Source organism: Camellia sinensis, chromosome 4 (genome assembly GCF_055761805.1).
Source record: "Camellia sinensis isolate YWXY chromosome 4, ASM5576180v1, whole genome shotgun sequence".
In the NCBI taxonomy this organism is placed as follows: Eukaryota; Viridiplantae; Streptophyta; class Magnoliopsida; order Ericales; family Theaceae; genus Camellia; species Camellia sinensis.
This window is the reverse complement of record NC_138964.1, coordinates 195251399-195323086: the sequence shown is the minus strand read 5'-3', so window position 1 is coordinate 195323086 and position 71688 is coordinate 195251399. Positions and strand designations below refer to the sequence as shown.

The 71688-nt window shown below is 35.2% G+C and overlaps 5 protein-coding genes across 10 annotated transcripts; 3 read left to right on the top strand and 2 right to left on the bottom strand.

Moving 5' to 3' along the window:
• Positions 1 to 3780: 3780 nt before the first annotated feature.
• LOC114260473 (filament-like plant protein 7) lies at positions 3781 to 13808 on the top strand. 6 transcript variants are annotated; one of them, XM_082867264.1, is made up of 7 exons: positions 3781 to 4128; positions 4221 to 4322; positions 5897 to 6044; positions 9063 to 9201; positions 9363 to 11838; positions 11932 to 11992; positions 13122 to 13808. In XM_082867264.1, exons 3-7 carry the CDS (start codon positions 5946 to 5948, stop codon positions 13611 to 13613), a joined length of 3267 nt encoding a protein of 1088 aa, XP_082723390.1. In that variant the 5' UTR covers positions 3781 to 4128; positions 4221 to 4322; positions 5897 to 5945; the 3' UTR covers positions 13614 to 13808. The 6 variants fall into 6 exon arrangements, with proteins under 6 accessions (XP_082723390.1, XP_028056418.2, XP_082723391.1 ...); XM_028200617.2 differs by having other exon boundaries at positions 3805 to 4128; positions 4242 to 4322; XM_082867265.1 differs by having other exon boundaries at positions 3863 to 4128; positions 4242 to 4314.
• A 4088-nt stretch (positions 13809 to 17896) lies between these two features.
• Positions 17897 to 18406, bottom strand: LOC145824342 (uncharacterized). The gene has a single exon (XM_082923985.1). It carries the CDS (start codon positions 18404 to 18406, stop codon positions 17897 to 17899), a length of 510 nt encoding a protein of 169 aa, XP_082780111.1.
• Positions 18407 to 37632: 19226 nt separating this feature from the next.
• CLF (SET domain-containing protein) lies at positions 37633 to 54782 on the top strand. Its single transcript, XM_028200618.2, has 17 exons — positions 37633 to 38088; positions 41972 to 42073; positions 42174 to 42496; positions 44039 to 44200; positions 45501 to 45585; positions 45795 to 45917; positions 46009 to 46056; positions 46154 to 46225; positions 46461 to 47188; positions 47921 to 48077; positions 48185 to 48405; positions 48584 to 48715; positions 49851 to 49941; positions 53104 to 53151; positions 53231 to 53359; positions 53456 to 53533; positions 54344 to 54782. Exons 1-17 carry the CDS (start codon positions 38023 to 38025, stop codon positions 54533 to 54535), a joined length of 2757 nt encoding a protein of 918 aa, XP_028056419.2. The 5' UTR covers positions 37633 to 38022; the 3' UTR covers positions 54536 to 54782.
• A 3049-nt stretch (positions 54783 to 57831) lies between these two features.
• Positions 57832 to 62598, top strand: LOC114260475 (PI-PLC X domain-containing protein At5g67130). The gene is made up of 9 exons (XM_028200619.2): positions 57832 to 58199; positions 58305 to 58427; positions 58548 to 58685; positions 58798 to 58896; positions 58996 to 59299; positions 59385 to 59608; positions 59695 to 59781; positions 60759 to 61204; positions 62384 to 62598. Exons 1-8 carry the CDS (start codon positions 58068 to 58070, stop codon positions 60933 to 60935), a joined length of 1284 nt encoding a protein of 427 aa, XP_028056420.2. The 5' UTR covers positions 57832 to 58067; the 3' UTR covers positions 60936 to 61204; positions 62384 to 62598.
• A 360-nt stretch (positions 62599 to 62958) lies between these two features.
• Positions 62959 to 65499, bottom strand: LOC114260476 (F-box/RNI-like superfamily protein). The gene is made up of 5 exons (XM_028200620.2): positions 65213 to 65499; positions 64959 to 65105; positions 64257 to 64392; positions 63627 to 63725; positions 62959 to 63390 (listed from the first exon to the last, which is right to left on the bottom strand). The coding sequence occupies exons 1-5, from the start codon at positions 65305 to 65307 to the stop codon at positions 63178 to 63180; spliced, it is 690 nt and encodes a 229-aa protein (XP_028056421.1). The 5' UTR covers positions 65308 to 65499; the 3' UTR covers positions 62959 to 63177.
• Between the last annotated feature and the right edge of the window lie 6189 nt (positions 65500 to 71688).

Here is a 71688-nt window from a genome sequence, read left to right as displayed (position 1 = left end):
AGATGGGTGGTGAGAGAGAGTGATAGACAGAAAAGAAACATAGAGAGAAGAGAGCTGGACGAGAGAGACAGAGAAAGATAGAGAGAAGAGAGATGAGCAAGAGAGACATAAAGAGAAGAGAGATGAACGAGAGAGACAGAGAGAAAGATGGAGAGAAGAGAGATGAGCGAGAGAGATAAAGAGAAGAGAGATGAACGAAAGAGACAGAGAGAGAAAATAGATGAAAGAAGAGATAGATGAGTGAGAGACACAGAGAGACACAGAGATGAGGGAGGGAGTGAGCAATGTGAACACAATGGGGGAGAGAGATAAACAGATAGATAGACACATAGAAAGAAAGAGAGAAAGAGAAGAGTGAGAGACAGACAAACAGACAAACAGACACAGAGAGAGAAAGAAAGAGAGAAAATTGATAAGTGAGAGAGAGATAAAGAGATATAGAGAGACAGAGAAAGAAAGAGATAGGGAGAGACATATAGAAAAATAGAGAGAAACAAGAGATGAGAGAGATATATAGAAAGAGAGCGAAAAGAGATGAACGAGAGAGAGAATAGAAAAATAGAGAGATAGAGAGAACAGAGATGAACGAGAGAGACAGAGAGAGAAAAGAGATGAGCGAGATAGAGAGAAGAGAGATGAGCGAGAGAGACATAGAAAGAAGACAAATGAGAGAGATAGAGAAAAGAAAGATGAACGAAAGACACACATACAGATAGACAAACAAACAGAGAAAGAAGAGTGATGAGTAAAAGAGAGAAAAAGAGAAAGAGAAGAGTGGTGGTAGTTGAATGGCATTTGCAGTAGTGGTAAATGTGGTGGGGAAGATGGGTAGTGAGAGAGAGAGATAAGTGAGAGACGAATAGAGAAAAGAGATAGAGAGACAGAGAAAGAGACAGAGTGATGAGCGACAAAGTGTGCTGTCGCAAATAGTTCCGTCTCATATACCCACTTTTCTTGTAGTGAGGAATGAGAAGGAGTTGTGTGTGAGAGTGAGATGAGAAACAAAGAAGGGTTAGGGCAAAATTTTTGGGGGAATCCCCAATTTGAAAGGGAATTTCAAATTAAGATAAAATTTTGTGAAAATATTTGCTGCTAATTTTTTTAGAGATGTGAAAAATAGATCAGGCTTGTTAAATTAATATTTTTTAATTTTATTTATTGTTTATACTTTTTACTTTATTGGAGTTTTATGACTCAGTTTGTGAAAAAAAAAATTACAAAATTTAGAAATATTTAGAAAGTATAAATTTAAAAATAAGTCTTACAAATCAGATTTATTTACTCATAAGTCATGAATGAATTTTTTTTACACACTTAGCCTTCGTTTTGATAATGAAATTTTTTTTGAAACTTTTTAAATATATGTTTTGTGTCTGTAAAATGATTATTTCATTAGTACTGGTAATAATATTGAAAAATTTATTAAAATGATAAATAATTGGGATATTTTGTCTTTTATTTGTGAATTTTGATTTATTCTTAATTTATTAGTGTTATTGAAATATGATGATGTAAAAAGTATAAATAGTTTAATTGTACTTTTTAAAAATAATAAATTTATTATTAAAAATTAAATTCATCAGATTGACCTGTAACTATGCCTTTAAATTTTTGCAATGTAAAACTATCGACAAACAGCCAATAACAAGTTGCCCATTTTAGCATACCTTTCGCGTGAGGGCCCAATTATTAAAAGATGTGTTCAACCCATCAAATGAAAGCCGACAACTTCTTCCACCTAAAAATAATAGTCTATTTTCAGAATTTAATTTCTTTTTATAATACAATTATTACATTTTAAAAATATTAATTTTTCAAAATTACCTTTTGATAGTATATTTTTGTAGAAATATCAATTGTCATAATTGTACTTTTTGTATTATTAATGGATTTAAAAAAAGGACAAAATAAGAAGTTCATATTATTTTAATAATTAATTTTTTTTTAAATTAATATTTTGAGATAATAAAAAATAAAATAAGATATTAATAATTTTGGATGGTGGGTGTACAACCTAAAAATAAAAATAAAAACAAAAATAAAAATAACTATTTTGTTTAGTCAAATTTTCAAGTGGAGACTAATGGTATTGTTATTAATAAAATAAAACAACTATTTTGTTAATTTTTTTATTTTCATTCGGCTACCAAAAAATGTAGTAGCCAAAAGTAGGTCTTTGGCGACTACAAGGAATTTTGTCGCCGAAAGTTAACATTTGGCGACCAAAATCTTGGTCGGCAAAGATTAAAAATTAATTTTTTTATTTTCATTCGGCTACCAAAAAATGTAGTAGCCAAAAGTAGGTCTTTGGCGACTACAAGGAATTTTGTCGCCGAAAGTTAACATTTGGCGACCAAAATCTTGGTCGGCAAAGATTAAAAATTAATTTTTTTATTTTCATTCGGCTACCAAATAGTTTAGTAGCCAAAGGTAGGTCTTTGGCGACCAAAAGCAATTTTGTCGCCGAAAGTTAACATTTGGCGACCAAAATCTTGGTCGGCAAAGATTAAAAATTAATTTTTTTATTTTCATTCGGCTACCAAATAGTTTAGTAGCTAAAGGTAGGTCTTTGGCGACCAAAAGCAATTTTGTCGCCGAAAGTTAACATTTGGCGACCAAAATTTTGGTCGGCAAAGATTAAAAATTAATTTTTTTATTTTCATTCAGCTACCAAACAATTTAGTAGCTAAAGGTACCTCTACGGCTACTAAATTTTTATTTAGTAGCCAATTGTCATATGTTTAGCTACTAAAAATTGTTTTAGTCACCAATTGTAATATCTTTAGCTACTAAATTTTTTTTAGTAGCCAATAATCAACATTCCCCTACTAAAAAAAATTGGTAGCTAAAAAGTTGACTTTTGCCGACTAATATTATTTTTGGTAGCCAATTCCGTGACTTTTGGCGACTAAATTAGTTTTGGTAGCTAAAAGTGGTCGGCAAAAATGCTTTTTCTTGTAGTGATCATATAACAATAGAAAATGATATATAAATCTATTTTTTGACTCATTTTTTAAATTTAGTAATATATCCAAAAAATAATTGATTGATAACTAAATAAGTATACTTTTTGATTTTTTATAAAATATGAATTGGGTTTGAAGTAATGTGGTAGAGAGATGATTTGACTTAAATAAGATGATGTGACTTAAATAGGATAGTGAGTTTTTGTTTTTTTGACCTTTTTAGATTATGACAAACAAGACCTAAACATTAACTAATCATCTTAGAGCATCTGCATAAAGCTCTTTAAAATTGTTTTTTAGCTAAAAACTTCAAAAAAATCAATTGCATCAAACTCGTTTACAGTTTGTCAAAATATACGAACATTACAGTAACTCGTTACAACAAGCGATGTACTATTCATCGCTATTTGTGTGTTACCGGATGTCCGCCTGAAAGTCCAAGCAGTCAACCGGTCAATGACAATTTTTTTTATTTTCTTTTTGTTTTTTTTAAAAATTGTTTGGTTAATAATTTATCAATTTAATAATAATAAAAAAAGACTAACAAATATAATAAAAAAATAATATTTAATAACAATAAGTTAGAATAAAGAGTTTGATACAGTAGATATTAAAATCTGAGTAGCTAAAATAATAAAATAACTTTAATTTAATTAAAAAATTGAAAATTTTAGTGTGGATGCTCTTATAAATATCAGTTAATCTAAAAAATGAACTTAAGTTTTGACCTAAATAACAATACTTGTATAATAATTTGAGCAAGACTATCTATCACATCAAATTTTTTCCCATACAACACCCGAATGATGATGATGATGATCAACAAAATTGACGCTGACAGAAGCTCTTCCAGTCCGTCCGATCAAAGAAAACTCTTTCCCAATTCTCCCCTCCCCATCTCCACTCATACGTGTCAGACCCCTCCCGACACTTCCCCCCCAACTCCCGCTCTCTCTCTCTCTCTCTCTCTCTCTCTCCTCCGAGCTCACTTCTGTTAAAACACCACTCCCTCTCTCTCTCTCTCTCCCTCTATCTCTCAAAAGAGTCATTGCTTTAGCTTCCCCCTTCTGCATTGCCGTTTTCCGAACTTTCTCTCTCCACAAGGACTTTGTTCCTTCTTTCTACATCTTCTTCTTCTTTTTCACATCTCTCTTGCTTGTCGGTAGGATCCAAATATCTTCCCTATATATATATATATATATATATTCACAGTAATGTCATTAATTGTTTCTTTCTTTATTAATGTCTTAACAGTTTCAATATTATTGTATTCAGACTCCAAGTTTTCTGTGCATTGACTGTTCTGGTGATCCATCTTAGTAAGAGATTGGTGCTCGAAACCATACATGTGAAAATGTAGTGTTCTCTAATCTACTAGTCTTTGTTTCTGTTGAATCTTACTTGACATATTTCATTCTCTCTACTTTATATGTCCATGAATTAGTGCCAATGCGTGATTTATTTAATTTCATCGGAAATAGGAAGATTTCAATGTGCTCCAAATCTACATATCTTTGTGTGAAAACTTTATTTTCAATCTGATTTATGCGAGGGGTTGCATCCTATTGTGCACATATGCCTTCCCTTCCTGAAATTTCAGTAGCCAAGACCGTGGTGCCAATCGCGCTTCCTTTCCTCTTTGGTTTTCACTTCATCATTGTTAAGCGTTCCTTTCTGTGGAATTTTTATTTTTTATCCTGGTTTTGACTAGAATGGCCGATGCCAAAGCAAAAGTTTGCATAATTGCAAGATTTAGTAGTAAGGCTATGTTGCACTTAAATCAATTTGGTGGGGTTGGGGTTTTCAAATTGTATATATTCATGAAGCAATAACCCCAAATTGTTGATGTTGAATGAATTAAATGTTCAGTAATAAGAAATTTGTTCACTGATGGCATTTCTTATATAAAGATCCATTTCCCAACTGCAGAGCTATGAACTATGAAGCACCCAGGTTCTAATACTAAAGAGGTAGAATTTGCAGATGAGGAGTCAAGATTATGACTACTGTGGCCTGTTGGTGAAGGACAGTGCTGGCATAGGGTAAGAGAGAGTGGTATGGCAGTAGGGCATCATAGTGATGGTGACATCCTCTCTTGTACTTGTTGAGAAGAGTGTGAGAAATATCCTCTCATGTCTAGGGACCATATGCTGGTCTCTCCCTTTTGTGTATCAGGTTTAGGGTGCTTTTGTATGGGATCAAGGACCATATATTGACTTGTGTTTTTGTAGAGTAGTGTCACCAGAAAACAGTAATATTCCAGTGATATACATTTTAGAACATACGTTTCAAAACATCGTACACTTCTCATTCAGATTGTATGTGTTGAATTGAAGTTTTCATGTTTGTGAGGATGGTCAGAGTTGATGCAACTGGCATCAGAAAGAAAATAAGTTGAAGAGTACACAGTTCACAATAAACTATGTTCCTTGATGGATTTCGGTGATGGGGTTGAATTAATCCTGCCAACCCGATGTGGTTAGATGAGGCATTCTTAATCTATGCTACATAGATTTAGGAATGGGTGTCAGGTGTGGGTTTGTGTCTAAGTATCAGATCCATTTAATTCTCATGTCTAAGGACACTAGAACACTGTTAGATTTCATTCCTTACATACGTAAAATAAAAGTCCTATGTATAGTTATATAGTAAACTAGACTACTTATACATGTTGGGTGCATATGCAACTAGCCATATCGGATACCTATCCCATATCTTTACCGAAGTGTTGAGTGTTCAACTAGGTTACTTCGCCAATTTAAAGGAGTCCATGTGACAGTAATCTTGATAAAATACAGAGTCATGTTTCGGTTTTCAACAACTTTCTTATACAAACTTCAGACATTTTCTTGTATGCCATATGATCAACAATTTTTACCATGTTAGAATCTAAATTCAGGTTCACTGTGTTTTTTTTTTTCTTTTTGCAGTTTTTTTGTATAAATTTTCTCCATTGTTAACTGAAGACTTGATGTCCTGATGGATCACAAAACTTGGCTTTGGAAGAAAAAATCTACTGAAAAGACCATAGTTGCTGCCGATAAAGTAAATCTTTCTCATAATGGAAACGAAGAGGAGGTAAATGACGAATGCTTTTGTCAAGAGTAATGGTATACAGAATTCCATGTCTTATCCTATCTTCTCAATCCTAGACACAAAGTAGCATTACCTCATTTATAAATACACAGAGGACCTAATCACTTGTGTTGAGGGGTGAGAAAATGGGGCAAGAAAGGGGATTATGTGTAGCATTTTCTTTTCATCAATCTTCTTTTCTTTTACATGCTTTTTGTGTGTAAAATCAATTCACTTGCTCTCTGGTGTATTGCATCTTTTGTTATAGTTAAATATAGTGACTTCTATTATGCCATGATCTCATGAAAGTGATAGATCCAGTGCATATGCATATCCATGTCTTCTAACCCATTTGTTAGAAATAAGTGTTTAAGCTTAACTGCTTCTTTTTTACCTGTTGTTGTGGAGAGACTTCCCTCTCCAGGTAATGGTCTGATGGTAGAGCTGAAGCTTTTCAAGAAAATTAATATTAACAAATGAATTGGCTTAAAATGTTGGATGGTTACAGTAGTTCTTTTGACACTTCAAAAATAGAAGGAAAAAGGAAGAGCTTATTTCATTTTCATCAATTATTTGGAATATGGCAATTATGAAATTGAAATGGTTTGCCCCACAGCTGCTCTTAGAAGGGGACTATTTTTTCTTTAGTTAGGTAGCTGTCCTGACCGTAATACCCTTTAAAGGTTGGGGAAGATTTATTGGCAATAAAGAACCATATCTCACCCAGACCTACCTACCCTATGTATTTGAGAAGGAAGCTTGAACTGAAAAAGACCTGGTCACACACATGTAAGACAGGCCGAAGGTACGCAGGCCCAGCCCTGAGGGGAGGCCACCAAGGCTGCCTTGGCCCCCCAGATTTTGGGGGAAAATATAGAGCCCCCAAATTATTTAAGCTGTTATAGATTAGAAAGTTGAAAATAGGGCCCGTTATAGTACCAGTTACCGTTGCCTTGGGAGAAAGAAACTTTTCAAAGTTGAGGTTCATCAAATGTTACTTTCAATCAACCATGTCACAAAAAAGGTTGAATGGATTGGCTATGTGTTTTTCTTATAAATTGGATTTTGCTCAACTATAAAGCAACATGACCAAATTTTTATCTTTTTGAGTACTTGTAATGATTTCTTCCTATCTATGTAAGTAAATTTTAGTGATTATATCTGCAAGTATACTTTGTATGGATACAAACAATTTTTTTTATAGGTATTTACTTGCAAGCTTCTATTTTTTTTTTTGAACGTAACTATGTAAAAGGGACCTCTTAAGATTTTTGAACAAGGCCCTATACTATGAAACACGGAGACTTCTAAGAAGGTGTTGTGGTCATGTTGGATACCGACACTCATCGGACACTTCTCGATTTTGTCGGACATTCATCAAAAAGTGTCCCTATTATTTTTAAACTTTTTAGACTCAGACACTTGGACCTCGTTTGGGAATACAATGTTTTAGCCAAAAAATAAAAAAAAATCACTACAAAAAATCAACTCATTTTCTCTACATTTTTGCAAGTCTTTTCATAAAAATTCAAAAAGTCACTAATAAAGTCAATTCCCAAATTCAGACACTTGAGGGATACACGTATTCATCAATTGAACGCACATGAAAATAATTATAAGTTTGAACAAAATTACTTAGGGTACAAAGATAAAAGAAGAAGAATTTAGATTTATAAAAATTAGTGTTATATAAAAAAAAAATTGAATAATATATTCATATATACGACATATAATATATAAAACTATACATTTTGTGTGTATCCACCACGTGTTGTGTCTTGCATTTTTTGAACATTGTCATGACGGTGTATCTATGTCGTGTTGCGTGTCTATGTCCATACCTCTTAGGCCCTATCAAACACTTGGTAGACAACTAGTTCACTACATAAAGAAAATTTAATCCTATAATCTTCTTTGTTCAATAAATGCACCGTGGAAAGGGATGCTAGTTGGCTATAAAGTTCTCATTCAATAAGGGTGAAGAAGAACAAGAAGAAAATAGTCACACACACCAAAAAAAAAAAAGTATTAGAAGAAGAAAATTGAAAGGAAACATAATATGTTCACTCAGAAAAATAGTCTTTTCCTGTTTTTCTGATCAATTGGAAACCAATGATCTAAAGATTTTTTAAGGGAGCTTAATTAAATGGATGTAATCTACATCAACTTTGTAGCAACATTTTAGCAAAATGTTTACCTGAGAGGAGCCTTCACTCTTTAGTGTTACTCCAGTTTCCAAATTAGTTGGAGAGTTCCCACTAGCAAGGCATACTTCCTATGTTCTTAAAATTAGTAATGTCACTTCTGGTACTGTATCCATTATTCTCAGATCATCCACTTGTTCCATAGTATCATATAAACATCATGATGCTATAGAGATCCAGAAGAATAAAGTGGATAACCTGCCGTATTGAAGATAGCTTATCTAAAGTTGGTATTTTTGCTGGCAGAACAACGATAACAAACTAATTCATCACTGTAAAATTTCACCAGTCCATCTGAAAGGCAAGTCCAGAGACAGAATTTTTGAATGTTTTTGAAGTGATTATGCTACTGAGAGTAGTTTACAATTAAAACTGTTCACACTAAACAGCCCCCTTTTTCTTGGTAAATTTAAGTTGGTCAGTCAGTGCCTTCAAGGAGAAAGATCCACTAACGTGTTTCTTGTCATCTTTTCAATAAATCAAGTTCCCAAAATAGGTGGACTTGAAGAAAATGCCAATCGAGACATGAGGATTTGGCATGTGGAAGCTCCTGGTGAACATTACATGGGCTTTTATGGTGGGGCGCAGTTATAAACTTGTAGCACAACCAACCAAATTGCTGTTAAAATAGTGAAAGCCTATCAAATTGGCAAGGAAACTATTAACCTAACTTCTTCAAGAGAAATAGTTGCATATATAGATTTGCTCATCTGAAGTGGAAAATGATGACTCTTAATTTGATTATAAATTTAATTTCTACCCAAGAGTCATTTTATATACTCAAGGCATTGCTAATACTTTCTTTCTTTGGATACAGAAAACTCAGAATGATAAAACAGAGTTAGAGAGAGATTTGAAACTTTTAAATGAAAAGCTCTCTTCTTCCCTTGCCGAGTGCAATGCTAAAGATAATCTTGTGGAAAAACATTCAAGAATGGCACAGGAAGCGCTTGATGGTAATTTATTGTATACTTATAATGTATATGTTTATATTCAATTCTCTAGCCCTTTTCATATGGTTTTGTATTCAGGTATGCCATTTACCATGTAAATGTGCTTCTTTTAAAATATATTATTTTGACTAATTTTCCTCCAATATATATATATATATTTCAAGGTTGGGAGAAGGCAGAAGCAGAAGCAATGTCATTGAGGCAAGAATTGGATGAAGTTTTACAGCAGAGAATAGTTGGCGAAGAAAGATTAACTCAATTGGATATGGCCCTGAAGGAATGTATGCAGCAGTTACGTTTTGTTCGAGAAGAGCAGGAGCAAAGGATTCACGATGCTGTGATGAAGACATCGAGAGAATTTGAAAAGGCAAATATTTTTTTAGAGGAAAAGTTAGTCGACACCAATAAAAGGCTCTCCAAATTAGATGCGGAGAATACTCAGCTCAGTAGGGCTCTCTTAGCAAAGGAAAAGTTGATTGAAGATAAAAATGAACAAAGAACTCGAGCAGATGCAGACTTTAATGCCCTAATGACTAGACTAGAATCCACAGAGAAAGATAATGCTTCTCTAAAATATGAGGTTCGAGTGCTCGAGAAGGAGCTTGAGATCCGGAATGAGGAGAGAGAATTTAATCGTCGAACAGCTGATGTATCACACAAACAACACCTAGAGAATGTGAAGAAAATTGCAAAATTGGAGTCAGAATGTCAGAGGCTACGTGTCCTTGTTCGTAAGCGGTTGCCAGGTCCTGCTGCTCTGGCTAAAATGAAGAATGAAGTTGAAATTCTAGGCAGTGATCGAGTCGAAACAAGGAGAAAGTTGAGTGCTTCTCGAACTGGTTCAATGGACTTTGCTATGGATAACGCTCTTGATACACCCAGCAAAAGGTTCAACTATTTGGCTGAGCAGTTGTGTGCCATGGGAGAAGAAAATAGGAGTCTCAAAGAAACTCTTAACAAAAATACAAATGAACTCCAGTTTTCTAGAATCATACATGCTCGCAACACTTCCAAATTATCACAAGTTGAGGTACAGCTTGAAGACTCATCAATAGGCCAGACAGCACATGAATTCTCTCTCGCATCAATGTCTGACATGGGCAGTGATGACAAGGTTAGTTGTGCCGAATCTTGGGCTTCTACTATGATTTCTGAATTGGAGCATTTCAGAAATGGAAAACCAATGGGGATGCCAACACGAAAAACTGTTGGAGCTTCAGAGATAGATCTGATGGATGACTTTGCTGAGATGGAAAAATTGGCAACAGTATCCACAGATAAGCAATTTGGAAGTTCCCGTCTTGCTTCAGTTGAAGGAAGTGAAAATGTTGGTCCCTTACAAAGTCAGTCAAGTGGGGATTCCTCAGCGGCAGCAGATGGGAAGATAGTTGCGGTACCTGATTCTGGGTTGGGGCTCAGTGTCATAAACCAGGACATGCAGTCTGAAAATATGTTGATTGGTAAATATCCTGGTTGGCTTCAGGATATACTGAAAGTAGCCTTGGAGCAAAATCGGGTCACACACAGAAAGCCCGATGAAATATTGGAGGATATTAAAGTTGCTTGGCGATATATTAATAACACAAATTCAAGTGAATTTGTTGTTGTTGATGCAAGGGAAAGCTCAAATCAATTTAATGCATCAAATCACTCTGATGTTAATGGCCAAATCTCTTGGAAACCTCCAAATAAATCTCCATCGGTGGATTCAAATAGTGGAATTATTAGTGATGAGATCTCAAGGGGAAAGAAGAGCAACCATCAGGTCCAGTCAAAACTGAGTAGATCAATATGTAAAACAATTGAGCTTATTGAAGGAATCTGTTTATCGTCGATGGATTATGGTGCCTCAGAAATCATTCCTGCAAAGGGTGGTAGTTATTTCCCAAACAAGAATTCAGAAACACCTTCTGGCTACATGGTTCGTGTTTTCCAATGGAAAACTTCCGAACTCAGTGCTGTTTTGCAACAATTTATTCAAACCTGTAATGATTTGTTAATTGGAAAGACTGATGTAGAAAAATTTGTTGAAGAATTAACCTCTACTTTGGATTGGGTTATGAACCACTGCTTTTCTCTTCAAGATGTTTCAAGCATGAGGGATGCAATCAAGAAGCACTTTGACTGGGATGAATCACGAAGTGAGAGTGACGTAGAAGGGGGAACATTTAGTCAATTTTCAGAGCGCGCTCCCAAAGAACAGTCGTATTTACCTATTGTTACTGCTTGGAATTGCTACAAAATGGAAGAAACTCAGCTTGGTCTGAGAGAAGAAAGTGAACAACTGAAAGATGAATTGGCAAATATGGAATCAGCAAACAAGGACTTGGAAAGGAGACTCCAGTCAGAAATTTATAAGAGTGAACCTTTGGTGATCCAACTTCAAGAATCAGAGAAAACTACAAAATCATTGCAAACAGAGTTACAAACTTCAAAGGAATTGAAGGGCATGCTTGACAAACAAATTGAGAATCATAAGCTGGGAAATGGAGACCTCGATACACAGCTCACAGTTGCCAGAGTTGAATTGAATGAGGTATTACAAAGTTTTTCATCTCGAGAAACAGAACTGGAGAATAAAAATAATTGCTGTGAAGAATTGGACAACGCATGTCCTGACCTAAAGCTTCAGCTAGGAAGGTACATTTTTTTTTTGAACTTCCAATTTCGTGGAAAGAGCACCTTTTTGTATCTATTGTAAGATATTGAATATCTGAAATATTTCATTTTCAGTGTTACAAAGAAAGAAATCCCAAAGCATGATGTGGATCAAGAAGAAAAAAAACTTCAAACTGTAAGTTCCTCATCTTATACATCTGCCATATGTAGATAGAATAAGGTATGATATGTGACCAAGGTCTTAGCTATTAGATCCTACTTGTAGTAGTACCATTGGTGATAATTGAAGCATTATGTGCAGTTTCCTTGCTAATTACCATGGAAATTTTATGCTGAAATACAGTAGATACAAAGCATTAAAAAAAATCTTCATTTCTAAAATAGTTAATTTTACTTCTCAACAGCATTTGCTGCCAAAAGAGAAAAGAAATGGCTTCAAGAACTTCTGATGTTTTATGCATATCAAATACTTACATTTTGAGATTGATCACGAAATAGAAAATGCCCCATTCATTGGGATTTTTCCTATCTGATCAGTGGCAGGCGGAGCATGGGCTCAAGAGGGGCACGTGCCCCTCCTCAACTTTATTAAAAAATAAAATAACAAATTAGCATATGTATATATAATAGTTTCTCTATTTTCCCCTTTAAATTTTAATATACATTTTTTTATATATAATAGTTTCTCTATTTTCCCCTTTAAATTTTAATATACATTTTTTTTCTTTATTTTAAAGATGTTTCTATAATTTACTCCCTTTAAATGTTCATTTTACAATGAAGTCTCCTTTATGGGAATTTATTATTGTTGGTATTATTTTTTTTCTTGTGTGATAAATATGTGCGTATGTAAAATGCTTACTTGTTATTTAATGAGATTTCTTAAGAAAATAATTCTCTCTCTCTCTCTCTCTCTCTCTCTCTCTCTCTCTCTCAAGCTGTATGAGGTATGGGTGGGGAATGACCATCATAGTCTAAGTTGGTGTCATGATTAGGGTTGGGAGTTAAATGCATTATGGGTGAGGCACAGTAGGGGTGGGAGAAACTATCGTAGGCATAACTTTTTTTCATATTGTCAAATTCATGGCTCCCATTTGAGAGGATTTATTTCTCCTAAAAGACTTCCGGAAAAACATTGCCAATTCATTTTTGGTTCACCACCAAGGGCCACCACTAAATGTTAGCAGTATTGTACTCCAAACTATTGTACTCCAAACTATTTGCATCAATCATGTTCAAGCGTTTTAAAATTACAATTTATGCTTTCTATATTTTGAATGTGCAACTGTTAATCTACCTTGTAGGACTGGGAAATCACAGCAGCTTCCGAAAAGTTGGCAGAGTGCCAAGAGACCATCCTAAACCTGGGAAAGCAGTTGAAGGCATTGGCTGCACCAAGAGACGCAGCACTTTTTGACAAGCTCGTCTCGGACAATGTTACCACAACCACCACCCTGATGAAAAAGTCCTCTCTGCTCGATAAAATGCTGGCCGAGGATAACGCTGAAGCTGGAGAGCGTAAATTTCCCAAGGCAAATGAAGTTGTTTACATTTCAGACCTTGAAACCCCTGCTCTTCTAGATGGCAGTCCAGGTTCTGCGTTTCACCCCAATGGAACAACAAATCCTCAAGAAAGCTTTCTTCGCGAAAATGGGATTAAACATGATGACAACGAAGCCTTAAGTGGTTCTCTGGCTATTGTGCCTAGTAAGAAAAAGGGCGGTGGAGGATTTTTGAAAAAGCTGTTATGGAGAAGAAAGAAAGGTAATAGCAAAAAAATGACCCTCTCAAAATAAGGAAATTTGCATTGATTGATTTATTGCTTGTTTGGAGTGAAAAATAATATGATTCGACACCGCTTAGTTATCGGGGAGAGAGGGTATGAAGGAAATTTGCATTGTTTTTGTGTGTACTACTGTTTTGTACATGTAAATGAAACCAAAAGGAGTGAGAATTTTAATGTGAATTCAAAAGTTTGTAGTTTACACAAATGTATCTTATCATACCTTCTAAATGGGATGCGTGCTTATGGAGAACCGTTTTATTTTTTTTAATTATTTCATTGGATGTTTTTTAAGAAAATGCAAGAACTATTCATATTACTCCGAGAAAATCAAATGAAAATGAGAATATTGAAACAGGCAGGAGCATAGGATAGATTTGGTTGTTGTTTGGCTAGAACATTTTTTCATTGGTTTTGTTTTAGTTGGAATTGAAAAGTTTGCTTGGGTTGATTTTTTTGACTTTTGTAATAAAAAAAAAAAGTGAAATAATTATGGTTTTGATGTGAAATTTTTTTTTATTGGTTTGTTTAGTCTATTTTGGCTAGGTTTGGCATTCCCTAAAAAAGTCAAAAAATCACTATTCTATTTAAGTCACATCATCTTATTTAAGTTACATCATCTTTCTATCACATCATTTCAAATCCAATTCATATTTAATAAAAAGTCAAAAAGTGTACTTATTTAAAATATCTCAAACAACCCTTTTGTCTTTTATGTTTTTTTTAGTCTCAACTTTTTTTGCCAAACGGAGTTGATGAAAATAAGAAAAATATCAAATAAATAAAAATAAAAACTAAGAGCAAATTATATTGACATTCTCTAAGATTTGAAATATATACAGGGCTATTTTGAAAAGATAGTTAAAAGCCATCTTTCAGTTTTTAACCTATTTTTGGTCATGCATCTCATATTTTTTACATGTTTTTTTTTTTAAAAAAAAAAAGTCAAAAAGTTAACTTTTAACCATCTTTCCATGTTCTTAAATTCAACTCCCATAGATGAGTTTAGGGCACGAAAGCCGTAGGTCTCAGGGCTTCGTGAGAAGTTAGGTTAGGGTTCCTCTCCAATGTAATCGTAAAAACTATCTTTGCCACTATTAATCATCTTATGTGATGAACATGCCTGAATCTGGGGCCAACTGGGCTTCAAACCTTCGTTTGATCCAAACCATAAGTGAACCGGGCAAGACCCATGTTCATAGGACTTAATTGAGAACCGAGCTAATAAATGCCCTGGGCCGTTCGATCGAGCTAATATTTGGTCCGCTCGAACGACCGAACTGCTAAGTTCACCCATCAAGATCGAGGTGTCACTGCGCCTCAAGTGACCAGGCTGAAGTCGAGCTTGTTTACGTGACGCGCTATCACTTACACTTGGCTTTTACTACAGAGCCCTAGGGGACCAGACACACCAACACCAGGGCTCTCAAAGACCGAGTAACCATTGTGCAATACATTACCAATTGAACACTGTCGTGCTGAACAAGTCGGCCTTCCATGGGGTGCTACCGCTTCCTTGTTGATACACCGGGCATGCTAACCGCGTTCTGAGAAGAGTACTGCATCCCAACCGACGTACATCTAGAGCTCGGTGAAGAGGACATAAATCCATGGGGTAGGTTGGACTCCTACCCCTTCACCGTGCTGAGCATAGTAGAGGGTAGATTACGGTTCCCTGTTCAACCCTTGATATGCGAGTTCCTGATATGCACTGGGCTCGCTCCGACATAAGTATCCACCAACGCCTTCAGGATCATAAACGAAGTGGTCGAGTTAAACTACCAACTTGGTTTAAATCTGGGCCTGGTCGAGATCATGCGTTAATACACGCTCGGTAAAACCAAAGATGGTTTTAACTACAATTTGAAAATAAGGCCGGGCAAAGAACGTTTAGTGACCGGCACGCTAGATAAGGACATACATGACGATGATTTCTTCTGGGTGTCCAGTAACTATGAAACAGCTGACGTGGCCGGCTGGTACATCAGCAAGAACTTCGGTTCTTCTTGTAAGTCCATCATTTTGACCGATTTATTATTTATGCCGAGCTAATTGTTTCCCTTTTACAATTATCGACGAGCTACAAGCCAACTACCAATATCCGAATGAAAAGGCGATCAGGGCCGCGCTGAGATACCAGCATCGAGATTGCCATGAGCTTTTCGGTTACGTACCAAGCTACCGCTATTCAGCTCCATGCCGGAGCAAGGTCACAGATTTTCTACGGACGCCTTCTCTGCCTCTAGACCCAACACTACCTAACGTTTCGCTTGACCGAGGAACAGGAAATGGCGAAGAGGAGTCGAATTAAGAACCTCATCACGACCACTTCAACCGAGCTGCTGAGCATCACCCCTCCAGTTTTCGTCGTTGGCCAAAGTTTAGGGACCGTGATTGCCCTAGTTTCCACAGTCGTTCCACCTACTGAACCTCACCGGGCCAGTAAGCGAGCCCGATCGGCCGACCCCTCCGCCGAGCTTATGGCCGAGCTAAGCACTAAGCAGCTAATGCAGGACGTTGAGGCCATCCTTCCATGGAGGCCGAAGTTCAAACACCGAGGTAAAGAGATTTTGATCAATGCGTCGGTCAATGGGGACAAGGAGCACCTCTTGGCTTTTGATTTATCAAAAGCATTACTGTTGCCGAGCGACGTAACCGGGAGCGATCACGTCCCTGACACCTGGCTCGTGAAATCGGCGGTCAAATCCATGACAAGGGTATGACTCAAAACTTTATCATGTTTTTGCTCGATTTATTTCTTTGCTCGGTCTAACTTTCCTTTTATTACTTGTAGGTCATCCAAAAATAGCATCTCGTCATGGACCGCATTGTCAATTTGTGCCACAAAGTGACCGAGCCCAATAACGCTGGCAAAAATGTCTCGGCCGAGCTAAGGCCTCTTTTGAGATCGCCAATGCGGACAATGCCTGGCTGCTCGACCAACTTGGTAGGGCCGAGCAACGCATTAAGAGCCGAGCTAGAGGAGGAGAAAAAAGCAAGGCAAAAGACCGTGGATGAGACCAACAACCTCGGCTTCAAAAAGACCGAAGATAGCTACACCAAACAAGTTAGAGCCACCAAGGACATTTTCTTCAAGGCCGGTTGGAAGGCTGCTTGTGAGAAACTAGGCCATGGAGCTGAAACTGAGGTGTTCACCTCTCATCCCCCTGCTTTCCTTCCGGTCTATATGGTGCCTTATGCCAATGAAGTCTTTAACTCGCTGCAAGAGGAGGTCGAGGAAAAAGTTGAGGAGGAGGACGAGAGGGAGGCCGGCCAGAAGGAGATCGGCGACAAAACATAAGCGGCCGTGGTCGACCGACCGCAATAGAAGGAGCCGGGGATGAATTCGCCGATCTCTCCCCCCTAGCGTAGTCATGAATTCTTCATATTTTTTGTTTTGGCTTATGTAACCAGGCTACCAACCTCTCATTTTGTACTTAAATTCTCAATCAATGAAAAGTTATTCGCATTTCGCTGGTATTCTTGTCATATATGTTGTGCTTCATCTTTCAACCGCACAATACGTGCCCGACAAAGTACCCACTGATTGAACCAGGAAAAACATCGCAGTCTTAAAAAATGGAACAAAACATCCACATTCTTCTTTAGTAAAAACTATTCACTGACTTGTAACTGAGCAAGATCATCTTGGATAAAAGCCTAGAACTGAACAATTCATCAACTATACCGAACAATCAAAATCATCTTGGCCAAGATCCTAGAGTTGAATAATTCGTCGACCCTTCTAGCCGGGCAAAGACATCTCGGCTAAGAAGCCCAAAGTTAAATAATTCATTAACTTCTTTGGCTGAGCAAAAATCATCTCGGCTAAAAACATAGAGTTGAACAATTCATCCACTCTAATGGCCGAGAAAAATCATCTTGGCTGAAATCACGGAATTGAACAATTCATTAACTCCATTGGCCAAGCAAAAACCATATCGGCTAAAAACTTAGAGTTGAACAATCCATCAACTCCATTGACCAAGCAAAAACCATCTAGGCTAAAAATTTAGAGTTGACCAATACATCAACTCCATTGGCCGAGCAAAATCATCTCAGCTAAAAACTTGGAGTTGAACAATTCATCAACTCTATGATCCGAGTAAAAATCACCTCGGCTGGGAAGGGGGAAGTTGCCCCATGTTCATTTCAATTCACTAAGCACGACAAATTGGCTATTTATAGTAATTCATTTCCATTACTTCCAAGAATTCACATTGTGGCAAAAACGAATACATTGGTAAATTGGGGGGGTGCTTACCCCTTACAAAAAATTACACTCAAAGATTGGAATTAAAAATAATATAACTTCAGATTTGCTCCATTCCATGGCGGGGGTATGGCTTTGCCATCCGAATCTTCTAGATGGTACGCCCCTTTGCCAGCCAGACCGATTATCTTGTAAGGTCCTTTCCAGCTTGCCCCTAGCTTTCCTTCGCCCGGCACAAGAGTGTTGCCCATTACTTTCTTTAAGACCCAATTGCCGACTTTAAACGGTCTGGGGTGAACTGTTTTGTTGTACTTTCGAGACAGTTCTTGTTGATACGCCACGACATGGATCAGGGCCCTTTCTCGATGTTCTTCTGCAAGGTCCAATTCCAAGGCAATGGCTTCGGCGTTTAAGTCGGGCTCAAAACTTTCGCTGCGGATGGTGGGCATTTCGATCTCCAACGGGATGACTGCTTCCATGCTATATGCCAAGGCGAAAGACGTCTCTCCGGTTAAGCGTCTTGGTGTTGTTCGGAAAGCCCAGAGAACACTTAGAAGTTCTTCGGCCCACTTCCCTTTGACTTTCTCTAACATTTTCTTCAGTCCATCTATAATGGTTTTGTTTGATGCTTCGGCTTGGCCGTTGGACTGAAGATAGGCCGATGTAGAGTTATAGAATTCTATCTTTAGTTCTTCACAAAATCCTCTAAATAGCCGCCCGTCAAATTGGGTGCCATTGTCGAAGATTAGAGCCTTGGGGACTCAAAACTGTGTTATCACGTTTTGCCAGACAAACTTCTTTACATCCTTTTTTTTTATTGTCGCCAAAGGCTCAGCTTCCACCCATTTGGTGAAGTAGTCTGTTGCCGCTATGAAGAACTTGCGGTTACCCAGCACGGTCGGGAGTGGTCTCATTATGTCAAGCCCCCACATTGCGAAAGGCCAAGGACTTGTGAGAGGAAGGAGCTCCCTAGCCGGCCAGTGAATTTGGTGGCGAACTTCTGGTATTTCTCTCATTTTCTCACATATTTCTGTGCATCCGCCTGCATACACGGCCACCAGTATCCTGCGAAATACCACGGTAAGCTAAAGATCTTCCGCCGATGTGGCTTCCACACATGCCTTCATGAATTTCGTAAAGGAAAGCTTCGACTTTGTTCGGGTGAACACACTTGAGGTATGGACCGATGAAGGATTTCTTGTACAAAGCACCAGATGGAGAGAGCTAAAACCGCTCAGACTTCACCCAGACTTTGTGTGCTTCTTTCTTGTCGTTCGACATGATTCTTTCTTTGAGGAAGAGGACGATGGGGTCCATCCAAGAGGGTCCTAGCTCGGTGCAGAGAACTCCCATCTGATGTAAGTCTTCAATGCTGGTCCTGGGAAGGAATTCAATTAGGAGAGGTCTGGGGGTTGATTTGTCAGCCATGAAAGCGAGACCAGCCAACTCGTCGGCCCGGTCGTTATCTTCTTGGCTAATTTTTTGGACTCTGATGGCTTAGAACTTTTTGATTTGATCTCTGACCAACGTTTGGTACTTGGCCACTCTATCATCTTTGGCTTCTTATTCCCAAGATATTTGGTATACAACGAGTTGAGAGTCACTGTAAACCATCAGCTTGGATATTTACATTCAGAGTGCGCTCTTCAGACCAGTTAGGAGCGCTTCGTACTCAACCTCTTTGTTTGACGCTGGAAATTCTAGCATGATGGAATGTTCAATGGTCAGCTCGTCTGGTGAGATTAAAACTACCCCCAACCTGGCTCCGTGCCTATTTGCGGCACCATCGACAAAGAGTTTCCACATTTTGCCAATGGAAAGCTTCTAACACTCTTCGGGGTTGTGAGATGTGCGAAGTTTCATGAGATTAAAGTTGCTCGACTACACTAGCGGCAAGCTCGCCGTTGACAGTTGCACCAAACATGTCTTTATCCCCCTTTGGCGATGCGGTGTTAGATCCAACAGGTTGTCCTGTCATTTCCAAATCCAACGGCGCATTGCTAGGCTGAAGTGGGCCTTTGAGTAATGGGTAAGTAGATGGGCGAGCAACTTCCGCGTCGTCTTTAACATTTGGTTGCATGAGGGGTTGTGCAATTTCTGCCAGGCTGACCATTGAAAGTTCGATTGCGTCGGTAAGATACACCGGGCAAATTGGATGAACTCCGGGAGAGAATTTCACAACAAAGTCAGCCAAGGCTTGGGCTTTGATTGTAGTTTGGGGCTGAAGCTTGACGTTGAATTGCCCCAACTCAACTACCCATTTAAGAATTCGGCCGGAAAAGCCTGCCCACTGAAACAAGGCTTTCAAGGGGAACTCGGTCAGTACCACAATAGTATGAGCATGGAAGTAGTGTGGCAATTTCCTTCAGGCCATCATTAGCGCCAATGCGAGCTTCTCCAACGACAAGTATCTTGACTCAGCTCGGAGCAAGGTTTTACTCATGTAGAAGATTGGCAGGTTCTGTATGCCTTCCGCTCTAACTAGTACCGCGCTGATTGCATGTTGAGAAACGACCAAATAAAGGTAAAGGTCTTCACATTGCTTCGGCGTGACCAGGAGCAGAGCAGAAGATAGGTACATCTTTAGCTCAGCTAAAGCTTCGTCGCAATCTTCGTCCCATGAGAACTTGGACTTCAAGGCTTGGAAGAAAAGTCGGTAGCGATCTGATGACCAGCTTATAAATCAGTTAAGCGCAGCTGCCATCCTGGTAAGATGTTGCACATCCTTTGCCGAGTTGGGTTGCTTCAATTCCTGTATGGCCTTGATTTGAGAGGGATCCGCCTCAATGCCACGGTTGGTGACCAGAAAGCCCAAGAATTTCCCCGATCCTACGCCAAAGGCACATTTTGACGCATTCAAGCGCAACTTGTGTTGTTTAAGAATAGTGAACATCTCCTCCAAGCCTGACAGGTGGTCGGCTGCGCGCTTGTTCTTCACAACCATGTCATCAATATATGCTTCCATTGTTCGGCCAAGCAAGGGAGCGAATATCTTTGTGACCATCCTTTAAAAGGTTGCCCCGACGTTCTTCAACCCGAAGGGCATAACTCGGTAGTAGAACAGCCTCTTTGGGGTGGTAAAAGAAGTAACTTCCTAGTTTGGCTCATGCATGATGATCTGATGATAACCATGGTAAGTGTCCAAAAAGCTAAGTCGGTTGTGGCCGGATGTAAGGTCCACCAATTGGTCGATTCTGGGCAAGGAGAAGCTATCTTTAGGACAAGCGCGGTTGACCGTCTTGCAGTCAACACAAACTCACCATTTGTCGTTCTTCTTCAGCACCACGACTATGTTGGAAACCCACTGAGGGTAATGCACTTCCTGGATTGGTGGCAAATAAAATTTGGATCAACGCTAGGCATATCGTAAGGCGTCTATGCAAACACTTCAATATTCGCCACCAAAAACTCCACCACCTCTAACCGTTCTTAGGCGGTCAAGTTGGATCTCAACAGAAAGAACTTCTCAAGATTAGCTTCGTCGATCATCACCTTCACTAAGTCTTCAACAGCCTTTTCTTCGACCTTGGTACCCACATCATCCAGGACGTTCTGATCCTCCGGACCTTCAATCATTTGCATGAATCCTTTGGTTGCATGACTCTCATTTACCGCCACGAAACACTGTTTGGACATGACTTGATCGCCTCAGATTTCTTCAATCATCCCTGCAGCCGAGGGAAACCTCATGACTTGGTGGTAGGTCGAAGCCACCACTTGCATGGCATGAAGCCATTCTCAGCCTAAGATTAGGTTGTATATGGAATGCACCTTCAATACCCAAAACTCCACCTATTTGACCACGGATCCAGCTTTAACCGGTAGGATTATCTTTCCCATAGGCCACTTTGGTTGCGAATTGAAACTGACCAGTGGCGAAGTTGTTGGAGCCAAGTCTGTATCTCTTAGTTTGAGCTGTTTGAAGGTGTCGTAGTACATGATTTCGATCGTGCTACCTTGGTTGATCAGAATGCGCTTAACGTCAAAAACCCTGACACGAAGTATGACCACCAGTCCGTCATTGTGTGGCGTTTGAATTCATTCAAGATCCCTGCTTGAGAAGCTGAGCACATCTTTCTCTTCGATTTTACCCCTTTTGACCGCGGGATGGATAGACAGGACTTCCCGCATATGTTCTGTTTTTTTTATCATCCCTTGGAGCTCACATAGCCACGTTGGCTCGATGATATCGTGGATCACATGGATCACACCTCGTGGGGGAGCTTCTGGGGCGGCCAAACCACTCTGTTCAGCGGGGGCGTGCGATGTGGCCATGATGCCTCCGTCAATGTAACGATCCAATAGTCCGGCGGTCACTAACTCCTTCAAATGTTGTTTCAGAGGCAGACAGTCCTCGGTGCGATGCCCTCGCTCGCTATGAAAGGTGCTACGATATCGCGGATTGAAGCCTTTTTGTAAGTCGCCCAACTTAGCCGGAAACTGGACGTAGACCTCGTTACGGATTTTGCTAAGGATGCGGTAAATTAGGATCTTGAAAACCGTGGTGATGCTGATCCAGGCATTCATCTTTCTCTTCACTTCTGTCACGGCGTCACAAGGGTAATCAGCTCAATCGGAGCAACGACTCTTACCCCGGTTGCTGCGGTTTGAACCTCGGTTTAACTCTCTTGCGCGATCACTTGGACAGTTTACCTCTTGTCCAGCCGCGTGAACCTTTCCAGCCACTCTTTTGTCCGCAGCCACTGAATTCACCTTCACAGTGGCCGTGGTAGCATCATCCTTTACTCGGATGTGCTCATTGATGCGCTGCATCAATAGCTCCATTGTTGCTAGTTGGTTCATGGTAAGCGAGTCCCTCAGTCTATGTCCGACTGGGAGACCGCGTTTATATTGGGTGGTTGCCAGGTTTGTCGGGCAATCAAGGATTTCATTGAAGGTTTCCCAATACTTGGCGTTGTATGATTTGAGTAAGTCGCCCGGTTCCATCTTGATGCTCAGAAGGTGGTCGACTTCCTTCGGTGTTTTGGTGTTTGTTTTGAATCGGGTCATGAATGCTTCCGCCAACTGCTGCTACATTTTGATATTCTCCTTTGGCAGCCTTTCGAACCATTTGAAGCCTAACTTGTAAGAACCTAAATTTTTAGACAACTAATTAGTTTATTAATAATAATATTAAACCAATCAATAGTGATTATTAAACTATTAAATTATAATATTAATAGCACCATAATTAATATCAATATTAAATTATTTTAAATAAAATTATTTATCTTGATGTGATTAAAATTCTGTATCAAAATACAATTGTGAAAACTAAATGGATTAAATTGATAGTACATAAGCTAGTTAGAATTTAGTAAGAAGAAAACCATCCAGTTGAAAATAATAATATTAAATAAGTAAAAAAATAAATAAATAAATTATATATACATATTAATATTGTATTGACACCAATTTCAATTCAATTTAATTCAATTCAATTCAAAAAAAAAAAAAAAAAGTGATCAAGTTGCAAGGAAAGTGGCTGATTGCCACTTCCTTTTCTTTTTATCTAGGTTACTTGGCTTGCATGCTTATTTTTCCCCAAGTCCACACTCAACCTCCCTAAGAGAAGTAGGCATGCAATGGCATTCCAAGCCTTGATTAAGGCAGCCACGGCAGGCACAATCTGTAAGCTACCATCTAAGCATTAGATGAGAGTTCCTAAGCAAAAAGGAGAAGTAAAGTATAAAAATAAATAAATAAAATAATAATAATAACAAATTAGGCCCCCAAACTCCTATATTAGGAGCACTATTCAGCCTTATTACACACACTTGTAAGAGCAAAACAAAGAGAGAAGAGAGGGAGAGAAAGCAATAGGGAAAGGAGAGAATAGAAGGAAAGAAGAGCCCAACACTTGGGATTTTTTTTACTTCACTAAGGTAAGAATACATCACCTCTATCCTCCCTTAGATACCTCTAACTGAAATTATATAATTTATATACACAAAACTAAGCATGGTTAAGTCATATATAGCAAAATAGTACCATGCATGCTTAAAATTTTGAATAGGATGATGGTTTCATTATGTTATAATTTCATATTCCTTCTTGATATAAATATATGGCTTAGCTACTGTTTTTATGTGTTCAATATTCTCCATTGTTGATATAATCTTGCAAAAGAGTAAAATGAGATGACAATGGCTTCCCTTTACCTGAAACTTAGATTCTTCCTCAATGTTTCAAACTTCATCGGATGAAAATAGGGCTCTAATAAATTGAAAATAATTGATGTTAAAAATCTGTGTATACTGGAAGCATATATAGGTGTTATACACTGTGTAAAATTTTTATAAAATCATTGGACACCATTTTCTTACGAAAACAAATATTTTCCCTAAGCGTTGCTTACAACACAGCAGAAGCAGTAGCTTCAAACAGGTCCCATTTTCTCTACAAATAGTATTTTTCTGTACGACTACTTGGAAAAGTTAGATTCTTAAGTTACCTTTCAAACGCCACTAGTTTCAAAATTTTTTACTAAGTATTGAGAGGGAGACGCCAATTTTTCCAAAATGTGACAGTATCTGTCCAGTTTTCTTATAAAAATTATTTGACCTCCTTCGACTGGTTTTCAGTCTTCACACTCTTCTGGAAATATGTTCTAAACTCAAAAATTTAGCAAACCGTTCTAATCATGCCTCTTTTCGACACCATTTGAGTACCCTTTTTATTTTTCGAACACAGAACACCTGTGCTGACGTTTTCATGGCCTGACTATATTTTTTTTACTTCATTGCTATTTGAAGGCAGCAGCAATGCTGACTTTACCAGGTCACTGTTTATTCCACAGAATAAATTTTCAAGTGGTTCAAATTGGAAAATTTAGATTTTTAAGTTACCTTTCAAACGCCGCTGGTTTCATAATTTTTTATTAAGTATTGAGAGAGAAACACAAATTTTTTTCCAAAATGTGATAGAATCTGTCCAGTTTTCTTAGAAAAATTATTTGACCATCTTCCGTCGATTTTCAGTCTTCGAATCCTTCTGGAAACATGTTCTAAACTCAAGTATCTAACATGCCATTCTAACCATACCTTCTTTTGACACTGTTTGAGGCCGCTTTTATTTTTCCAACACAGATCACCTGTGCTGGAAGTACTATAACTCACTATCCCAGAAAAACCAATTTTCTTTCAAAATTTATTTCTCCCTTTGAAAATCATTTTCAGCTCTGGTATTCCTCTCGGAATATTTTCCTAACTCAATGAATTAGCACCAGTTGAAATATCATAATGATTGAACATCGTTTGGTATGGGTTTCATATTTTTTTTACATACAGTGCTGAAGAAAGTAGTGTGGGAATTCCTAAGAAATTTTGTGATAATTCCTAAGACATTCTATCATATTTATTTTGGTTGCCATACATGATTGTGTAGCGCTATATAAACATTATGACACTGTGGTTTTCAAACTAAAACTCACACATGCATCAAAATGTGAATTTGACGAAGCAACGAAACACGAAATTGAATAGATGCATTAAAGTTTACGAGTGATGGGATGAGCCCGGTTTAGAATCTTGCGCAAGTGAGTTGCGAACCCTAACATGGCACGAGAAGGTATTTCGGCTCTTATCGGTGTAGGCGATATAAGGTTGGTGGTGTTGGAACAATCTTCTATGTATATAAAAAACTTGAAATAAATTCAAACAAAATAAATAAATAACATACCGGATTTATTTATCGAACCGAATTAAAATTAAGACCAAGTCGAGTGTGTGACACTCTATCCTTAAGACAGATTCGCCCCGCTACGGTGCTTACGGTTGAGTAGCGTCTATCTCCCAAGATACAATGATCTTCACAAATTTATAGAAGCACTTCAAATAAATTTGTTCGACGAACTAGAACCTGTGTTCTATACTCTCTTTGTAATTTTCTTAAAACTAGAATGAAGGAAAATTCCCTAAAAAGAAGTTGGACAGCAATATAAATAATGCAGACTAAATCTCAGACTGTTTTCTACCCAAACCAATGGACTGCTGAAAAACAAATAGTATTTATAGGCAAACCAAAGGACCCGAACAGGTTCAACCCTTTTGAATGAACAAATGCACTAGTTGTATTCAAATAAATCGGACGGTTGTACCAAAATTCAAACAATCCAAAAGTGTCTGTTGGACCAAATCAAAGAAGTGTCCGTTGGACCAAGTCAAAGAATTATAGGTAATTTATTATTTTAAACTATTTTAAATATATATATATATATATATTAAACTATAGAAATAGTTTAAATAAATAAATGAAGAGGTATAAATTTTAGGAAACTTCTTAGGAACCTAAAATTAGAATTTAGAATTAAATTAAATTAAATTCTCACAATTACAATTTTAGGAATCCAAAATTTGAATTTAGAATTAAATTAAATTTCCACAATAATTTTTATTGAAAAAATTCAAATGAATTTTGTTTAAAAAATTAATGTTAAACCTGAAAACGATGTCAATTTTCCATTCACTCATAAATGGTTTTGACGTTCCGTCTTTACCGTGTGACTTGCCACGCGGCAAGGAACACGTCACCTCTTCGGACCCACCCCAAAAGACGTTCGGGGCCCACTCAATTTTGGCCTCAAAGTTGGCCCAAAATAAGCCATATAAAACACCATTTTTTCTAACAATCCCCCACATGAATGGAATTTGACGGAGAGAAAATGCAACAATATGATCTAATTAGAGAGAGTACAGAAATTGGAAATATTCTGCAGAGGATAGGTAGCTTTTGGCTTTGAACCTTCCCTTGTGAGACACTATCGGATTTACTAGCTAACCAGTGAACATGATGTCTTAAACTGTTCAGCCGTTTGTGTAAACCAAGACAATAGAACTCACACAGTATATCCCCAGACACAGTTTAGTTCTCACTATTGTGTTCATTTTGGCCCTGAACAACCTGGTCTTCATGAGTGCTCTAAAGACTTGTAGCCTTTCACAAGTCTTATAGAACCGGCCTAGTTCACACTCACATAGGTAATTCTTATGAAGAGTATCCTGCCATACTCCACTAGGTTTACCTAGATATAAGAATCATTAAAATTTTACTTAACCTCAAACGCTGCAGATATCACTATTTCATCAAAGAAATTGGTAGGAGTAAGACCCCCCAGTGATCCTTCTGAGTCATTCACAACTCGGTTGTCCCTTTGAACCTAGATCTTGGGATCTCCAGTCAACTAGGTTGGGTTGTCGTTGTGGTAACTTTTATTTAATAAGCTTTAGTCCCATTCCCCTCGATGAATTCTCAACTAACTCTCTTGTTAACCCTTTGGTTAGTGGATCCGCTATGTTGTCTTTAGACTTAACATATTCTATGGACATAATTCCATTAGAGAGTAGTTGTCTTACGGTATTATGTCGACGACGAATGTGTCGAGACTTACCGTTATACATATGACTCTGTGCTCTACCTATTGCTGATTGACTATCACAATGTATGCATATAGCAGGCACCGGTTTTGGCCATATTGGAATATCTTCAAGGAAGTGGCGAAGCCATTCTGCCTCTCCCCCTGCTTTGTCTAAAGTTATGAATTCTGATTCCATAGTAGACCTAGCAATGCACGTCTGTTTGGAAGATTTCCAAGATACAGCCGCCCCACCAAGAGTAAAGACGTACCCACTGGTGGACTTTGAGTCTCTTGTATCCGATATCCAATTTGCATCACAGTATCTTTCAAGTACTGCTGGATATCTAGTATAATTCAGCCTAATGTTACGAGTAAATCGGAGATATCTTAGAATCCTTATAATTACTTTCCAGTGTTCTACTCCCAGATTACTCGTATATCTACTTAATTTACTTACTGCATAAGCTATATCTGGGCGAGTGCAGTTCATCACGTACATTAAGCTTCCAATAATTTGGGCATACTCTAATTGAGAAATACTTTCCTGTACATTCTTAGAAAGATAAAAATTAACATCTATAGGTGTTCTAGCAAGATGATCATCATCTTTGCTGAATTTGTCAAGTATTTTCTCAATGTAATGAGATTGTGACAAGCATATCCTTCTAATGTTTTGGTAATTTTCATATCAAGAATTACATCAGCAATGCCCATGTCCTTCATGTCAAAATGTTTATTCAACATTTTCTTGGTAGTTTTAATCATATCATTATTACTACCTATGATGAGCATATCATCTACATAAAGACATACAATGACATAACCTTTATCTGTGTTTTTAATATAAACACATTTGTCACACTCATTAATTTTAAATCCATTTGACATCATTGCCTTGTCAAATTTCTCATGCCATTGCTTTGGCGCTTGTTTTAAACCATATAATGATTTAGTCAATTTACACACTTTCTTTTCTTTTCCTGGAGCAGAAAACCCTTCTGGTTGTTCCATGTAAATTTCTTCATTTAACTCACCATTCAAGAAAGCGGTTTTAACATCCATTTGATGAATTTCTAGATTATATAGAGATGCGATGGCAATTAGCATTCTAATGGATGTTATTCTAGTAACCGGTGAGTATGTGTCAAAGTAATATAGACCTTCTTTTTGTCTAAAACCTTTGACTACAAGTCTTGCCTTGTATTTGTCTATTGATCCATCCGCTTTCAATTTTCGTTTGAAAATCCACTTGTACCCAAGAGGTTTACAACCTGGTGGCAAGTCCACGAATTCCCAAGTGTGATTTTTCAAGATGGATTCAACTTCACTGTTGACAGCTTCTTTCCATAAAGGAGCTTCAGGACTGGACATAGCATCTTTAAAAGTTAAAGGCTCATTTTCTAACAAATATGTTAGAAAATCTAGACCAAAAGATTTTGAGGTTCTAGCACGTTTACTACGCCTAAGTTCCCCTTCCTCATTTTGATCTAACTTTTGTTCTTGATCATGTTCTTGATCCTGACTAGTAATAGCATCAAAAGATCTTTTATTAGTACTAGTCTCTTGTCCAGTCTTCTTTGGAAATATATGTTCAAAGAATGATGCATTCCGAGACTCAATAATAGTATTTACATGTAATTCGGAGTGTTCTGATTTATGAATCAAAAACCGATATGCACTACTATTCTTGGCATAACCAATGAAAATGCAATCAATGGTCTTAGGACCTATCTTAGTCTTTTTAGGACTAGGAATAGCCACTTTAGCCAAACACCCCCACACTTTTAAGTATTTGTAGGATGGTACTCTACCATGCCACATTTCATAAGGTGTTTGATTCACTTTCTTTCGGTGTACTTTATTTAAAATATAATTAGCAGAAAGTATTGCTTCCCCCCACAAGTTCTGAGGTAATCCAGAACTGATTAACATGGCATTCATCATTTCTTTTAAAGTCCTATTTTTTCTTTCAGCAATTCCATTTTACTGAGGTGAGTAAGGAGTGGTGGTTTGATGAATTATTCCATGTTCTTTACAAAATTCACCAAAAGGTGATTCATATTCACCACCTCTATCACTTCTAAGTTTCTTGATTTTCTTACTAAGTTGATTTTCAACTTCATTTTTATATTGAATGAAAGTTTCCAAAACTTCATCCTTGGTTCGAATTAAATAAACATAACTATATCTAGTATAGTCATCTATAAAAGTGATAAAATACTTTTTTTCACCTTTAGTTTGAATTGATTTAAAATCACAAATGTCACTATGAATTAATTCAAGTGGTTTCGTATTTCTTTCAATCGAATGAAAGGGAGTTTTAGATAATTTTGCCTCAACGCAAACTTCACATTTATGATTTGAATCAATGTTAAATTTAGGTAAACATTCCATATTAATTAATCTACGCAAAGATCCATAATTAACATGTCCTAGTCTACCATGCCATAAATTTGAAGACTCAAGCAAGTAAGAATAAGATGTAGTATTATTAATAACTGAGGGTACAACGGTCATTATATTTAACTTGAAAAGGCCATTAGACATGTAACTTTTTCCTACATACATCCCGTTTTTGGTAAGTACAAACTTGTCACTTTCAAAAACTAGCCTAAACCCATTCTTACTCAACAAAGATCCGGAAACTAAATTCTTGCGAATGTCTGGTACATGCAACACATTGTTGAGAGTGAGTTCCTTTCCAGATGTCATCTTGAGTACAATCTTTCCTTGTCCTTCAACTTTGGAAGTTGAGGAGTTGCCGATAAAGAGTTGTTCACCATTGTCTACCATAGAATAAGATGTGAACATCTTTTTGTCGGCACAAATATGGCGAGTAGCACCCGTGTCCACCTACCATTCTTTAGGATTTCCGACAAGATTTGCCTCGGAAACAACTGCAGAAAGATTGATGTCATCGACACCATTGGAAATATTGTCCACTTCGGTCATATGGGCTTGAGCAGGCTTCTTGCTTGTTCTTCTTTTGCTTTTGCCTTTGCTACGGCAATCTTTGGCCCGATGTCCCTCTTTGTCACAGATGTAACATTTACCATTAAACTTGTACTTTTAATTATCCCCCCCTTTAGAGCCTTGTGATGAATTTTCTCCAGAAAACTTTCGTTTTTTGATTTTTGAAGCATGTTCCACCACATTTGCCTTAGACTTCATAGGATGCTTACCAGCCGCTTTTCAGAATTGCGGTTGTCCTCCTCAATCCTCAAACGCACAATTAATTCATCCATAGAAATTTCTTTGCGCTTGTGTTTGAGGTAGTTCTTGAATTCCTTCCAGCCTTTTGGTAATTTTTCAATTAAGGTTGCAACTTGGAAGGATTCACTGAGAGAGATGCCTTCTGCGTGAATGTCATGCAGAATGAGTTAGAAATCTTGAGCTTGGCTGATCACAGTTTTTGAATCAACCATTACAAAATCCAAGAATCTGTCAATCACAAATTTCTTTGAGCCGGCATCTTCCGTTTTGTATTTTTTCTCCAACGATTTCCAAAGTTCTTTTGCTGTCTTGATTGGACTGTAGACGTTGTATAATGTGTTGTCAAGTCCATTCAAGACGTAATTCCGGCAAAGGAAATCGGCATGTTTCCAAGCATCAACCGCAGCAACCACTTGCCGGTCGGTTTCATCCTCTTTTAGGATAGGAGCATCCTCACGGAGGAAACGAGTCAGGTTCAGAGTCTTAAGATAAAACAACATTTTCTGTTGCCATCTTTTAAAGTCAGTTCCTAAGAACTTCTTTGGCTTTTCTCCATGATTTATTGGCATTGTCACCACAGGAGAGGGGGTTGGCGTCATTGCAGCCACCACAGTAGTACTTGTTTGGGCATTTGTTTCAGTGGCCATCAATTCTAATTTATAAAACAAATTTATAATTAGAATTTACACTACACAGAAAATTAAACCAAATTCACAGAATTAAATTCTGTAAAAATAAAAGAAACAAGAATGTAACTTTTATTTTCCAATTAATTTGAAAATGAAATAAAATTTTATTTAAACAAATTAATTCCACACAGAAAAATAAATTCTGTAAAATAAAAGAAATAAAAACTATAACTTTTATTTTTCAATTAATTTGGAAATAAAATAAAATTTTATTTAACCAAATTAATTCCACACAGAAAATTAATTTCTATAGCACTTCAATAATTAAAATACTAAAACAGAATTTTAAGTAATGAAAACTCAGAAAATAATTTCTAAAACCCAAAATTAATTTCTGAAAAAAAATTCCACAAAAATATATTCTGAATTGTTAATGACACCAGTATTGTACTACTAGTTGTTGTCAAAGAAAAGAGACAGTATATTACTACTATCTGTCAAATAGCATATAATCACTATTTGTTTTTCCAACCAGAATATTATTTTGTAAATCCACAGAAAATAATTTTCTTCCGAAATTATTTACGAAGAATGAAAAAAGGAAAACAAACGAAAAATTCTGTAAACAGAATAATTCGAATGTGTTTTAAGATTGTTGGAACAATCTTCTGTGTATATAAAAAACTTGAAATAAATTCAAACAAAATAAATAAATAATATACCGGATTTATTTATCGAACCGAATTAAAATTAAGACCAAGTCGAGTGTGTGACACTCTGTCCTTAAGACAGATTCGCCCCACTACGGTGCTTACGGTTGAGTAGCGTCTATCTCCCAAGATACAATGAACTTCACAATTTATAGAAGCACTTCAAATAAATTTGTTCGACGAACTAGAACCTGTGTTCTATACTCTCTTTGTAATTTTCTTAAAACTAGAACGAAGGAAAATTCCCTAAAAAGAAGTTGGACAGCAATATAAATAATGCAGACTAAATCTCAGACTGTTTTTTACCCGAACCAATGGACTGCTGAAAAACAAATAGTATTTATAGGCAAACCAAAGGACCCGAACAGGTACAACCCTTTTGAATGAACAAATGCACTAGTTGTATTCAAATAAATCGGACGGTTGTACCAAAATTCAAACAATCCAAAAGTGTTTGTTGGACCAAGTCAAAGAAGTGTCCGTTGGACCAAGTCAAAGAATTGTAGGTAATTTATTGTTTTTAAACTATTTTAAATATATATATATATATATGTATTTAATTGAATATATATATATATGTATTAAATTAATTGAATATATATATATATATATATATTAAACTATAGAAATAATTTAAATAAATAAATGAAGTGGTATAAATTTTAGGAAACTTCTTAGGAACCTAAAATTAGAATTTAGAATTAAATTAAATTCTCACAATTACAAATTTTAGGAAACCACTTAGGAACCAAAAATTTGAATTTAGAATTAAATTAAATTCTCACAATTACAAATTTTAGGAAACCACTTAGGAACCAAAAATTTGAATTTAGAATTAAATTAAATTCTCACAATAATTTTTATTGAAAAAATTCAAATGAATTTTGTCTAAAAAATTAATGTTAAACCTGAAAACGATGTCAGTTTCCCATTTACTCATAAATGGTTTTGACGTTCCGTCTTCACCGTGTGACTTGCTACGCAGCAAGGAACACGTCACCTCTTCGGACCCACCCCAAAAGACGTTCGAGGCCCACTCAATTTTGGCCTCAAAGTTGGCCCAAAATAAGCCATATAAAACACCATTTTTTCCAACAGGTGGTGCGGGCGCCACAACATAGACCGTTCCCTTGGGGCAGACCGTGATGTCACGACTCGGGTACATAACTCTGGTGCGTGGGCATCATTGGTAGTTACAGCAAGTAACATTTGAATATTTGACCAAGGGGGAGTCAGAATTGCTCGTGGCCATTGCTTAGCGGTTGAGTGGAAATAATGCTCCGCGGGGAGTTACTTAAACTTATCTGATAAATTAAATCTATCAAAATTTAAAAAGAAAAGTGGGCATTTTCCTTATGATGAAATATTGCTTATGTTTGTCATTTTTATTTATTTATTTATCTATTGTTATTATTTTAACTGTTGACATTTCTATTATGCTTATTAAATGCTGCTTATTATTCTATTATTACACAATATTTATTATTTGTGAGTATTATTATCGGGGTGGGTATTTTCGGGTTGTAGTATCTTATTGAGCTCTTCGCTCATTGGCATTCCCATTGCCCTAGCGTTTCATGCCAGGTACCGAAGAAACTGAAGGAAACACCGAGGTGTTGGAAGGTAACATTCAACCCTGGTTAGCTTGAAGCGTGCCAAGATTCCATGAACCCTTTTTTTGAGTTTTCTAGTTTTTTTTTTCGGTTCTTTTTATATTTGTGTACTAAGACAAAGTTTAAGTTTGATTGGAGTTGTAATTTAAGAATTTTTAGTTTTCGTGTTGTTAATTAATGGATGATGGTAAATTTGGTGGTAACATTGATGATGATTCTTAATTAAGAAAATTGATTTTAAGTTTTAAACCCTATCATGATGTCCTCAAATTTTGGGGCGTCACATAACTCGCCCAAACTTGACAGAAAAATAAGGCACATGAGAGCGCCGTTATGCTTATATCCAGCCATAACCTGCAAAAAGTGGCTCAGGTGCATGTATGGATCTGTTTTTCCGTTGTAGAGCGTAAACTTAGGCTGGTGAAAGCCCGCAAGGAGCAGTGTGGTTTCGATCTCAAAGAAAAAGGGGGTGGCGTTCAGTCGCGCCAAGTTTCTGTCTAAAGGGACATGCATAGCTGGACGTGGTGGCAGCATCGCGACTTCTTCACTGGTGCAACCTCCGTGGGATAGTCGTTGCAACGCCAGCACCCTCCGCGCCTCCCGTTGGCGCGCTTGTTCTTCCAAGACTTCTCTCAGGTCCTTCGAACAAGCAGAGTAGGAATATCTCGATGTCGTCAACGGACGTGGAGGACGGTAACTGTTGTCTTGTGCGCAAGACTTCTTCTCTGACGGGTTGGAGTCACCAACCCCATAACTTCGGGTGACGGAGAGGAATGGTGTCCACCTTTGGTTTTGGCTGCCTGAGCAACGGGGCTAGGTGCGCTCACTGTGGTTACTCACTCCAGCAACACCCTTCCCTTTGACTTGCCGCTTTAGTGCTTCTATCTCTGTCGCCATCCTTCGAATGATGGTGTCTTGATCTCTTAGCTTATGCTCCAGGCGCTGAGCATGCGATTCTTTTCGCCACAGGTGCCCGTCGGGGCTTCGCAAGTGGTCAGTGCTCCTTGCGCGCTTGTCTCGCGCATCTCTGAGGAGCCCTCTATGAGAGGTCTCCAGACCAGCCATCGTAGGGATGGTAAGAAGACCATCTCTTCTCTGAACGGACTCCAGAGTGATATCGTCGATGTCGGACAGCGAGACGTCGTCGTTGTTCGACATGGAAGATGATCGGAAGAGCTTGGAAGATAAGGTTTGGTCTGTAAATCTTTTCCACAGACGGCGCCAATTGTACGAGAGCCAAATATCCGACGTTACCCGTACTAGAGGTGAGCAGCGAATATACTGATTCGCCAAAATTGATCGACCGAACTGATTTGCCACATTTTGGACGGATGCGTGATGACGAGCGAACGGTTGCAGATTGATTTTCTCCAATTCGCCAATCTGGCGGACGAATGGCGGATTTGAGATTTCTTTAGCCGCAACCGAACGGCCAAACCACGAGCACCCCTAGTAATTTATAAGACTTTGTATTTTCAATTTGTTTAAATATTCTGTTTGTGTTTTCAATTAAAAAAGAGTTTAAATATTCTATTGGAAAAAAATTTTCAACTTGAATATATTTTTTGAATTGAAAAAAATAAATGTTTTATTTATCTATATGTTTTGGTTTTTAAATCTATCTCTAAAAATAATAAATAGAAAATATGATATATGCTGGTTGGTTTTTGTTTTCAAAAACAGATATAGATGTAACAATACAGAGACATACAATCTCTATTACTGTTCTTTTTATGGTTTTGGTGATTTGAATTATTTTTATATTTTAAGAACCACAGATTGTAATACTTTATGTGGATGAGGCATGCTGTGATTGTGATATTATAAAGTTTCAAACTTTCTTACTTTGGATGAGGCATGCAGTGGTTGTAATATTTTTTTAAGTCATTGACTGTAATACTTTCTTTTTTTTTTCTTTTTTTTTTGAGGAAGTACACAAGTTGAATTATGTTGAAAATTTATAAAATTTTAAAATGCTAAACCGATTCACATCCATCCGCCAAACCGCCAATCCGCTCAATCCACGTCCGCCAGATTGGCGAATGGATGCGGATTGATTTTCTCTAATCTGCTAATCTGGGGGACGAATGGTAGATTGGAGGTTCCGTGGCGGCAACCGACCCGCACCCACCCCTAACCCGTATTCCTTGTGTCCAAGTTGCGCTTTGCTCCGATCGACCTGAGAACACAATGAAAGTGAGCTACTCGGCGGTGTGTTGCCGGAAAACCCCTCTGACGATCAAGTTAGCACACTTTGGGGAAAAGAGAGAGAAGAAGAGAGACAGAGTGGTAAATGAATTCTAATTAGAGGATGTTCCAGACCTGAGTATGGGGGCGCAACTTCATTTATATATCTTCTATGCGCGCTTCTGCGTCCATTCACCTCAGGACGCGTGGACCTGCTCTTCTCTCCCATTCTCCACATGTCAGCGCAAATACAGCTAAACACCACCTAACAAAACCGCTAAACGGCATCGTTGCGCACGGACAACACAATTCCCTTCCTGCAGACTCGTGGCGCCGCACAGTACTCTTGACCGAGCTACTTGTCCGGTTTGATAACTCTGTACTATGGCTTAGCCGAGCTTTTTAGCTACAACCGAGCAGAAGCTCGGTTTATGACGTTGGAAGGACCAATCCAATCCAACTCTGAGGAGTGCACGTCTCCTTCGGACCGGTAATCTACAACTGTTCTAATCTGATCGAACTAAGACCTTGATCAAACGCGCATTCAATGTCTGACCGAGTGGGGGCTCTTGACTCCGACCTTGATATTTTTTATAACCTTTAGGTTATGTTTGGTTAATGGATATGGGGAGAGATTTGGAAATGAAAATAAAATATACGTGAAATATAAATGACCACATACATTTTTCCTTCTCATTTTTAAATCTCTTTCTAAATTCAATGACCAAACACAATCTTAGGCTTATGTTCTATTTTTATATTATCTTTAAGACTAATTGATTTAATTTTTATATTAATTTAGAGACTTAATTGTCAAAATTAAAACTTTAAGGACTTCAATGAAAAAGGTGTAAAATTTTAGGGACTATTATTGTAATTTATCCTATTTATATATACAAAGAAAAACGAAAACAATGGACTCAAATGGTAGTGCTCCTGCGTGATTTTTTCTTATTTTTTAATTCAAAAAACTCATTACTGGGTGTTCAAAGTAGGAGTGACTCAGTGTTCAAAATAGCAATGAGTGAACTTGTTGAACATATGTATTAGTAGTAAAACAAAATTCAGGGTGTTTAATTAGTTAAAGAGTAGAGCCGCTACTTCACAGTGCCACAGAGAGAGAGAGAGAGAAAAGAGAGAGAGAATCTGAGATTGATTTGAAAGGAAATTTTTTATCAGGAATTTTTCTATCAGGATGTTGTTTTGCTTATTCTCAACCAATTTGAAGTAATTTTGGAAAGACAGTCGACAAAACTTATTATGTTTGGATGGACTCCTTTTTGTTCTTAATGACGGGCAATCATTAGCATGTAGGAAACGTATTTATAGATCAACCATTAGTAATACTAAAGAGGTCAAAAGTAATTTAAATAGTGTGAAGATATAATGATAAATAATTATTTTTATTGTTATTATTTTTTATATAAAAGAGATAATGAAACATTTTTTCATCCATATAACTAATAAATTATCTATGAAAGTTAGACTAATTGTTATGTAAACTAAAAATTTCAATTAATTTAATGTAATTATTTTAAAAGGGCAAAGTTTGTTATACTTTTTTTCAAACATTAAGATAGCTATGTATAATTATTAAAAAATTAATTATACAATTGAGGAGATGCAAATGGGTCTAAGTAAAAATTGCATTAAATACAATTCTTCATTGCACCGAGGCATACAACTCACTTGGGCTTCATTGAGTCGGGCTTCATTGAGTTTACAATTAATGTTTCTATTTATTATAAATTCTCTCATGACAAGTATTGGGGAAAAAAAAAATCAAAATTTGGATATAATTGTAACATTTTTGTTATTATTATGATTGGCTGCCGACTAAATTTTGATTCACCATCCTATGGTTTGTAAAAAGATATTTTTTTTTTAAAAAAAAGAAACTTTTTCTTTTGGTTTTAACCTCTTTAGGATTAGTTGAATCATCCTCACATTGTTGGCTTTACATTAAAAAAAGAAAAAGAAAAAGAAAAAGACAAAAATAAATACTTGATTGGATTATTAACATTAGGCTCTTTTTGACAAATTTGTTTGGTGAGTTGGTAAGTAAGTGATTTTGAAATGGTAAACAAAGGTGGGGTAGGTCCAATACCAAACAAGGAATGACAAAACCCTATATTTCAAAAAAACAAGCCACCTACATCCTTCCCCCCAATTTCTCTTATTACTTTACCCCCAAAATCACCCAACAACCCCATAATTAATCTATTCATTCATAAAAATTTCAAAAAATAATCATTATATTATAATTATAATAATACCCCCAATCAATTCAGACCGGCCTAGAATAGAAGAAGAACAAAAAATAAAAAATAAAAATAAAAAAGCTCTCCTGCTCGCCCTTTCCAATCCAAATCCAAACCTAGGGTTTCAATTCCGATCCTCAAACCCTCACTGTAGATCTCGCATTGATCGTTGCATGTGTCCGATCTTCCTCCGAACCTCCATTGCTATCCAGGCACATCTTCGCAGTCTTCGCCGTCGACAATGTCGTCCCCGAAGGCCTCCCCTTCCGGTTCCGCTTCTAGATCCGAGCCTCCCAACGAACCTGAGGTAGTTCCCTCTGTTCTCACCCATATGCTTCTGATTCACTCAAATCATCGTCTCATTAACCGCATTCTAGGTTTTGTTATTGTCCATATGTTCATTTATATGTATACGTGTACTGGGCTAATTGTTTTTGTATGATGGCTGGTCTTTTGGTGACTGTAGTTCTTTTTTTTTTTTTTTTTGTGTGTGTATATGTTGTGTGATGGGTGCTGCATTTTGGTTAAAGAGCTAAATTTTGGTGTTGGGTGCGTGTTTTGTGCGTTATTAGGGAGAATTGGGTTCTGCATTTTGGTTAAAGAGCTGAATTTTGGTGTTGGGCGTGTGGTTTGTGGGTTGTTAGGGAGAATCAGGTGCTGCATTGCGCTTGAAAAGGTTGATATTTGTTTTTTGTTACATGATGTTGCTTTGGATGGATGCTGCATGCAAATATAAGCAGCTGATTTTTGGTGTTGGGTTCATAATTCATGGATTGTTAAGATAAATCATTGCAATCTTGGTGGAATGCAGGAAAGTATGGCGCGTGCATTGAACAATTCCTAAGCTAACTAGGGAATTCTGTAGTATATGTGCATGTGTGTAAGACAAGGCATGGGTAAATTTTGGTGATGAGTGCGTGTTTGATAGGTTATTATGGAGATTTGGACACTGCATTGTGCCTGAAAAGGTTGATATTTGTTTTTTGTTACATAATTTTGCTTTGGATGGATGCTGCATGCGAATGTAAGCAGCTATTTTTGGTGTTGGGTGCATATTTCATGGATTGTTAAGATGAATCATTGCAATCTTGGTGGAATGCAGGAAACTCTGGCGTGTGCATTGACCAAATACTAAGCTAAATAGGGAATTTTGTAATGTATGTACATTTGTGTGTGTAAGACATGACATGGTAGCTTGTGCACACGTTATTTATTGCATTGAGTGGAATGCAAAATCCAATACATGTAGTTTGGACAAGACTTTGTTGAGTTAAATGGAGTGAAAGTGTACTGTGTAGATGACATGACATTGTTGGGCGAGGTAAAAAAATGGGCTGTTACTAGGGCTGTTCATGGGTCGGTCAGCTCAGGTTTACAGGTCGAATTGGAGATATCTGTGACCGATGCCGACCACAGTTTTGTTCTAAGCCGACTGCCTCTCTTGTTTGGTCGGCGGGCTGGTTTCGGATGGTTTCGATTGACCCGTTTCCCCTCCCATTTTAAACCTTTGCATATACATACATATACGTATATATATTGAGAAAATGCCAATCAAAAAAAAAAAAGAGAAAAGAAAAGAAAAGAAAAGAGAGTAGAGAAAAACCAAAAATGCGTGATAAAGACCTATAAGCTGTAATACGATGGCTCTCATTTAGATCTAACAAATCTTCCAAAGGCATAATGCTTTCCTTTCTTTTCCTCTACTGATAACATCTTCAAAGATGCAAATTAAAACTAATGTCTCCGGGCTTGAGAAGTTGAGAGACAAAGACTGTTGAGAGGAATTTTAGAATTTTGGAGTTCAAAGGTCTTGATTTGTTAGGGTTTCTAGTAGAGATGATGGAAGAATTAATGACGAATAGAATACACAAAAGAGAGTGATGCATTGAATTGGAGAGAGAGAGAGAGAGAGAGAGTTGAATATAGTGATTTATTGAATTGAATATGGAGAAAGTGAATTGAATTGGAGAGAGAGAGAGACAGTGAGGGAGAGAAAGAGATGGTGATGCGATGAATATTGAGTAGAGTTTGAAATGAAATAATGAGTTGGAGTGATTAAGGTCAATCTATGTTACATGGACTCGGGTACGGGTGTCGGATAGGGGTATGTGTCTAAGTGTCAGATTCGCCTATTACTAAGAGGTGAGGGTACGGGGACTCGGCTAAAAAGTGTCCAAAAAAGTAGATACGGATTTAGGAACACGACACATGAAATATTAGTTTTTTTAATTTTTTGACTTTTTAACCAATTTTTGATGGTTCCCAAATGAACCCTAAGTAAAATTATTTTTGTATTTATTTTTGTTTATAAATATAATAATTTTTCTTTATAACCATTGAATTTTATTGTAGAAGACACAAATAGATATAAATTCTATATAAATTTATTTTTTTTTGTATTTATTTTGTATATAAATATAAAAAAATTAGAATGTATATACATTATTTGTATGAGTAATACCAGAAATACTTAATATTTTATTTTTTATTAACATTATCATATTTTGTAGATCTCAGATATCATACAAATAATAAAAAATAATGCCTAATTAGTACACATTAATGTATGTTTGGCAGGGAAAAGATTGAGTACACAACTAACCTTTGGCATAATACATAAAGTGATGGTCCCAAGACTTGAACTCATAACCTCAAGGTTATTAGGCCAAGTCTTAAGTATTGAACCAATGGTCACCCCTAAAAATAATGTCATACAAATAATATTTAATAAAAATATTTTTAATTTATGTATATAAGCTTTTATTTTTATTTTTAGTTCAACATATATATATGTTATAATAAATGATATAAAAGAGAGAGACAGAAAACAAGAGAGAAGAGGAAAAGATTAATCAAATAGAGAGAGAAAACGAGAGAGATAGAATAGAAGATCGAGAGATCGACAGAGAGAAGAAGAAGATCGAGAGATCAATAGAGAGGAGAAGACAGATCAAGATCGTGAGTGAGAAAGAAAGATTGAGATGGCGATGACAATTGCAATCGCTTCCGTCTTTGCTGTAAGTATCTCAAAAAACCCTTCTTCACTCTTCTCTCATGTTAGGCGTGTCCGAAAAAACCATGCGAGTCCGACACAGATCTCACACCTGCACCTATGTCATGTCATGTCGATATGGGTACTTTGCCCTAAACCGACGAGTCCATATGACAGAGGGGTCAATATAAGTTGGAGTGATAGAAGTCAATGTCTTGGGAAGGTAAGGGCATTATTACTAGCCCATCAAATGGCAACACGTGGATATATCTATATATATAAAATACGGTCGGATTGAGTTAAATGATTTCGTTTGTACTAAAACCAGTACTTGACCGAATCTGAAGAAAAATTGAATGATTTAAACCACAGCCGACAGTTGAAATCAACAAAACCGTCTGTGATAAAGATGGGTCGGTTGGTCTGGATCAGATTGATCTGGTAGTCAGTTATTTGAACACCCCTAGCTGCTGCAGTATATTTAAAACAGCTGATTGGGTTTGGATTTAGTATTAGTGGATATGGATAATCATTATAGCTTTAGTAGAATTCATTGAACGTGTTACCTGCATCAAACAATTCAAAGCCAGCTCACTTTGGTTAAATAATATACTTGGAGGATAATTCCATTTTGCCATAGGTGATTGGAACATTGTGCTCTATTACCCCAACCTTTGAATATGGTAATGCCTGCTCACTTTGGTTGTAGATACAGAAATTTTTATTGCAACAGAAAATAAGGAAAAAAATTTCAATATGAAATAAATGAAAAAATTTCACTCCATAATATGAAATGGATAGCAATATTTGAGTTGAAAGTCCATTTCACTTTTCTTTTTTCTTTTTTTCTATGGACTAGCTAGTAGCTGGCCTTAAGGGCTGGCTTGTAGTGGAATATACATGCTTTGGGTTACTAGCTGAAAGATGCTGATACAATTTTGTCAGGTTTTGTTTTATCAATTTTGTTCATTACATACAATTTTCATCTGCTATTTTTCATATTGCTTTATTGCTGGTTTGGAACAGAATGCAAGCTTATGTTCATGCATTTATTACAAAACTACAAATAGTTCTTCAACCTCCATCTTTCTTTCTTTCTTTCTTTATTTTTTGCTAGTTTTACTTTTACTTTTACCATTTACTGGATTATGCGTCGTTTATAATCTTTAGTAGCATAACTCCTGTTTATTTTTCGCAGATGGAAGGGAAACAAGAAATGATTCCAGCTCCTACAGAAATTTTATCAGTTATTGATTCTTTGAAAAAACAAGTTGCTGCTGACCGGTGTGTTTATGTAGAGGTGCATCCTTGTGTGCAATTTTATCAGTTTAGCTACTTTGCCTATCAGCCCTGCCCTCATTATGTGTAATTATTATTTTTTTTTACTCTTTTGCCTTCAGAAAAGAATGGAAGAAAACAGGCTGAAGTTGGTTGACATCAGTAACCTACTTTACAAGTTATCACTGGAAAGACGAAATGACAAAGTAATTGGCACTGATAAAAGCATAGACCTACTGACTAAGAGGCAGAAAGATGCAATTGATATGCAAAATGGTATTGACATAAGTAATGCGGATAAGGACAGTCATAGCTCCCAAGAAGATGGCCAGGCTTCTGCAATTTTGCTAGGATCTAGTATAGCAGTCAAGAATGCTGTTCGCCCTATCAAGCTCATGGAAGTGAAAAAATTACCTCCTTATACTACTTGGATATTCTTGGATAGGTACATTAAGATTGCTTATGAAAAAAAAAAAAAAAAAAAAATTGATTGAAATGCATGCTTCTCTCATTTATAAGCCTTACATTACATGTGCTTTCTTTTGTTTGCTTACATGATTTTGTTTCTTTTAGGGACCTTATTTAACATGATTCTTGTAATTTTGGATCTCATGCATGTCTGCCACTTATAAGTATCAAAATTTTGGAATTAGTTTTGTATTCGTTATAACTTTGCTTAATGAACTCCTCCTGGGTCGTGCTTAGTGCTTAATCTTCTATATAACCAACCGGTCCCAAGCCTAGATAAATGAGGGTTGTGTGGTAGGTAGCCTGACAACCATCATGTAAAAATTTGTGTCAGATTCCTTATGAACATGAATCCTAATATGAATATGCAAGTAAATACTACGGCGTTCCCTGTAAGCGATGCGCTGCACATGCTTATGCTTTTTGACTGTTTCGAAAATTGGGCAAGGGATGTCGCCTCGGCTCTTGGGCGTGGTGAAAAATGGGCAAGGGTTCGTGTTTTCTTGGACAAGTGCTGGTAAATAAGTTAGTCCTGGATTGTAGGTTTAGATTAGCAATTTGAAATATAGGAACACTATCAAGTAAAACTATGGAATTAGTAGATACCTAAGATGCATGGATGCAAACACGTGATATGACACGAATATGACACGGACACGCCGACAAGCTAATTTTCAAAAAATTCAAGACACAACACATGGGGGACACTCATGAAATATATAATTTTATATATTTATTATATGTTATATATATGATTATATCATTAAAAGATAATAAAAAATGCAATATGACACTAATCCCTATAAATTTATATGGTGTTTGTTTTATTATTGTATTTTAAATTATTTTGTTCAAACTTATAATTAGTTTTACATGTGTCTAATCGATAGACATGTGTGTTTGAGAGATACACGCGTATGTCTTCCAAGTGTCCAAAGAATATCCGGGTCTTTAAAAAATAGGATACGTTTTGAAGAGTATTGGACACTTGTCGGGGAAGTGTCCAAAGAGTGTCGGTATCCGATACGGACTCGACACGGATACATTACCTTCTTAGAAGTGTCTGTGCTTCTTAGGTAGATACTATGATTAGAAGGAAAATTAGTGTGGTATGTTTACAAGAAACTAAGTGGGTAAGTATATTTGTTTATTTATCAAAAAAAAAAAAAAAGAAACTAAGTGGGTAAGTAATAAGCAAAGGAAATAGAAAACACTGGATATAAAATTTACTATATTGGTAAAGATAGACATAGAAATGGTACAGGAATAATTGTAACTAAACAACTTAAAGATAAGGTAGTAACAGTCATAAGAATAGGAGATAAAGTAATGCTAGTTAAGCTTGTAATTGTGGAAGGTATAATTAATGTAATTAGTAATTAGCACCTATACATACTAAATAGGATTGGATGAACATATTAATGAATGGTGGACATCATGTAGTTTGTATGTTGATCATGTGATTTGTATTTTATCAACATTATTACAACTTGTTTGAGATATGACCGATTTTGTGCAGAAATCAGAGAATGACAGAGGATCAATCAGTAGTAGGCCGAAGGAGAATTTATTATGATCAAAATGGGGGTGAAGCTCTAATTTGCAGTGATAGTGAGGAAGAAATAATCGAGGACGAAGAAGAAAAAAAGGAATTTCGGGATTCTGAAGATTATATTCTTCGGTTGGTATAATTAATTTGTCCAATGTGTTTCATTAATTCTCTAGTTATGGTTCTTTTCATTCTTTTCTCATTATACCTTAAGGGTAGCCTTTCTGACAAATATTGCATCTGCATGTAATTATATATTTTTGGTGGAAACAAGAATCTGCATGTAATAGTGAAGTATTTGTTCTTGATCTTGGTCATTTGGGCTTTAATTTTATCATTACTATTTTTATTTTTATTTTTATTTTTACATTTTTTTTTTCTGTGCAGCTTTTCATGTTTGATGGTGAAAAGATTTGTGCTTTCATTTTTTTGATCCTTTTTGAGCATCTATTTTCATACTATAATTGTATTATTTACTACAAAATTTTACCTTTCCTTTTCCCTTCCCTCTCTTTCTCAACTATAAAAGTTAATGATTTTATTTTTTCCCCATTCATTGAAAGAAAATATGACACTGGATTTCATCTCAAAGCAAATAAATGATAAAAACAATGCCCAATGGAACTTATGAACTTATAGGGCAGAAACTACCCATTCATATGTAGGCATTTTCAGATCATTATTCAAGGATTTTGAATACCTTCCCCCCGAAATCTTCTCGGAACTAGTGCAGATGTGTGTCACAGACTCACATCCATTGTTTATTTTTATATGCTTAATCTAGCTTTGACATTTATATGTTTGAGATTTGAAATTATTAGTGTTGTGCTTAGGGTTGCAAACGAGCCGAGCTTGAGCTCGGCTCGTTTACTTATCGAGCTCGTTTATTGAGCTCGAGCTCGGCTCAGCTCGTTAATTTTAATGAAACTCGAGCTCGGCTCGGATCGGCTCGGCTCGGCTCGATAATTTTTTTAATATTATTTATATTATTTAAATGTAAATATTTAAATAAAAAATATTATTTATATTATTTAATATATAAAAAATGTATTTATATTATTATTTATATATATATATTTATATATTTTTAATATACAAATAATGTATTTATATATTATTTAATATATAAATAATATATTTATCATATAATTTAAATAAAGATAAACGAGCCAAGCTTAACGAGCCGAACATAAGCGAGCTCGAGCTCGGCTCGTTTACTAAACGAGCCTAAAATTCGAGCTCGAGCTTGACTCGTTTACTAAACGAGCCGAGCCGAGCCGAGCTTGTTCATGAACAGCTCGGTTCATTTGTAGCCCTAGTTGTGCTATCTGATATTTATTTGTTTCTTATTAACACACTGCATAGACAAGTAAATATTTGTGAATGTTCTTGCAGTTCCTCTTTTTTGATCCCTTCAATTTTGTTTTTCTAGAATGACCATCAAAGAAGTTGGTTTGTCTGATGCTGCATTGGACGCACTGGCACAGTGTTTTTCCAGAAAACCTTCTGAAATCAAGGTATTCAGTATGCCCTTCATGTGAGACTTACATTGGTCTTAATTCTAGTGTCTATTGAATAAATGTTTTTGCTTTTCTGTGGTGCTGCTCAGTCTTCTCCCATTTTTATTTAATAAACTGGTCATAGTGAAAACTCTGGTCCAGCTGTTTCCCATTTGTTTTGTGCTGGCTTGACAGAGATATGAACCACCATCAAACATCTTATACAGGAGAGATACGAAGTTCTTAGTAAGGGAGAGAATTCTGTGGAGGGCCCTGGGAATTCATTTCTTGATAAAGATCTTGAAGCGGCTCTTGATTCTTTTGACAACCTGTTTTGTCGCCGATGTCTTGTAAGCACCACTTCATGCTTTCTAATTCTCTATGTTGTTTAGTGCCATTCTCCTATAACTACCTCTGCACTCTTGCTGTTTTTGTTGGCAGGTCTTTGATTGTAGGCTGCATGGATGTTCCCAGGATCTTGTCTTTCCGGTAAGTTGGTTGCTTGATTTTGGTTATCATTGTTATAAAAATTGTAGTTGTCCGCTATTTCTGAGCACTTTTTATTCAGTAATTTATCAATTGTCAGGCTGAGAAACAACTTCCATGGAGCTTTCCAGATGAGGAAAATATACCATGTGGCCCGCATTGCTATAAACTGGTACATATTAATTTTATTCTACAGACAGTAAATATCATTTTCCATTATCTGATCCCCTTCCTTTAGATGTGATGCCATTAAAGTTTACCAATTTGCTGTTAGAGTTTTGGCATCGACATATTGTATATGATCGCTTTGACAGTTGTAGCAGGGCATTTCTCCCCTTCGAAGAATGGGTAAGAAAACTAATCAAGTAACTTCAAATTAATCCTTATTTTATTATTATTTTTTTCAGGTCCTAAAGTCTGAATGCAATGCTGTAGTGAGTTCTCCCATGCGGGTTGATTCTCAAGAAAAACCAGTCCCTTCCCCTGATGGTACCGCAGCTCAGATATCCAGAAAGAAATCTCTGGGTTCATCTGTACGACGTAAACCAAAGTCATGCCAAAGTGAAAGTGCTTCATCAAATGCAAGGAACATATCAGAAAGCAGTGACTCAGAGACCAGACCTGTACAGGACATTACCTCTACTCACCACTCTTCATCACCATCCAAGTCTAGGCTTGCTGGAAAATGTGGCATTCATAAGAGGAATAGCAAGCGAGTTGCTGAACGCGTTTTACATTGCATGCAGAAAAGGCAGAAGAAAATGGTGGCATCTGATTCTGATTCTTTTGTGAGTGGAAGTCTTGGTTCAAAAGATATGAAACTTCGACCTAATTCTCGTAAAGAAAATGAAGGTGCTAGTTCGTCTTCACAGAAACTGAAGTCGTCGAGTGCTGGAAGGCCTAGGAGGAAGGAATCTCCAGTAATTGACAGTAAAAAATGTGTTCAGCAGGAGGTTCCTCATGGTCCATCAAATGAGATAATTATTGCTCGACCAGTTTGTAATGATGACACCATGAGGAGAGAAGAGTTTGTGGGTGAAAATATCTGTAAACAAGAAATCGTTGATGGTAAATCATGGAAAACTATTGAGAAATCCCTTTATGACAAAGGTTTGGAGATATTTGGAAGGAACAGGTCAGTGACCTGAATTTATGTCGTGTTCAACTTGGTATTGTTATTGTTAGCGAGGTCCATGAGTTCTCTTATAATTGTTTATCTTGGAACTTGTTTTAATATTCTTACATCCTCTTGGATAACGGACATGATTTTTAAAAATCACCTCTCATACAGGTGTTGGCTTTCATGGCATGGAATTTTAGTTGGTTCGACACATAACATTTATCTTTGTGGTTACTCAATTCAATAACATTTGAATTACTTGAGTTTTTGAACTCAACGTGACTGCAGAATGTTTTGCGGCTTTAGTTTTCAGCAGTCAAATTGCTGCTAAACATTAATTATCTTATGTGGAGTGTTGTCCATGACTAAGTCATAAGATTGTTATCCAGTGTAGTTGTCAGTAATATTAGGTCAATGGTGCTATTCTGATGATATATGGACAGGTAGAATGTGTCTAGCCTGACTCTTTGGCCCTCTTCCCTTTACATCTTTCCCCAAAATTTGCTCCCCAACCCCTCCACCCTTTCCTATTCTCTGTCTTTCTTTAAAATTTGAACCACTTGGTTTGCTTATCTTCAAGTAGTAACAATTGCAACACTGAAATAGGACATTCTACAATGTGTCATTTGATCTGCCTGGTTAGCTTGTTGAGACTTTTATTTTTTAATGTCATACTTTTTTTTACCAAGTCTCTCAGTTCTAATGATCCAATGATTCTCAAATAATGCTCTTTATTGGTTGTTACAGCTGTTTAATTGCTAGGAATCTTATGAATGGCATGAAGACTTGTTCGGAGGTATTTCTGTACATGAATTGCTCTGAGAATAGGCTATTCTCCCGGGCAGGTGATGGTGCAAATTCTCTGCTTGAAGGCTATTCCAAGCTTGATTGTAATGAAACTATGGTTGGTATTTTTTTCCATGTGTTTTGCATGTTACATTTGATCATCCTTATTTTAATTGCTGAATATTTTATATTGTCTTTATTTTCTTGGGGTGAAATGCTCATCAGGGTAATGAAGTTAGACGAAGATCAAGATTTTTACGTAGGAGAGGTAAAGTTCGCCGCTTAAAGTACACTTGGAAGTCTGCTGGGTACCATTCAATTAGAAAACGGATTTCTGAAAGAAAAGACCAGCCTTGCCGGCAGTACAACCCATGTGGATGTCAATCTGCCTGTGGGAAGCAATGTTCTTGTCTTCTAAATGGGACCTGCTGTGAAAAATACTGCGGGTGAGTCTTCTTTTGTTTTTTAAAGGAATAAGCATTATGGTTATTTAAAATGTTTATTCACCCCCTGGTTCATGAGATAGGGAAAAAAAAAATTGTAGTTCTATTATTTGTATGTTTCTTATTCTAAATTCAACTCAACAAATCTCAATGATTTAAAAAGCCCTATTGTTTTTCTTAGATGTCCAAAGATTTGCAAGAATCGATTTAGAGGCTGTCATTGTGCGAAAAGTCAATGTCGGAGTCGGCAATGTCCATGCTTTGCTGCAGGACGAGAATGTGATCCAGATGTTTGCAGGAATTGCTGGGTCAGGTGAGTATACTGTTGTTTATCTAGATATTTCCATCATATCATTTTCTACATATTAGTGAAAAAAAGTAGATTTGGAGGCTTTATGTGCAATTTGGAAAATAAATCCATCTATGTTCATGCTGTTGGGTTTGAATTGAGGAAAATGCAGGTATTGAACTTTATGGACAATTGAATATATAAAACTGAATATGGGTTATTTACATATAGGAAAGGCCTTGTTGAAATAAATTTAGAGCCTGAGAAAAATGGGGAAAACAGGAAATTAATCCACGATTAGGATGAGATGTGGAAATAAACAGCCTAATGTAAACTCCGGCTTTGATGCATGGGTGGCTCTATATATATATATATATTTTTATCAGTTTTATGCCTCGGTAACTGATAAAAACCTGAGTACAAGATGTTCCAGAGTGAGAATTTTGCTTTGAAGTTGAGCTAGAGCAATAAAAATTGGACTCTGGATTTAATCTAAAAGAAAATTTAAAAACAATATTGTCAACTGTCTTGTCTGCTCCACAATTTTGGCTTTAATTTGTAGGACTAAAGTTTGAATCTTGTAGAGTCTTGGGGATGAAATCAGTTTTGCTGAACTTGATCTTCAATGATAAAATTCATCCAAACTGAGGTTCCAGATCATTGGATTTTGCGAAAGTTTTTCTTTGTTGTAATTCGCTATTTCTTTTCTTGAGTTTTCTTTTTCCGTCTTTGGGAGTATGTTCTGTGTATTTGTGTTCTGTTCCTTAACAATGCTTAATTGTTTGCACAAATATATTTTAGAAAAAGGGAAAATTGTAGGTATAGGAACATGTCACATATTAGAATTAGATTAGATGTTTTGATTGAATATTGCAGAATATCAATTGCCTAATTACTGCAGTCACATTCTTGGCCAAGTTGGTTCAAATATTTAAATTTAAGCTCTTTTTGTTTGCAAATTTTAATGAAAATCAAATAAGTCTTACTTGTCATACTATGATACATGCACACACATACAAAATCTGAAAGTATAGATCTGTATATCGTATGGTTTCTGAGTGTTTATCTTCCTTTGTGTTCACTTTTATATAGCTACTGTCTTCGCTCTCTCGTTATATGACTTTCTGCACCATTTATGCCTTCTGAAATGTTCTTGTAGTTGTGGTGATGGCACTCTTGGGGTTCCTTCCCAACGAGGTGATAATTATGAATGTAGGAACATGAAGCTTCTTCTCAAACAACAGCAAAAGGTAATCAGTATTTTATTTTTGTTTTCCCTTTTTCTCATCGTTGTTCAGTGTGAGAAACGACTTATAGTCATTACGTGTTACCTGCCTTTAAAAACTAACTTGTTGAATAGAGAAATTCTGTGTTGAGGTGAGATTTTCAAATTTGAAACAAGTATCTCACTGTTACTAATCAAGCACCAAAACTGCAATTGTGTCTTTCTAGAACACTTAAATTATTTCTTGTGGAGGTTAGTGCCACCATAAATTCCAGGAAGGCTTTGCAATTAAATAGGATTGAAAATACAGAATTTCTATCTCTCATCCATGTGAAAGGTTACAAATGTTTCTTCAACAACAATGTGAGTTTCTTGTTCTTCAAACACATTAAAAAAATTAGAGGGTCAAAGTGTCTAAATTAGGTCCGAGTGTCAGACACATCCCACATCCTTTTCCTCGTCATATGTGAGTATTTTGGAAGAAATAGAAGGGTTTATGTTACAATTTGAGAGGCTTTTCTAATTTGGAATAGTGGGATGGCCCCACTATGGAAGAAGGTGATTTCATAAATGCTACCAATTGGAATAGGAGTTCCTATTGATCATTGAGACTATATGTGGAAATATTAGAAATAATGTTTGGTCCTTGAAATTAGTTTGCAGTACCAGGATAAAGTTCGGGGCATAAAGAAGATATTCTTGTTTAATTTTTGTAGGTAAGGAGTGGATACAGGCTCTTGTATATCAATTTTCAAAAATCTTGTGGGCCCCTTTTAAAATATTGGATGTAAACTTTTTTAGAAGCTAAGTAGCAGGGACACCTCTAAGAAGGTGTGATGTCTATATCAGACACATGTTGATCACCGGTACTCATCAAACATGTCCTGAATCATGTCCAAACATGTCATAATATTTTTTAATGTTTCAGAACTGGACACACTTCTACTATCGAGCACAAATACTTCTAATAGGGATTCGTAGCCATATCATATCTGTATCGGATACTGATACTTGATATTAATTTTCTTTAATTTTTTAAAAGTATCGGATACTTTTGGGATACTCTAGGTCATTTATCCAAACTATTTTGAAAATGAGATTGTCATAATTCTTACATAACATTAGAGAAGGAGAAATTAATGAGATTAAAGTGGTACCATATTTTTACGAAATTTATCGAATTGGCATATCCTTATAAATGTGTCATATGTATCCCATATCCATATCTATGACTGTTTAGAAAGCAAGGATAATTAAAAAATATATATATGATGATACTAAAATCAGATTTCATCAGTTAAAAAGCAAGTAAACTTGCGGATAATACTTTGGAATATAACACATTTACGTATGAAAGGGGACAGTACAAGAGCAACAAAAACAGTTTAGACTTGATATTGAAATGAAATTTTCATAAAACTTCTAAAAAAAAAAGTAATGGTTGATCAGTGGCTCTTAAACTAATACATCTTAATTTCTAAAGAAGTATCCTTGTTGTACCCGTCTCCTATTTTTTAAGGTTGTATCTGTATCCATGCTTCATAACACTTCGGATACTTGAGATGTATTGTCCATCGCTTAGACACACATAAAAACATATTTCGAGTTTGAAAAAAAGAACTTGGGAGCCAATGATTAAAATCAAAACAATGTAGAATTATACCTCTTAATTCATCCTTTTTGTGGCTTTTCAATTTGAGGAACTAGTTTGTTTGTGAAATAGAGCTTTTTACGATGGATATTACTTCTCCCGTCCCAAATTGTTTGTCTGGCATGGAAAGCAAGAACTTAAAAATAATACTGAAATTTTCAATTTTTTTTCACCAAGTAAAAGATATCATACCCACCCTGTGTCTTGTGTCCTATATGGGCACTGAACAAATTTAGAAGAGTCCATGTAACATATAGCATAGTTCTTTGTGACCATAGAATAATGTGTGGGAGTGTTATTATCCTTCTCCAAGCTAATGAACACAGCTCTAACATCATCTTCCAATGACAGATATCAGATATGTAATGATGATACACTGAACCGGATTTCTAACGTTGTTCAAATGATAAAAAATCATAATAAATTTTACTGCAGTGTGTTGGGTTAGTTCAAAGAGCTTGGGAAGTTTTGTTGTTGATATTATATTACTATATCCTGTGGATCCATGGTTTTGTGCCAGCTTGCTTGTTTTCATTTTTCAGAAAACACTTTTCAAAAAATTCTACTTTCTTATTTTCCGTGTTTTTTTGTTTTTACTGAATTTTTTTAATATTTTAAGCAATTCTTTTACTTTTTAGACACACCTAACATAAATACACTTAAAAAGTAAAAAAATTATAAAAAAAATCTTTTAAAAATTCACTAAATACCAAAAATACAAAACAAATACAAGAATTCAGTACATTTTTTGTATTTTTATGTATTTATTAATTTTTTAAAATATTTTTTCATAAAATTTTTACTTTTTAGGTACATCTAACTAAGGTGCATCTAAAAAAGTAAAAAAAATGTTTAAAATTTGAAAAATATTCACTAAAAACAAAAAGAATACGAAAACCAAAAAACTTAGTTTTCAAAAAACTTAATCTAGAAAACTCAAACCAAACACATTATTTTTTTTTAAGAAATGCCATTTCCACAGCCAGTGGCTCCTTTCACAACCCAGCACTAACATTGGCCATACACATTAACGTTAGTGTGTGGATCTGTAAAAGCAACCATATGACTGTTGAAAATTTGAAATAATGGTTGTCTTTTTGAATAACTAATGTGACTGTCAATGCAGTTGAGGGAGAAGATTATTCTTGGTCACTATAGTGCTTTTTGTACAATTTGAAGGTGAAAAATGGATATGTAATAGCCAAATCTGGTGCAGCAATGTAACCGAATTGGCAGTGGCAGCAACTGCTGCTAAATATTTTTAACAAATTTAATGCGGGAAACTCTTCAGTTCAGCCATTTCATTGTTGCACTACGCATCATTTTCTTTGGGCGTAATTGTTGTTGATTTGGTTAAATTTTTTTTTATTGTATGTGCATAGAAAATATTTGGACAGATACTGGTTATGTGACAAAGATTGAACCAGACTCACCAATTTTTGTGTAGAAATTAACCATCTAATTTTGATGGATATCGACAAATTTATTTTAGCTATATCTTTGTAATAAATTTGGTTGTCTTCCATACTTGAGCAGGTTTTGCTTGGAAGATCTGATGTATCTGGCTGGGGGGCTTTCTTGAAGGTAAATATTACCTAATATTTGTATGCTTTTTTGGCTTTGTGTTTCTCTTGTTTGTGATTCATCTTTGGCTACTCTCCAGAATAGTGTTGGCAAACATGAATACCTTGGTGAGTATACTGGTGAATTGATCTCGCATCGAGAAGCAGACAAGCGTGGCAAGATCTATGACCGTGAAAATTCTTCATTTCTCTTCAATCTTAATGATCAGGCAGGATACACAATATGGCCTTCCGCTTTGTTCAAAATTCAAACTTTATATCTTCTATTCTTTTGGATTGAATACAAATTTCTGTTTTCTGTATAGTTTGTTCTTGATGCTTACCGGAAGGGTGACAAATTGAAGTTTGCCAACCATTCTCCAGATCCAAATTGCTATGCAAAGGTAACCCATTGACTGCCTTCATACTTAGGTTTTATTCTTTTACTTGAGTTTTTCTATGAAAACTTACATTTATAAGCAGCTATGTTACATGAATTCGGTTATGAGTTTTTGGGTAGATGGGGTAAATGGGTGGACTTGGACAGGTCAAAACAGGTTATGCATTTAAATCAACTCAACCCAAACCGGTCCATTTAATATATTGGTTTTTGAGGGTTGGGCTGAATTGAATATGGGTTGGACAATATGAACCTAACAAACCCGTTTACTTTATATAAGTTGTTTTCAATAGATAGTGGTGGTGGTGGTGGTGGCCAACAGCCTCGTTCACGTTTACAGTTCTATCTCTCTCCTGTACTTTGCCTCTCAAACCTGCAAAACTTCACAACTTCACACCTTTGCCCTTTGCATAAATCAGTAGAACAATCAAGCAGTATAGTGGTTCAACCAACTTAGAGAGAAAGAGAAACAGAGAGTCTAGATAGAGAAAAAAAGTCCAGCAAGTCTCCAATATTTTTGATGCCAGAACCTCCCCTCTTCAGTGACTATGGCTTCGAAAATATTATTTTCAGATTTATTTATATGCATACATCAATATAGCACTCCATTTGTTTTGATTTTCGTGACAATATTTTTCACATTTTTCATAAAAAATAGTTTTTTTAAAAGATATTTTCCTATGGAGTGGAGGCAGTAGTGTTGGTGGAGGTGGAGGTGGAGGTGGAGGTGGGGGTGGCCGTGGAGTGGTGGCAGCAATGCTGAGTAATTAATCACTATATTGTGCTTCATATTAAATAGACAATCTTTTTGCAGGTCATTATGGTGGCCGGGGATCATAGGGTGGGAATATTTGCTAAAGAACGAATTAGTGCTGGGGAGGAACTCTTTTACGACTACCGTTACGAGGCAGACAGAGCTCCTGCTTGGGCAAGGAAGCCTGAAGCATCTGGTCCCAAGAAAGAGGACACCGCTCCTTCAAGTGGTCGTGCTAAGAAACTTGCTTAATTGATCATTTATACTTCAATCCTAAAATTCAATTTTTTGTCATTCTTTCTAAGATAGAATTTTCATTTGACTTCGAAGGAAAGGTGGATTTTTTTGGGTCATTTTGTTGGTGGAGAGGCCATTGCTGTCTCTGCTGATTAACTTATTGGAATTTTCTTTAACAATTCATGCTATTCAGTGTATTGACCAAAGCCCAATTGAATACAAGGCTTTTAGTGACTCATTATTACATTTTCTTACATCAAAATTCCCATGTAGGAGTGAAAATTGGTGGATGTGATCTAATGAAGTCTGTTTTGGGGGTTAGCTATGTATGAGAAATTGGTTTAATGGGAACAGGAGGCATTTTTATGCAACGGTAATGTTGGGGACCCTCAGTGGGGGGTGACCCCCAGCGCCCCCACCTCCACGTGGGGGGCTGTGATGCAAGATAGAAAAAAAAAAAAATAAAATAAAATAAAATTTCAGCCAATGAAAAATCAGTGGGGGTGCTGGGGTCATCCACACTTGGGTCCAGACCATTTTCCTTTTACGCAACCTATGTTATGCACCGAGTATATATAACATCCCGTAACAGGTTGAAAGTGGTACAAATAGAAATCTATGAGGATTTACACCCTAATATCTATTAAGTAGTATTAGTTGACCTGTAACAGGTGCCAAGTGGTACAAATAGAAATCTGAGGATTTACACCTTAATGTCTACTAAGTAGTATTAGTTGAATGATGAGATTATTAGAGTGGTAGTATATTGGGTTGAAGGTATAAATAAATTGTATTTATTTGTGTAGTAATAAGTAGTAGTAATTTATTGGGATAAATTTTATGAAATTGTGTAAAAGTCTTCATTATATAAGAAATTATTTGGTTATTTTTGTGAAGTGAAGGTAAAATGATATCTAATTATTCGATCTCGTGAAATTAAATTGTGAAACACCATAACGTCAATCCTACTCTTTGGGAAATTAGCAATTTCACGGGATTCTTGGTCCATATCTTGTTTTTCAACCAAATAAGATCTATGTGAAACCCATTGAATTTTTGTTGTGTTGTTGTTGATAGTTGAGAATTGTTGGATGCTTTGAATATTTGTTTTACTTGCATCCCTCTATTAGTGCAACCCTCTACTTTGCAGAATCACCGACCCTCCAAACATACCACGTGAACGGCACAATAAAAAAAAATAAAATGAATGAGAGCATTACTTAGTGTTATCATTAATGATGTGATAGTGGGTCTTATCATGAATGATTTGATATTTTAATCTTAGTGTTGTATTTTTTTATTATTATTAAGTGTCATGTCATTAATAATCTTTCTAGAGTTCTAAAATTAATGACCTCTATCATTGTTGTAAAAAAAAAAAAAAAAAAAAAAAAGTGACCTACGAAACAAATATAATACATCAAAAAAAATAAAATTATCATCAAAGTTTAAAGGGAGTTGATAGATATGGTGGGACTACAAAAGAAAAGCCTTGTCAGAAGCTTTTTTTTTTTAAGAGTGTGAATTATTTTTTTGCCTTTTACACTTTACTCCCCGTAAATTTAGCTTCTCTCCCTCCTTCCCTCTTTTTAGCGTTTTATTTTAGTTTTCATCTTGTCTTCGTTTTATTTTTCAAAAATATGAAAAAATAATAATTTGACGAGCTTATTTAAGAATTGATTATTTTAATAATTTTTTAATTTTTTTCATAATAAAACATGTAAAAAATTAAAAATAATAATATGATAATTTATAATAAATTTTTAATTTTTTAACCAAAACAATCTATTGACAAGCAAAGTTATCCCAAATAATTAATTGAATGCGAGGAGAGTTTGTCCTATTTGTTTTCGTCATCCAACTCAAATTGAACCCTTACCTAAAATGCAGTAATTCAAATCAACTTTGGTGCCTCGAACTTCCTTTGGAATGTGGATTAATTTTTTATTTTTTAACTTTTTAGCTATTTTAATTTAGGATTAAAAAGACTACTTTAGCATGATATTTTTAATTTTTTTAACTTTTGTAAGAGAAAAAATAAAATGATTATGATTTGAATATGACATTTTATATTATTAACTTTTTAGTCTATTTTATTTTTTTTAAGACTAAAATAGTCAAAAACACCTCTAAAATCCACATGTTAAACGCAGACTTATTTTTCAAGAATTGTTATTGAAATTTATAAAAGAAGAAGTAATCAGTTTTTAACAAATATTAGAATATTTTTAAATTAAAAAAAATATCAAAAATAAAAGATAAAAACAAGAAAAGTCAACCCACAACTCAACCAAGCTAATAAGTAATATTAGAAATTCTAAATATTTTATTAATATTTTTATCAAAGGACTCTCATAAGTGTAGAACCTATATAAGATCCACATAGTATAAATTCTACACCTATATAAAATAGATTAATGATTGAGGCCTCAAATTTTTTGGCTCAAATTTGCCTCGAATTTTTTTTTTTTTTTTTGCTGGGTTGATGCTTTACTTGTTATTATTATTATTATTTTTATTTATTTTTTTCTGCAATGTATTAGCCCAGAAAAAAAAAAAAATGCATTCGAGGCAATTTCGAGCCTCATTTTTGAGGCCTCAATCACAGCTATATTTGATAAAAATACTAATAAAATATTTAAGCCTTCATTTGAAATGTGAGTTGACTTTCTGATTTTTTAACTTTTTAACTATTTTAACTTGAGGTTAAAAAATTTAATTTAGAGTAGATTTTTTGATTTTTTTAACTTTTATAAAAATAAAATAATTATAATTTAAATGTGACGTTTTATATTATTTAACTAAAATTACCAATTTTATTTTATATAACTTTTTTAACTCAAATGAACATGCCAAACATAATCTAAGATTCTTTTAACATTTTTCAAGCTAATATCATTCTTGTATTTTGGCCGGATAATGTGGGTGCGTTTGGTTTGTGTTTGTAGAGTAGTTTTTGAGATAAAAAATACGAAAATTTATTTGGTTTGCCTTTTTTTAGAAATAGTTTTGAAAAATTATTTTGGAGAGAGAGTTTTAAAAAAAGTGATTGATTTGATGTATATGAGAGAGAATGTGATTTTGAAAAGTAGATAACTAAACAAAATTTTGAAATTTTTTTTGAAAAAATTTGTTTAATTTGATTACTCTTGAAAATTTGTTTATAAAAAATTTTTCTCAAAATTTTTTCTTAAAAACAAACCAAACAGGGTCATGTTAGAAATGAAAGAACAACATAAAACTAAATAATTAATGATTAATTTAAAATATAACCACTCAATATTTCGAGATTATTGAGTAATTTCCCATTTTGGCCTTTCTACCCAGACATGCATGAAGACTCCATCGTTTACCATGTCATTGCATTACTCGTCAAAAGAAAAAGTTGTTATTGCAACAGTCACCCTCTCTCTCTCTCAAATTTCTTTTTCTCTCTCTTCTACCGGACTCCTGAGATGAGAGAGAGTGCTTTGATTTGAGAGTCCCCTCTCTCTCTCTCTCTCTCTCTTCTCTCTTTCTCTCTCTTGTTTTGCTTCTGCAGTTTACCATGTTATCATGTTCTGCAGAGCACCGTACACGCAGATACAGAGCTTCTGCAAATGGGTACCTCTCTCTCTTTCTTCTTACTTCTTCGGCTCTCATCCTCTCTTCCACAGCTTGCTCTAACGCTAATTGCCAGGTTCCCCTCTCTCTCTCTTCACTTATAAATGTACTTATCTACATATAGATCGGTGAAATTTCACTTTCTTCTCTGCAATTCCACTGATTTCCAACAACTATGCAGCTTCTAGACCCGTGTTCTGCGGCCACCGACTGTGGACCTGGTCTCTACTGTGGCAACTGCCCTTCAATGAGTAAAAATCAACCCTTCTGCACCAGAGGCCAAGCTACAGTACCCACTTCCATTGTAATCTTCTTCAGCTTTCTCTCTCCTTTTCCTTCGAATTCTTTAAACTTTCTTGTTTTTTCCCCCCCAACAATTCTAGTGATGGGTTTGTGCTGTTTTTGTGTAATTTGTGATTTGCAGATCAATGGGTTGCCATTCAACAAGTATTCATGGCTTGTGACACATAATTCATATTCAATTGTTGATGCTCCGTTACTGACTGGTGTTCAGAGACTTACATTCTTCAATCAAGAGGACACTGTTACTAATCAATTGAGAGTATGCGATCCTTTTCCTCTTTTTCAACTTCAATTTTCCACTGATATAAACACAAACACACATTTTCTTTTCTTTTCATTTCTTGTCTTTTTCTTTCATGGGTTTTGCTTAGAATGGAGTGAGGGGACTGATGTTGGACATGTACGACTTCGAGAACGATATCTGGCTCTGCCATTCATTTAATGGACAATGTTTCAACTTCACCGCCTTTGTAATCAACTATCCCATTTCACTAATTTACCATTCTCAACCATAATTCTCTTTTAGATTCATAATTTTGAGTAATTTGGAACCATTAAATTGCTTGCAGCAACCTGCAATTAACACTTTGAGGGAAGTGGAAGCATTCTTAACAGAAAACCCAACTGAGATTGTGACAATTATAATTGAAGACTATGTGCGAACCCCAAAAGGGTTGATAAATTTGTTCATAAATGCGGGGTTAGACAAGTATTGGTTTCCAGTGTCTAAAATGCCCCAAAAGGGCGAGGATTGGCCCACTGTGACCGCTATGGTCCAGGAGAACCACCGGTTACTGGTTTTCACTTCTATCGCTTCGAAGGAAGCAGAAGAAGGAGTTGCTTATCAGTGGAAGTACATGTTAGAAAATGAATGTAAGTATATTATCCAATTGTGTTTATTTGTATGAGATTGTTTTTTGTATTGTTTGCTCAGTAACAATCTTGTAATGGGTTTCAGATGGAGATAATGGTGTGGTACAAGGATCTTGCCCAAAAAGAAAGGAATCACGTCCGTTGAATTCAAGGGGTGCATCTCTCTTTCTAGAGAATTACTTCCCCACAGACCCGGTTCAAGCCGATGCTTGTAAAGAGCATTCAGCTATACTTGCTAATATGGTTGGTACATGTTACAAAGCAGCAGGGAATATGATGCCCAATTTTTTGGCAGTGGACTTTTACATGGTACTGAAATTTTTTAACTTGGTTGAAAAATGAAACAAATATGAATATTGTATTCCAATTAAGCATTATGACTGGGAATTATGCAGAGGAGTGATGGAGGAGGTGTTTTTGATGCTTCGGATCGAATGAATGGCCAGGCATTGTGTGGGTGCAGTTCTGTTACTGCTTGCCAGGTGTGCTCACAACTCCATATTACTTGGATGAAATGCCTCCGCTTTCATAAAGCATATCAGTATATTAGTTTATGAACTCTTTCGCATTCTAACTTGGTGTCATAGTTTTTGATTCCCAGATTGACACTGTATAAATGTCGTTCTCCGTATTCATTTTTATATATTTTAATTTTTTTTTTTTTTGGGAAAAACAGATTCAACTTTGTTTGAATTGCATAATTTAATCTTGGATTTGGATAGTATGAAATTTTCAAATTTTTAACTTCTTTATCTAGATTTGCCAAAATTTCCAAGTTGTCCATCCAATTCTTTAGCAGTGTTAAATTAAATTTTCTTTTTTAAAAAGAGAGGAACGCAAGCAACTCTTGTTTGGGGGGTGCCCGGCCAAATCAAGATGGACAAGTAACATATAGTTGCTTTTAAATTCATTTCCCCACCTTGCTTACAAGCAAGAAAGACGCTAGTGTCAAGATGGGATGATGCAATAGGAGTTGTGTCTCAATATATGTTTTTATGAAGTTTCACTACTTGATTCTATTTGGAATTTTTTTCTTGGTTAAAATTTTAAAATCATAAAGAACTCCAAATTTGAAGAATGAATGAAATTGTTGGATCTGAGGCATAGTTAGATTTCAATAACGACATTTTTGAGTGTTTTCCCCTTTTTCTTTAATAAAACCCTGGAAAAAGGTCTCGGTAATTGGGGGGGGGGGGGGGGGGGTTGTGAAATCTTGATATGGCCTGCCAAGGCACACAAACATAAGCTTGATTTGACAATCCCATATGATGTATTCTCTCTTCATCTGTTCACAGAATTTCTAGGTATTTTATGAAGCTGATGGTTTAGACAAGTTTGAGTCATTTTGATTCTATGGGATTTACTTGGTGGAAAGTTTTTCCATACTTCACAAAAATGATTAATTCTCCACATATGATATAATATTTATTAAATTTCACATGTTTGGTGGATTTCACAGGCGGGAGCACCTTTTGGAGTTTGCAAAAGCATTCCCGTATCTAACGGAACTCAACCAACCTATGCTCCTGGAACTTTTTCTGGATCTGTGCAGTTATCAGGATCTTCTTCAACAGCTCATGTTCCAAGTCCCATGGTTTTCTGCTTCTTCTATCTTGCGTCAATGCTGTTTCTATAATAAACTAAAATGGAGTTCTCTGAGGTAGATGGTTAGTGAGTTACGCCCTTAAGTGTGGGCTTCTAGTATGTTAGTGCTTAAATTTTGGAGGTAGAATACGTATACCACAGGCTTGCTTTGGAGAGTTAAAGGTCAAGAATTGCTGGCTACATATGTATGACATGATTGAAAAAGTGATTGAAAGTTCTATTCAGACAAAAGAAGTTGCATAGGAATTTGAGGTCAAAAGCTGCTGAAAGAGACCAAATAGATACCAGCATGTGGTTCAGGTATTTTTACGAGGCTTTACGTTGATCTTTGGATACAGTGTGCTTAATAATAATTAACATCTCATCATTTTCTCTCTTGTTATGTGTTATCATGCCTCCTAAATTTGCTTTAGATACATGTTGATCCTTTCACTTGTTCGCTGTAATGGGGCTTTATCCCTCAGGTTGTTTGGAATCTGGTTTTTGCCAAAGCTTAGTATGAAAGGCTATTTCTTTTGATTTAGTTTCACAGTTTGCTTGTGATAGTTTTTCTGTGATTTTCATACATGTAATGTAACTGTTAAAAACTAGTAGGACATGTTCTGATGTGTGGCCAATGCGTGTCAAGAGTGTCCAACGAGTACTTTACATGTTTCTTTGCTTAAAAGGATTGCTTCAAGTTGTTGCAAAATGAAGTGAATTTTCACTCTAGCGGTAGCAAGGATATCATGTGCAGCACTTGTCATCATGTACCGAAAATAGTAATATGAACACAACAGAAACCGAGAAGCTTAAATTTTTATTAAGCTTTGGACAACACCACAGCTAAAAACCATGCACTCTCAAATCTCTAATAATGAACAAGTCAGTTTTAGTCCATTGGTGTAGAATGGACTCTTGGTCACCAGGCACACAACCAAAGTTCCTGGTTTTTGAAATTTGAACATTATGTTTTATATTGGTGGTTTTTTTTTTTTTTTTTAACATCATTTACAAAAGAGATGATAACTATGTTTGTGATACAAACCTTCTTGAAGAACAAAATCGGAACATTATGTTTTTTTTTTTGGAGCAATGGTGGTGTATCTGATTTGCCGACAAGAATGAGTTTGCTTTTGACCTTAAAATTCTGCTTCTTTTTGTTCAAGTTATACGCCTGAATTCAGAAGTGCTTGCGTTTTCTTTCCAAATTTGTGGTCAATTTTGAAGTGAAGAAAGGATAATCTTGTAGAGCTTTGGATTTTTAGAGATTGATGATATATATATATATATATTAGCTACTTGAGCAATTTCCTAGTATAAAGCCAATGACAATTAGAAAGCTGACAACAGAAAATACAAATTAAAACCATATTATATTGAGAAAATTTGCTAGGTTTGCAGCATTCGTTATATGATACATGCTGAATTTTAATGCCACAAACTTAAAATCTTCTTTTTTCTTTTCAAATATGATGATCTCTGTTTGTTATTTGCCAGGTTTTCCGATGGAGCATTCAAGGCTGGCTTTTTTTAATATGTAATTGCAGCAAATAGTGGAAGAATGTAAGGGTTTCATCAACAGAGGTGCTCCTATTGTCATTATGCATTGTTTTTTTAATATGCATGTATGGTTTGATTTTATACACCAAATTGGATCATCATTTTGTGCTTTCAACATATTAGATAGTAGCAGTATATAGTTGTTCGATGCATTGAATTGTTGTACCTTGCTTAGTAAAAGCCACTTTTGCTCTGGTAATAGCATAAGCCAAATTTTTAGGGCAAAACATATATAACATCATATATAAATGTCAAAAAACAAAGTAGAACCGCTCTCTCGCCAGAATTTACAGCCTGCCATCAGCCATTTTGAACCAACCAAACACTCTCGATGAACAAAATCATTGAGGTGACAAAGTGATCAATGACAGTGTCAAGAGAGTCAGCACCTTGGAACGGTGCAAAGTACAAAAGAGGGCCTGCACTTCACACAAACTAATATCTGCTGCAAACTATCAAGATATGAAGGATCACCAAAAATTAGGGTTAGTGGAATCTACAATAAGAAGACATTTATTTAACCAATCTTGAACATTTCTTGCACAAAATACTCTTTTACATCAATTAAGATGTATAGTTTGTCATGAGGCAAACCACCAACAGTTTATTGGGGAGGCAAATACATACAGAAACAATATGTAACCCTGTAAAAGCTGTTGTTTCAATCAATCACTGTTTTTCAAAACAATCTGTACACAAATCGGATATAGAAGCCATCATTTTATAACAATTTACACAACGGGCCACATGGAAACCCTTTCAACATCTAGCAGTAGTCCTTGAGGTTTAATCTGAAGAGCCGGACTGATGGAGAGCAAGCTAATGAAGCAGCCTAGAGGAACCCTCGTACCAAACACATTGATTGATTCAAGTTTCCGGCATTTGTTCACAAGAACGAAAAGTCCATTTTCAGTAACATGACGACAGCTCCACAGGCCGATAGTCTGGAAAAGAAAAGTGGACATGAGATACATTTGTGAATATAGTTCCAATATTTATTTGGGATGTTTCAAACCCATGATACTCGGTTTGCAATGGAGCGAGCAACCTTAAACAAAGTATGTGATTGCAATTCACAGTAAAATAAGCCATTCTGGTGGGTTTAGAATGGGGGATATCTTGGGTGTTCAGATCACTGGGAAAATAAACCTAGAATAAATTTTTTTTGTTCCAAACTCACCTTCAAATGTGGACAGCTATCTGCGATAGCAAACAAAGATTCATCTGTTATGAATGTACCGCCAATATTCAGGTGTTGCAAGGAAGAAGTTCTTGATATCTGTTTGAAAAGAACCAAATCAACTGAGAAATGCAAAGCACCTTTTTCTTAACAAATAGAACTATGTGAATTCAACATATCAATGCACTTCTGATGTAAAAGTGGATTGCTTAGTAAAATTTAAATCAACAATTGGTATTGGTAACAATCAAAGACTGAAAATGCAAATGAGAAACACGGCATTCATAAATAACGCAATTAATTAGAAGCCAAAAAAAAAACTCTGCACCAAGAGAAATCCTAGTAAGCAATCCCAGGAGAAAACCCATTTATTTCCATGGATCCAACTGCATAGTAAAGCAATCACGAGATTCGCCACATAATTGAAAAAATTTATTCAACTAAACATATATAGCAGTTGACATTGCAGAATGGCGAAACATATTATAGCCCAGTTGATTGGAACACAATGGCTAGTGTGGTTTGGTTTGGACAGAGTAATTAGCAGGAGAATGATCAAACATTTGGATGGCAAATACTGTTTTAAATTTGGATGAGATTAAAATTGGAGAGTGAATTAACAACACATACCAGATGAACAACACCTTTATCGGTGATCCCTGACATACCCCATAGGGATATGGAAGTGAGGTTGCTGACACATTTTGCTGCAGAAATTTGGTATAGTCCGATGTCCGTTATTTGGCAACCCCATCGGCTCCTTGAACTGAAAATACAACACCACAAATATTGATAAGGATTCGAAGCAGTTAAAATTTTAAAGTCTTGATAAGAAATACAAACACATGACTACACACAATTCTACATCATTTGTACATTGCAGAAACTTATCAGGGAACTATATCTATAGCTGAATTTGACAACAAAGTCTATATGTTCTAACATAACAGAACAACTCAATTTCCTGCAAATTTCTGTTTCAATAGGAATGCAAAAAAAAAAAAAAAAAAAAAAAAAAATGAAACTGAAATGTGCCAACACCATCATACCCAATATATCAAACTTCTATTGACACCGCAATTATTTCATCCAGTAGTAAGTATGCAAATTAGATTGAAGCAAAAAAAGTAAGACTTGTTAAACCAATTAGATAACCCCCAAAATTCTTTCAAAATAAGACTAAAACTTCCATTACAGAGGAAGATAAACAAAATTAAAGACTTCATCTTCAGCTTATCAAAAGTAATAAAACATATATACCCACACATGTATATATATATATATATATAGAGAGAGAGAGAGAGAGAGAGAGAGAGAGAGAGAGGGTTTTACATGTCGAGGTCCTTGAGGTTGTAAGCATGGAGAACAAGGCGAGTGGTGGAATCATCGTCCATTTTCCAACCAGTAAAGCTGAGTCTCTCTCTCTGAGCCAGAGACTGCTTCACCGCTTGCTTCCATTTCTTGCATACCCCACTCGCCCTTTAATTTTTCACACACACACACGCATACATACAAATACCATATTCAGCGAAATAGAATTAGCTTAAAAAGTGAAGAAGAAGAAGAAAAGAATAAAAACAACTAACTCTGCTAAATCTTTGAAGGAGGTGATAAGAAGGAATATATGAGCAAGAAGATCAGTCGGAAGTCGGTCAATCTCCGCCTCCTCGAACCCTCTCATGGCTTCTTCTCTGACCCAAAAACCCAAACAAACAAGAATTTGGGAAAAACACAGAGAGAGAGAGAGAGAGAGAGGCTTCAATGGCGTAAAATGTCGTAGAAAGAGTCCAACTTATGGTTTTTTCCATACAGACGGTACCAAACAAAATTAATTTGAGAGAGAGAGAGAGAGAGAGAGAGAGAGGGGATGTGGTCATGTTGTCATCATAATATCAGAAATCTCGGGTATCTTTAGTTTGTGTTTGAGAGATGTATTTTAGAGATAAAAAGTACGAAAAGTTGTTTGATTTGATTTTTTTCAAAAGATGTTTTGAAAAATTATTTTGAGAGAGAGTTTTGAAAAAAGTGATTGATTTGATGGGTGAGAGAGAGATTTGTTTAAAAAACTTGTTTGGTTTACAAGTTTTGAAAAAAAATTTTAGAAAAATTTATTTAATTTGATTACTTTTAAAAATTTATTTATGGAGAAAATTTCTCAAAAATTTTTCAGAAATAGAAATCAAACGAATCCCTCATTTCTCTTCACATGACGGAGAGAGGGTTGTTGCTTTTTGGGAATAAATATTTTGCATCGTTTTGGGCCGTGGATAAAAAGTTAATTTTTTTGATTTTTTTAATTTATTTATTTTTTGAATAAAAAATATGAGATAATTTGACTAAAAATGAATTAAAAGTTAAAAAGTAATTTTTTACTATCTTTTCAAAAGACATCTTTAATTAAAAAATTAAAAAGTAATTATATTATTTTTTATATTTTTTGTATACTTCTTCCGTTTCAAAATAATAATTCTTTTGAAGAATTTAATTTTTTTTATAGTACAATTATTATATTTTAAAAATATTAAGTTTTCATAATTAGCTTTTGATAGTGTATTTTTTTAGAAATATCAATTATCATAATTGTACTTTTTATGTTATTAATGAATTTAAAAAAAGAAAAAATAATAAATTCATATTATTTTATTTCTTAATTTTTGAAAAGAGACTAATATTTGAGACAATAAAAAATAAAATAAAAAATTAATATTTTGAGAGAATGAAGTATTTTTTTTTTGTAAAAAATTAAAAATTATTAAATAGTATATCTTCAAATGAGACTCTAATTTCATTTTGAATTTTTTTAAAAATATATAAAAAATAAAGAGATGACATAGTTTAAATAAATTAATTTTTTTTTAAATTGTTAAAATAGGCCTTCCAGAGTTGAGTTTTGGTTTGGTTTGCTTTGGGGCTTCTGGTTAGAGTAATTACGTTATTATGTAGTTTTCGTGTGTTGACTGACTTGGCTACTCATCCCATTATACGTTATGCCAGGTGGGTTCTCTGCCTAATGTCGTCACCAGCCATGTTATTATATGTACATAAGATTACAACAAAAAAATTTACCTACGCTCCGTTTGGAAAGATGGATTTGAGATTTTTTTTTTTTTAACTATTTTAGTTGTAAAAGATAAAATAAGTTTTTTAGTCGTAAAAAATAAAACATTACATCCAACTCAAAAAAAAGTCAAAAAAATCAAAAAATTATTTCTAAATCAAACTTTTTAACCCAGGTTAAAATAGTCAAAAAAATCAAAAAGCCAACCAATTTTCCAAACGAAGCCCTAGAGAATTACATCATGTACATTTAATTCTGGAGTAAAATATAAATATATATATTTTAATATATTATTTTTTCTCAAATTTGACAAAAATCATCTCATTTTTTAGATTTTTAATCACATACTCTTTTGTTAACCAATTGTTAACTCAAACTAATAATTTTTTTTATAGAAATATCTATATTAACATTTAAATTTAGACAATTTATTTATTTAATTTTTTTTTTACCTCCCCTTCCTGCTGGTAAAAATTAATCAAAAAATTGAGAATTCATTTGAGATGTGAATTTTTAGTTAAAATATGAAATAAAACAAATTAAAATATTTAGAAATGACTTTTGTATTTTTATGGAAAAAAATGTGTAAAAATTGGAGAGAATTAATTTTTTGTATTGAACTTTTTGACTTTTTAATGACTTTTGGTTGTATAGAAAATAACGTTTTCAATCAAAAAATTAAAAAGTTACTATGAATTATCAAATCATTATTTTTACTTTTTTATATATTTTCTTATAAAAATAAAAATAAAAAATTATTAAAAAAATCAATTTCTGAACAAACTCATTGTCACTTTCCAAACTTATCCCAAATACATCTATTTCACATGAATGTGAGATGTAAGAAGATTGTTTTGATTTTGTGGTCAATGTTCAACATTTTTTACTTACAATAATATAGGTGAAGGATTAATAAAGAATTAAAAAAATATTTTAAGTTATTCTTTCTCTAATTGCAATTTAATCACACGTTCATAGATGTAATTGTCCATTCCCTTCCCATAAATTATTTTATTTCAAATTCAAATTTTCATAATTTAATGAAAAATTTGTTTCTTTTAAGACTTTGTGTTGCCACATTTGGTGTGTGGAAGAGAGGACATAATGACGTTACTTGTAAGGACTGAATAGCTTTATTAAATATTTGAAAATTTAAGCGGTCATTTTGAGACAAATTTATATGATGCCTTAATTTAATTTTTATTCATTAAGGTTATGTTTGATTGGAAGGATTAAAGTATGGAATTGAGATTATTAATTCGTGGGCCCAATCATCCTATATTTGTTTTGACATTTTGGTTTAGGATTATTAATCCAATGAATAATTAATCCAACAAATTTATAGGATTATTAGTAATGAGGTAAGGGTGGGATAGTTAATACCACACTAATTTAATAGGATTATTAATACCTCATTATTAATATTGTGAATCAAACATGGCCTAGTTATAAAATTTTGAGAGAAAACTCACCACTAGCCAAGTAATAAATAATGTGGAATCATGTTTCAAGATCATAATCACTCTAAAAAATATATCATAATAAAAGCCGTGCTACGTAGCTCGAAAGAGCGTCTCCCCTAATCCCCCAAAAATAAAAACGACGTCGTTTCGACGTTTTTTGAATTTTTTTTTTTTTTCAGAGAAAAAGAAGCAGACGCGGAGGAAGAGAAGAAGAAGAGAAGAAGAAAGAAAGAAGAAGAGAAGAAGAAGGGAAGAAGGGAAGAAGGCAGAGGCAGAGGCAGAGGAAGAAGGCAGAGGCGGAGGCGACGGCGGCCGGGCGGAGCTGCGACGATCGCAGAGCTGCGACGAAATCGGCAGAGCTGCAACGATCGGCGGAGCTCGACGATCGGACGATCGGCCGGAATGCAGGGGCCTCTGTGTGTGTGTCTCCATTCCCTCTTCTCTCTTCTCTCCCTCCCTCTCCCCCTCTCTCTCTCCCTCTCCCTCTTCCTCCTGCGTTTGAGCTCGGAAATGGTCAAAAATGGCAGAAAAAAAAAAAGAAAAAAAAAAGCCTAATGCCCAAAACGACGTTGTTTTGGGCATTAGGGGGGGCAAGTTTCGAGCTCTCAAACATTTTCCTCATGATAATTACTTGAGTTTATTATTGCTATTATTATTATTATTATTGCAATCAAAGATATATCATATATTTGGGTGTTGGTTTTAAGTTTTAAATCATGTTTATTCGTGAATACAATTAGAGCATGTTTGTTTTGAGGGATAAGAGGGTGGAATTGGACTATTAGTTCCACTAGACTAATAGTCCATTATTTGTTTGAAAAATTTTGCTCCGGACTAATAGTCCCCCCGGACCATTAGTCCCACAAACATGGGACTATTCTATCCCATGGAGGGGTGTGGGATAGAAACCATGGGATTGGTATCCCATGGGATTATTTTGTGAAATGTCCATTTTACCCTCCATGCTATTACTTACTGAACAATTAGAAAATAGTAAAATAGTCTTTTGAACATTTATAAATTATTTTTTTTAGTGTTGTTAATTTAAAACTATATATTAAATAAAAAATTATAAATTATAAATTATAAATTAAATTTAATTAAAAATAATAAATTATAAATTATGGCCTTATAAATTAAATTTTTTTAGTGTTGTTAAAAAGTTAAATTTACATATTAAATAATTTTTTTTAGTATTGTTAATTTAAAATTATATATTAAATAAAAAATATAAATTATAAATTAAATTTATTTAAAAATAATAAATTATAAATTATAAATTATAAATTATGGCCTTATAAATTAAATTTTTTTAGTGTTGTTAAAAATTTAATTTATATATTAAATAAAATTATTTTTTTATTGTCGTTATTTAAAATTATATATTAAATAAAAATATAAAATATAAAATATAAATTTAATTTAATTGAAAATAATAAATTAAAAATTGTGGCCTTATAAATTAAATTTTTTTAGTGTTGTTAAATTATAAATTATAGATTATAAGGGTAAAATAGTCTTTTGAATATTTATCTTTATCCAGTTCGTCTAACCAAACATTGGATTTACTAAAAATAGTCCAATCCAGACATCTAATCACATGACTAAACAAACATAGGATACAAATCCAATCCAACCAAATAGTCCCGGGATAATGTATCCCGGGACTAACAGTCCGATGGATTATAATTTTTAATCCGTCATCCGTCTACTGAATTGGCGGATTGAAAAAAATTAATCCGCATCCGTCCACCAGATTGACAGATACTGATTGAGCAGATTGGTGGATTTGTGGATGAATACGAATCAGTTTGGAGGTTTAAACTTTTATAAATTTTGAACATAATACAACAACTTATCATTTTTTTTGGATAACAATCTAACTCAATATAACCAAAAGATTATCAAGTAAATTGTCAAATACCAATAATAAATGCATATAAGAAAACCATGCATTATCAAAATTATTTTATTACTTTTTTTATATTCAAAAACTATTTAACTTATTTTTTTTTAAATGAAAAAAACTAAGCCTTATATTTTCCACACAAAAATACCAAATTTAACACTTGTCATTTGATAAAAGAATTTTTAAATTGAAAACACAATAGAATATTTAAACTCTTTTTCAATTGAAAACACAAACAGAATATCTAAATAAATTAAAAATACAAAATCTTACAAATTACTAGGGGTGCTCCCTGTTTAGCAGTTCGGTTGCGGCTAAAAGAATCTCAAATCCACTATCCGTCCAAAACTAGGCAGATTAATAAAAATCAATCCGCAACCGTCCGTTTGTCATCACGTATCCATCCAAAATACGACGAATCGGTTATCGGTTTGAACGAATCGAAATATCGCTGTCCACCTCTAAATACAGCAATATCATATATTTAAAAAAATTGTTTATGAATTACTCAAAAAGTAAATTTATGGACTACATTCAATTTAAATGGAGTCCATGTCTTACTAAATTTAAATTTATGCATGTATCTTACTTTCAGAATAAATTTTTAGAGATAAAAATTCATTGTATATAACATTTTTATTCTCAATATTGTTCATCATGAGATTGAGAAGTAGGGGTGTTGTTCACGGTTCGTTTGTGGTCGAGTAGCCTCTAATTTGCCATTCGTTTGTCGAATTGATGAATTGGAAAAAATCAATCTGCACTTGTCTGTCGGATTGACAGATACGGATTGAGCGGATTAGTGAATTGGCGGATGGATGCGAATCAATTTGGCAATTTAAACTTTTACAAATTTTGAAAAATAATATAATAATTTTTCCACATTTTATTTTTGAATAACAATCCAACTCAACATAACCAAAAGATTATCAAGTAAATTGTCAAATATCAATAATAAATATATATAAGGAAGCCATGCATTATCAAACTATTTTATTACTTTTTTTATTCAAAAACTATTTAATTTGATTTTTTTTGTAAATGAAAAAATTTCACCTTATATTTTCCACACAAAAATACTAAATATCAATACTTGCCATTTGATAAAAGGATTTCTAAATTGAAAATACAACAGAATATGTAAACTTTTTTTTCAATTGAAAATACAAAGAGAATATTTAAACAAATTGAAAATACAAAATCTTACAAATTGTCAGGGTTGCTCACAGTTTGGTAGTTTGGTTGCAGTCAAAATAACTTCAAATTCGTCATCCGTCCAAAACTAGGCGGATTGGAAAAAAGCAATCTGCAAATTATCCGCTCGTCATCACGCATCCTTCCAAAATGTGACGGATCAGTTCGATTTGGTCGGTTTGAGTAGATCGAAATATCCGCTGCTTACCCCTGTTGAAAAGACATTATGAAGAGTTTTTAATATTAATAAAGAGGACTAAGTGACTTGATGACTAAGAAAATAAAATCATGCTTAATATGTGAACTATAAGTTTTGTATGGTTTTCAATAGATAATATTCAATGTATTTGATTTGAGTTTTTTGGATTAAGTTTTTTGAAAATTAAGATTTTTGATTTTCGCTTTTTTTTTTTGTTTTTTGTTTTTAGTGCATATTTT

Coding starts and splice junctions, on each gene's coding strand:
- LOC114260476 (XM_028200620.2), bottom strand. CDS start 65,307: ATGAGAGGGTTCGAGGAGGCGGAGATTGACCGACTTCCGACTGATCTT. Junction 65,106..65,212: donor TCCTTCAAAGATTTAGCAGA/GTTAGTTGTTTT, acceptor GAAAAATTAAAG/GGCGAGTGGGGTATGCAAGA. Junction 64,393..64,958: donor AACCTCAAGGACCTCGACAT/GTAAAACCCTCT, acceptor TTGTATTTTCAG/TTCAAGGAGCCGATGGGGTT.
- LOC114260475 (XM_028200619.2), top strand. CDS start 58,068: ATGTTATCATGTTCTGCAGAGCACCGTACACGCAGATACAGAGCTTCT. Junction 58,686..58,797: donor CTGTTACTAATCAATTGAGA/GTATGCGATCCT, acceptor GGTTTTGCTTAG/AATGGAGTGAGGGGACTGAT. Junction 59,300..59,384: donor GTACATGTTAGAAAATGAAT/GTAAGTATATTA, acceptor AATGGGTTTCAG/ATGGAGATAATGGTGTGGTA.
- LOC114260473 (XM_082867264.1), top strand. CDS start 5,946: ATGGATCACAAAACTTGGCTTTGGAAGAAAAAATCTACTGAAAAGACC. Junction 6,045..9,062: donor ATAATGGAAACGAAGAGGAG/GTAAATGACGAA, acceptor CTTTGGATACAG/AAAACTCAGAATGATAAAAC. Junction 9,202..9,362: donor GGCACAGGAAGCGCTTGATG/GTAATTTATTGT, acceptor ATATATTTCAAG/GTTGGGAGAAGGCAGAAGCA.
- LOC145824342 (XM_082923985.1), bottom strand. CDS start 18,406: ATGTTAGAGAAAGTCAAAGGGAAGTGGGCCGAAGAACTTCTAAGTGTT.
- CLF (XM_028200618.2), top strand. CDS start 38,023: ATGTCGTCCCCGAAGGCCTCCCCTTCCGGTTCCGCTTCTAGATCCGAG. Junction 44,201..45,500: donor TCTGAAGATTATATTCTTCG/GTTGGTATAATT, acceptor TTGTTTTTCTAG/AATGACCATCAAAGAAGTTG. Junction 45,918..46,008: donor TGTTTTGTCGCCGATGTCTT/GTAAGCACCACT, acceptor TTTTGTTGGCAG/GTCTTTGATTGTAGGCTGCA.